We start from the raw sequence: 72089 nt of genomic DNA, 5'->3' as shown, positions 1-72089 counted from the left end.
AGAAAGAACATCTTTCTGCTGACTATAGGTGAATCTGGAAAGATTTGTCAGGTCAGTGCCTAGGAATAGGTGGCTCAACAAGCTCAGTGCATCTCATTATTTTTTTCTAGTTTGGCCATTAGCCAGCATGTAAGCCTCCAGGTCCGTACTGTCAATGTGTGGCAAAGCCAGTTAATTCCAAAAGAGTACCATAGTTAGGAATTATTTGAAAATTAATGTGAAGTTGTTTCCTTCCTTAGCATTCACTGTGTGCTTATGTAATTTTTTCCCTGGTATAAATGTGTTGACCATTTGTTACCACTTCTGTGGTTTCCTCAGAATACATTCTGCCTGGGTCAGTGGAGAGAGCAATAAGCAGTATTGAGCTCTCCCACAGTTTTCATGCGAAAGCACAGAGAAAGATTGATCAGAAGACAAGATACGCAGAAGGGAATAGAGAAGTGGACAAAATGTCCCAAATAACCTCATATGACAAGACAGGAGACCAGTGTTAGGTAACTGCTGACAGTGGGCAAAGTAGAGAAAAGCAAGCTCTGTAAGAGATGCTTGAAGTAATGTCAGAGAGAACTGACAAGAAAGGCAATTTTTAATATAAATTTAAAATATATGAGCCAGATGTTTTTCTGTAATCAGAATATCCTGCAACTTAGAAAAAGAAAGCTAAAATATATAGACAGACAGAGCTTTGGACTATACCAGTAGTCCAAAAATTTTAAAACTTAGGCACTTTGAGGAGCAGTAGATGTAAAGTGCAGATGGATCATAAGGATTGTAACCAAATGCTCGTCCATTTCAGAAATCCATGATCAAAATATTATGTTTATTAAAATAAATAAAACCTAAATGTTAGTGTTCAACTTTCAACTCAGATATAAGTTCAATTTCTTCTGGTTTCAGAAGTTATTTCATGTCAGCTAAGCTGATCTGGCTGTTGACATACATATGCTTAACTCTAAGGAGATGTGAACTTAACCTGACATTGAGTTTCATTTTCTGCAAGCTAGGAGTGAGCACATGGAGAATTACTCTGGTAACTTGGCTGTTCGACTAAACCTTCATTCTATTCCTAGTGGATAAGCATTCAACCATATGAAAAAAAATACAGCCATGTACCTTGCATGCTATTATTTCTTTTCTTTGGGGTAATAAGGATTGATATGTTTTATAATTCACTATAGAGCAGTGGGAATGATTCATGACCTAAATTATACTGAGCTGCAAAACCCAAGATTTTGAACCATGAAAACGAGTTCTGCAATTTAGCTTTAACAATACTTTCTTACACCTTTTTTTTGTAAATGAATAGTGTGGCACTTACTGGCATGTAGAAAAACAAATGGTTAATGGTGAGGATAGCAAAATAACCTTTGTAGAAACAGTGGCCACCAAATAAATGTTTAACTAAAATATATTTGCCCTAGATTTCTTTGGCAAAATAACCCGGACACTGAAAAGTACACAAAAGTTTTCTGAGCACTTTTCATTCCCTTTTCATGGAAAACAATGGTTTAAAATTAAAGACAAAGAGCTCCGTTCTCAAAATACTTTACTTTCTATTAGAATTTGTTAATGAGAAATTCTTCTTAAATCTGTGGAGGGTTTTCTAGGAAAAAGTTTTCTATCTTTAAAAGTCTTTTAAAAGCTCATAAAATATGTGATGAATCTCAGTCTAAAAGATCTGATTTCAGTGGTTTTCCCTTTTTTTTTTTCTTTTTTTTTTTTTTTTAATGATTCATCTTTATCTATAAATATTTGTGGCTTCCACATGGTGTTGGAAGGGAGCAGAAGTACAAACCCACCACTGGGAGGGTCCGTAGCAACATGGCACATGACTTGGTTTTAGCAAGAGGAATCTAGCAGAGCTGTGGACCCAATAGACCCTGACTGTAACTTTGGGCCAAAACCTTTGTATTTCAGTAGCCTTTGCCTGCTGTCACCTACTCTGTGAGAGATTTGAGAGTCTCAATCTGAGCATGTTCTGTGCCAGCCCATGTCCAAATCGGAGATCTATGAGTATGCTGATAGTATAAAGACAGAGCAACTGCGATTTTTTTAGCTTAATCCCTTCCCTTAGCAGATTTTTTTTAACTGATAAGTAATGAAGGATTACAGGACTGAAAAGTGTTAGAAGAGCCTGCCTAAGGCGAGCTGTATTCCTTTCTGTGAACAAAACTCAGAGGATGAAATCCTGGCTCTCTGTAGTTAATGGCAAAACTCCCATTGACTTCAATGGGGATAGGATTTCTTCCAAAGTGCACAGAATATTCCCAAGTCAAAATGTTAGCACACCGGCTTATTAATAGATGCACAATAACAAAGCAAGCCAAAGGCAGTATAAATACTTAGACAGAGTGTGATTCAGATTAAATGCCAATAGCAGACTTACTTTTGGAATCTCTGAAGGATCCAGATGCCACAGCTAAAATCTCTCACGTTCAGACATCTGGATTCACTAATTGCTATTCGAAAGGAAATAATTAATAAAGAAAAAGTGGCAGAGTGGTGCTATATATCTAATGGCACAGGACTTTATAGTGATTATGAGCTATTTTTTAATGTTTAAGTAAGTGAGAGCTGGATTCTTTTTGTACAGTCCTTACTCCACCTTTTTCCAAGAGAAAGTGAAAAGTAACAACTGGAGTTAACAGAGTGCATATGAAAGTGTCAGGAAATTTTGAAATTGTGATTTAAAAACATGAAAGAAGATGAAGATTGTAATTAATCTGCTTTCCATTTTATAGCTATCTGTACAAATTAGTTGGCGTTTGTGTATAAGTTTGAGTTAGAGATGAGATCTCGCTCTTGACTGCTTTCTACAAAAAAACAAGTAACACGTGTTTTGTAGATTTGATTTAGTATGGGGACATCTTTCCTGTATGCAGTGTAACTGTGGGTGAGTACAGTGGTGATTTCGTTTTCTCTGTGCTGCAAAGGAACACCTCTGATACTTAAATTGATGCAAATGAGAAAATTGTCTTCTATAGTAGTTGAATTTGCATGTCACTTTTCACTGTCTCTTATCAAAGAGGAATCGAAATCATTCTTCCTGTTTGTAAGGCCACAGAAAAGATGCCTCGTGCCTTAAGAGAGACAGGGAGGGAGAGGAGAGGGAGAGAGGTCTTTCATGTGAGTTGTTTTTTCTGGGTTTTTTTAATCCTATCTTTGGAGGACTGGTGACCCTAACCAGGGGTTGCAGCAACAACATTTTAACAGAGGTCTGATAAGTCTGTGAAGTAATCACTTTTTGTCTAATCATTTCCACTGCCATGTCTTATACTGAAAGTATTTGCAAGTCAGGGAGGGAGGTACTCAGTAAAAAAATTTTCATTGCACTCCTTACTACATGATTTTTAGTTTAAGAAAACTATTTTTCCCAGTTTGTATAATCGTAAGACATATCATATGTATGTGTGACTGCGACTTGCAATTCACACATCTGCTTGTGACACTGAGCTTGGAGCACTGCTCATTTCTCTACTGTAGGTATCAAACATGAGCAAATGCTGACATCCCTTATGCTACTTTCCCGAAGGAATGAGTAAAGGATCCTATTTCAGATTATAAAAGGCAATTTATATTTTATTCAGTCTCCCAAGTAGCAAATGTTTTGTTAGGGGTTTAATAAGAACTGGGAATGGTGACATAAACATAGAAAGCATATATGAAAACAACTTAGGTATCTGTGGAGCAGTAACTTAATCTCATGTTCCATAGCTTTTCTTATAAGAGGGAGGAGTAATAAAAGTTTAGACCATTTAGGAATACCCAAAGGGTGAAATTCAGCTCAATTTTATGTAACCGTAAACACACAATCATTAGGTGGTTATTGTAAGTGACTTCTCCAAGTCAGACTAGATAGATGCACAAAGTTAGATGAAAGAATTCCTAGGTAATTAAGTATTTATAATCTAATTTAATTTCAGCAAGATTTAAGACTCCTGAGAGATATATTGGAAAAATTCTAGACACCAAAATGAGAAAATAAGCACTTTCTTAGACTTTCTATCTCTTTATACTTTGGAATTTAGGAGAGTGCATCTTATAAATATTTAGTGTGTAGCATTAAAATCTGAAACAGCTGTCCAAGATAGCTTAATATTCAGTCAAAAGAAGTAGGCATGTTTAGCACAGGTCACCTGCTTTATTTTAGACTTAACTTTAGGAGGAGATGAGTTCTGCCTAGAGGTCCCTTCTTCTGCCATTAGGTATGAGAGGAACCTAAGTTCTACATGAAATACATGTATTTCTATTTGAAAAGTTTGGTCAGATTAATCTAGGTGGCCAATTTAAGATTATAGATACCCCAAATTAGGTGAAAATAATCCCACTTTAGTTCCGTACCTGTAGGTAGTTAAATGCCATTAAAATGTTGCCTGAGGATGTAAAGAGAAAACAAAACCAATAGCAAACTGGAGGTGTTTTAAAATAGAGAATCATGCTATAATGCGGAATTTTCTGGTGTAGGGTGTCCCTCTACAAGCCTAGGAAGTTTCAAGTAGTTGAAGGTAAAATACTCATGCTTCAGTAGGAATACCCTCCCAGGTTAAACAGGAATAGACTTCATAGACAAGGAGAAAATATACTATCTAGTGTACACCTAAATGTTTTTTGGAATGAGGTGAGTAAAGCAGTAATTTCCCACAGAATTTTTTCTATGCTTTACTTTGCTCCTTTTTCTACTCATAACCCTGTGATTAGAGCATCCACTTGGTTTGTTGGAAACAAATGTTCAGATCCCTTTTCTGTATATAAAAGGATTAAAAAATCATACTAGTACTTGTCAGAGGAACCAACAGTTTCATACAGCACATCTGTTTTAATCCTTTCATTTGCACCTGTTCCATTTTGTGTGCTCATCATGAGGAAGAGAGTCATTTAAAAATGGGAATCTTCATTTTGTTCCTTCTGTATGAAGGTCTGATGATTCAGCATTTTCTCTGACCATGAGGTGTGTGATGGGACTGGTCTGCCAGTAACTGGTTATCTGTGGATGAACTCTGGCTGTATTTGGAACCCTGGGGGAGATCTATTTTTACACTAACTAGAAGACCTCAAGGATTCATGGCACTGAGGAAACCAAGGAAATATATAATTTAAAAATGAGGAAAGAATAAAAAAGAAAGCAAAAAGAATGAAACTTTGTCATAACATGGCTTGCAAACCTTATCCTGATGGTACGGAAATCTTGCATAGGTTTTACTGAATTGAGAAGTTAAGAATACTTTAGCTCCATGTCAGGTTATTTCACTACGGGCCCAGTGCAGCCCCCCTACTCACACAGACTTCTAAAAACAAGGCTATAATCTTCTGTGAATTTTGTGTGCCTCTCCTCATTTTTCAGGATGCTGAACATCATTTCCTCAAATGGCTATTTGCTTACTCCTCAGCTCTGGAAATGTCATCTGCTGTTTTTAGCTGGACTACCAAACAAAGAATCAGCACGGAAGCAGTGGTGACGTTTGTCGGCTTTGATTTGACTATGTCCTCAGGTTATGTGTTCGTCAAATGACAACCCTGTAGATCAGAAAGCAAACTATTTCCAGAGACTTCAGTAATGCTTGCAGCTCATTTGACAAAAGTTAGTATAGGAAGAACCATAATAAGGCATTTTTTTTTAGGACAGAAAACATCCTTGTCGACTTCCATGGAACATATTGGTGGTGCCATATAAGGGTGGTGAGACCAAGTCAGCTGTAATGGAGCCTGCCCTGATATCCTTTAAAGCTCTTTCCATTAGGTCTGGCTCTTTTTTATCTAGCAAAATAGATTCTGTCAATCAACCATATAGTGGCAAACTCCCTCATATCAAAATATTATTTATTTAGTTTATTCTCTTTTAATGCGTTCATTATCTGTTAGGTTAACAAGTTTATGCTGAGTTTCTTTACTTTGATCTTTTTATCCCATGCACTTTGCTCCTTGACCTCTTCCTCAGTTAGGCTGGGCTCGGCTTGGCATGTATCTGTGTAGAAAGACTACAGTGCATGGAGATGATCTTGAACTTGGTAACAAGGGTTCTGCTCTCAAGCAGAGACAGAGCAGGGCAGAGCTCAGTGCAACTTCGCTGCCCAATCATTCACCAGGCTTCTAAGGCAGGTTTTGCTGCTTTCCCTCAGCTTTGTTATCATGACTGATAACAATCTAAAATTGCCCTTCCCTCTATTTTTCTATTAAAAACCAAAATTCACACTTGGATTGTAGCAAGACACTACAAAATCGTTATCTTAACAGCTTTACTGATGCAGAAAAAATTGATGCTCTGCATTTTTGTAGTATCTATAATTGCAGAAATATATTGTAATAAAATGAATGCAAATTCAAAGACAGAGTATTTTTGATGGCACTACTTACTATCATGGAGATATTCCATGGAAGCAGCTACTGCTCTATCCAACAAACAATTGTCCTGAGCCTGTGCCTCTCTCCAGGGTTTCACATGAATTCCCAGTCAACACAGGGCATACATTTCACATGCAGTGAAATGGTATGTCAAGAATTATCACCTTTAAGCAACTTCAGATACTTGAAATTTGACTGTTGAGCCGTGAACTCTGAGAACCAATTTATGCCATAATCTTCCAAATACATCTGTGAACACAAAGCACCTCACTTGAGCCTTTAAAAATAGACCACAAAAAAGCATGAAAGGTACTACTGAGTGGTAACAAGTTATAGGTCTAACAAGGCCAAATGTTTTTAAAAAGTTAGGCTCCCAAGTCTGTATTTAGTATAGGAAACCATTAGCCTGATTTTCATTGAAAATAACTTCTTAATCAACTGTTTAAAATTTAATGGAGGCTACTAGATTCTGAAAAAATCTCTGTGGTGTTTATTTTAATTTGTTAAATGTGCATTCATATTTAGGATAGTTAGCAGACTCATTTTAATTATTACCATTTTTCAAAATTTTGGCTCAGATCTTTTCCGATTTTTATATTTATATATAACTTTAATAATTCTATCTCAAACACCAATATGTAAGTTAAGAATGTCTCTCTTTTAACTATGTTTATGGCATCATGAGTTTTTCACTGCTGAATTTATGCCTGTGCTAGTGGAACACAATGTACATGTTGTCCCCCCAGATCACTTGGAAATCATTGCTTGGCTGACATAAGTAGCTGACTAAGCTAATGGAAAGGAATCTTTAAAATATTCATAAGAGTTATCATAGCTAATGACAGCATAATAGATTATTAGACTCTTAATAATTGTTACTGTCTACCAGTAAAGTGTCAACATTCATTTACAACATTAAGTGCTTTATGAAGCTCTTTCCATGGCCATCACATTGCCTGAATTATAACAGAAAGATAAATTAAAGTTCAAAGAGAGTTTCATGAGTTCTGCTGTCAATCAGCAGTTCATTGAAATGCCTCCTAATCCTTGTAATTCTGTTCTTGTCACAGAATGGTACAAATGAGCAAGCATATTCTAATAAACAGTGATCTAAAAGGTTGCTTTTCTTAATAAAAAGCCCCACTGCAGGAAAAATTTTTTTACAAGAGTTTTGGGAGAAAAGCCAGTGAAAGGCAAAATGGGACCTGGCAAGGTGTGACTGTCAATAGAGGTGGCCAACCCTCCTCCTGAAGAAAGTTGGGATAATCCATGGGTGGCTTCTTAGAATGTTCAAATCTACATCCGTGGGAATGACTTTCCTTAAATCCCATCCACTACTTACTCCAAACTTTATTACATAGTTTAGAGGAAACTATTTTAAATGCCATTCCTCTGCACTAATTAATTTTATGGAGTGTTTAATAAAAACAGTGTTTTATATAGACAGAATTCTTGTGAGCAGGCTGAACTTGGGTTTATCAGATAGTTTGGAAGAATAACACTGCCACACTAAACTAGACATCTCCTTGAAAACTGATGTTTTCTACCAGTTCCGGTCACTGTAGAAAAACAGGTATGTTTTAGTATTCTTTTGCATTATAAAAGCATGGATTTTTCTCTGAGGTACAGTGAGGCCAGTTTATTCAGTTAAGGCAGAATTTGAATAAAGATTTTAAGGGAAAGAATCTCAGAAAAAGAACATGTCCAGTTGTAGTGCGGTAGCTCTGGCAAAACTCCCAGATTTACTACTATGATTGCATGCATTTTTGCATATACTGGTAGCCCTGTGTACATCATTAATTGCAGAGATTACGGAATCTATATGTAAAGGGGTAATACCCCTTAAGCACCTAATTTCCATTTATAAACTGTTCTTGTTGCCTTTGAAAATCTTGCTTTTTGTCTTCTCTGTTTATGCGTTCCCTGACATAATCATGCATCTAATAAGAAAACAAAAAGTGCAATACTGGGCCTGAGTATTTCAGTGTCATAACAGTTTAATAATCTGTGTTTTTCTGCATAGTTGTCAGCCATTGACACTAGACACAGTTCTTATTTTAGAAACAAAATCCTGAAATCTTTGGTGTAGATTTTTTAGGATTTTTGGTCTTTTAAAAACCCATTAGTGTTTGAGGAAAAATACCTTCTGATGTTGCAATGAGGGGCTTCACCTTTCAGGGTAATATTTAACCTTAGGTGTAAATGTATGCAAACAGAAATTTTTGTCTGTAAGAACTCTGTAGATTTAGTCTCCTGATCTTCTTAAAGAAGTAACCACTGTGTATTTTCCTTGTTCTCTTAATTAATTTCTGCTTAGCAAAGTTCTACAGCATTCCTGAAGCATAAAACTGGAAAGAACTATTTGAAATCCTTAGGACCAAGTCCTGCCTGCTATCATCACAAGCAACTGTGTTTTCTTGTGCTAGTCATAAATGTATTAAACTAGGCTCTAAAAATGTTTGGCTTTGGCCCCTTAGACACCACCATTCCTCTGCAAAGGCTCCTAGACTGATGCATAATTTCCAGTCTTCAGCCTTGATGTACTTTTGAGTGCTTTATTTTGGGCCTTTAACAACTTCATCCTTAAGCTTGTATAGCTCTTGTCTCTTCCTGTGGATTTACAGGGATCAGTCATAGCCCTCAGACTTTTCTAGGACAGAAGTGTCATGCTGCTTTGTCCCCTCTTGAAAAAACACTTTTTGTTTCCATATTGATTCAAATAGTCCTTCCATCCCCGTTTGTTTGAATTCATGTTTGCTGAATATGAGCAACAAGAACTCCCAGCAGTACCAGGGAAAATAATCTGTAATTACCGTTATATTTTAGTAAGTGATAGGTAATACCTTCCTATCACTAGTACAAATACTTTTACTCATAGAGCCTAAGATGGCAGCTGCTCTCCATTTATATCACAGCTGACTATTCACAGTTATCCTGGCCATACCTGTATATATAAATCCTTCCCTTCATGTCTTTTTTTCGCCAATGTACAAGATGCTAGCTTAAAGTTGAAGTTCCTCCTAACTGTTCTTAAATGAATGACTTTTCCCTTTGTACTGCTGAAATTCATGGTACTCCTAATATTCTGGTTCTTAACATCATGTAGTTCCTTCCTGGGCGACCTTCTAATCTCTTCTGTGTTGACTATAGACTAGATCCACAGAAAGATATGGTAGGATTCAGTCAAAGTTTTAGGTTTGCTGGTTTTGCTGAGTAGCTTGCTATCTGTGATGGCATTGTCATTGCTAAGTACCTCTCTGTATAGCTAGAAAGTACAATAGTAATTCTGTTCCTGCATGTGCCTCAAGCCCCAGTTTTCAGACCAAGCTTAACAGTATCTTTCTGTCAAGTCCTTTCTTCCTATCCTTCTCTTGCTTTTTTTTTTTTTTTTTCAGCACTCATACTTTCCCTCTGGAGTTTTTGCAGTTCTCCCTCAACCCTTCCAAAGTCTAACTTTTTTGCTGATCTCCTTTTTCTTTTTCATTGGTAATGCTCTGCTTATTTTAGTAGTGTTTTCTGATGTAGTTGTTTATTCAGTTAGGCTTGGAATTCTTCCTTTCATTTTTTTTTCCTCTTGTTTAATATGGAAATTTCAAAGTGGTATTGAAGTAAAGAATTTACATTCTTCTTCCACATACTTAAGATCATGCACTTCATTTGAATTTTTTCCCTGAGAACAGTTCTCTTTTCATAAACTCTTGTCGGTGGCTGAACATTTCTATTTCAATTAGTAATCTACCTATTTTCCTTCCCTTGTCAAATCTTTGTCCTCCTCCTTTGGAAGAAAAAACCTCTGAAATTCCGCTAGAAGAATCGCTGGAAGTAACATCACTTTCTCAAATGTTTTCCCTAAACTGACATAATCTAGTCCTGTTCCAGTATGAAACCAGCAAAATCATTGCTTTCCAGCATACCTAATAACAAATAGTTTTTCAGGCTTCCTCAGATTCATATCTCATATGCTTACTTTTGGCAAACATTGCGTACTTCTGTTCACTGGATACACTTTGGTGACATAATATAATGGCTTTGATGGCTTATTAAATATTTCTTGGTAAGATGCTTCCCAGGTTTTTAGACCTGACCTCTCCTGGAATTGAGAGGAATCCCAGCGTTTCTCCTTCCTGCTTTGCTTTGGTCCTCAGGTTATGGCATTCCATTTAATCTCACTGTTCTTTGTATATTATCTCCAGTCTCCTTGGACTCTAGTCTCCCAGGGTACGCCTACGCTGGTAAACTAAACAGAACTATGGCAATTGGGCCTTATTTTTCCTCACAGCTAAATAGCACAGTCAACACAACAGCACGTTTTTAGCCCAGCCCAATAAGCACTTTCCCAAATAATGCCCAGGCACTGCTCCAGACTTGTCTCAAGCCAGGAACCGTTCCAAATAGACATATTACATGTAAGCACCTTGTTTGGTGACGTGAGAAAATTTAACTTTATGGACATGGACTGTACCACAATCCTTAGCCTCAGAGCCAGAAAGTGATCGTTGGCCCATTTGATTTTTTAGTACAAACCTGATTTCCTTGTCACCCTCTTCCTCTGCAAATAGTTTCATTTCTGTTCTGCTTTACCAGACATTTTCTGTTTGTTTCTCTTTCTTATTCTCCACTACAGCAAATCTGTTTGTCGAATCAGTCTTTCAGTAGTAAGGGGTGTGTTAATTTCTCATCATGAGAGTTACTATCTGCATTTCTGGGCATCTTTAGGTATGTGAGTATTTGAGTGGCCCATTCTCTCTCCTAACTTCGCTGTTCCATCCCTATTTGAACACCACTTTTCCACTCCTCAGACTTTTTTCCCCCCTGTAGTCTGTATGTTAAAATACATGGCTTCATTCAGGTTGCCATCCAAAGATAACATACGTTCTAGCTTTCTGGACCTACTCTCTCCTAACCATCATAGTCTTCTTTCTCTGGACCCTAACTTTAAAGAAATAGGGAAAAAATTGCATCCAAAGTAGCCTGTTTGTGGTCTATTTGACTGCTGACCATTTGGTGTTTCAATCTAATCCTACTTCTGTGCTGTGGCTGAGTTAGTTGTCCATCAGCAGTGATTAAAGACAGAAAGCTTCCAGCACAGACTCAGCTAAGAGCTGACATGGAAATGTTCATTTCGGAATATTTTTTTTACCAAAGTGTAAAGTAATGGGGAAATTTCAAACACTTTCCAAACATAAATCTCAGATAACTGAAAATCAGCATTAAATTTGGTATTAATCCCATGAAACTGAATAATAGAAATGCTAACATCTGATTTCTGAGCACAGCTGCCATTTCAAAGAATTGGAGAAGTTTTACATTCTCAGCTTTACCCATTGCAGATTCTACTATCTGTCACCAAGAAACGTGATTCTAAACTTTACATTGTTCCTTAATCTACATTCTACACTCTTATTTGGGTTCATCAGGAATTATTTCACTTAAGATACAGGAAAACAAATGTCTATCGATGTAAGTCTGTTGAGAGCAAATTTTATGTGAGAACATAATTGAATATTGGAAATTTATTTTCTCGCTCTACTAAGATCATGACTCATGAATTAGTACACAAACTAAAAGATGAATTTTTATAGAATATAAAGTAGACATACAGAAACAGCTACACTCTTTCTCCAGCAATGTCAGGTGACTCACAGAGAAATGCTAGAAGCTATAAGAAGGAGTTACAGAATTACCTTCCTCTGAAGGAAAATACTTCGCTCACATGCTTAAGAGTGAAAATTTGGGTAATTTTAAAACTGTGTTGTCTGTGATGTAGGTGTCCACAGGTAATCTAAATGTGTACGTTTCCATTACAGTCAGTGGAGATGTACATGTTTAATCAGTTGCCTAATCATGAGTGTCTGATGCTATTTGAGTTTCCTTATGTTACTGACGCAATGGCAGTTATGATACAGTATCTACAAGAGGTTCTTACCATTTCAAAGAGACAGCTGAAAACCAGGCAAGATACTCTAGTGCATTAAATTACTTAAGATGTCCAAGTTTTGGCAAATACACAAACTGCATCCTTTCTGTATTCTTCTATTATTGTATCTGCCTATTTCAGCCCCTTTTGTTTGTATTTAGATCACCAGCTCAGTGAAGAAAAGAAGTATTCTTTTTTGTCTTTGTAAAACACTGCTGGGATAAGGTCCCAGTCCAGCTAGAATAGGACATCCAGGAGATAAACTAAACCAAGAGGTACATGGGTTTGTACCTGCATGTACCTACCTGCACAAATGACTAGGCTTAAAATAGAAGTCTCCAAAGCTACCTGTGGATCACGTTTAATACTTATTTTCATTTAGTTCAGATTTTACATTCAGATTTATTGCCAATTTTCAAATTCACTGAAGGCAAGATTAAACAGACTTGGACATCTAGTATAGTTTTTTACTCAGTGGATTATCTTCTCTGACCTTCAGTTGCTAATCAAAAAGGATGCAAATCTCCTGTAAGAGCCATGTCTTATCTCCAACCACCATACAGATGTCCTTGATACCCAAAGAGCCGAAAATTAAATTGGATGGCTGTTTCAGGAACAGATTCCACACACAATAACTCCTCAAATATCTTCTAGTACTGCAAGAAAAGGAGGCATTCAGTGCTTTTCATCTTTCTCTATATTTGTAATTGGTTTGTGTGCCTTTATCTTATCTCTTCTTATCTCCTCTTCAAAGCAAACAATTACAGCCTCTTCAGTCTGTCTCAGACAGGAATATTTTCGATGGCTCTGACCTGCCTATCTCTGATCCTTCTCAGTTTCCATTATACGTTTTTTGAACTGGAACCACAGGAACTGAATAATACCTCTGTTTGCTTCTATTGTTACTATTGTTACTGTTGAGAACATACTATTGTTTGCATTACTATAGTACTGTTCTAATATTTTGACACTCTTCTCCATTCTCTTCCTTCATTTGCTTTTTTGCTCATCTCTACACATTGACCACGATTCTGAATTGCTCACAACTATGTGCACATTATCTGCTCACCAAATCCTTACCATTACAGTGGAATACATCTTCTATCTGAACTTAACATCTGAACATTGTAGGCATGAAGTCTACGCTGGACTAGGAAACAGTGCACAAGCATTGCATCATGATCTTAGGAAATGGGCAGAGGGTTATTTCAGGAAGCCACATGTAAAGCACTCTGACGTTATGAACGGTTTAATGCAACAGAAGTGGCTGTTTTAAAGAGCTGCAGTGGTGTATGATGAGAATCTGCTAAGTTGTTCTCGCAGAGGAATTCTAGATAGGATAGTGGATTACAAGGGCTTAGCGAACAGGAAGATGAAGAGAAGATTTCGGCAGTCTAGCACCGAAGCAAGGCTTAGCAAAATGCTAACTATGAGGACGAAAAAGTAAAGGTAACATTGGGGTAGTGTGGGGTAAAGGTGATGTGCTGAAACAAAGAAAATATGAAGAAGTGAAAGAATAACACTAGAATATAAAATTCTTGTAAGTGGAGTTGTGGCAATGAAAAATCAGAGATACCAGATACAAGGGGAAAGATGGTGAAAGGTCAAGGAATAGAAAGGCAAGAGGTGGAAGAGTCAGCAGAGAAGTAGCCACTGAGAGCATCAAATAAAAACAAAGAGGCAGCTTCAGAGTTAAGCCAAATCCTCGTATCAGATAGAGTAACGTAACTCTGTCATTGTCAACCAATTCATTCCTGCAGTGTTATATTTCTCTAAGAAATCTGTCCTTTTTCATTAAACTATGTCATAATTGGCATGTTGATATGTTGGAGTTTTATGCCAAAAAGTGTAATTCGGAAATCCTAATTCTTGCTGATGAATATTTAGATGTTTTATTTAACTCGATTAAGCATATTTTCAAAGAATTTAAAAAAATAACTTCTGGAAGTTTTCCTTGTTACTAAATAACATCTGAACAAATTAACATCTGAGCAACAGGATGTTCCCTTTTCTTTTTTGAGTGCCAGCTGCTATTGCTATGAACTTTAACCTATTTTTGCAGTTTATAACTTATCTTAGTGTTAAATCGGGTTTCGTTTCATTTGAGTGATCAGCATGATGAATCACTGCATTGCTGATAGCAGAGACAATTGGACAGTCATATGCAAACATAGAACAAAATGCTCCATCTTCATGGAACTCTTCATGTAAAGGAGTTTCAGCTTAAGTGGCAACCGTTTGCAACCCATTATTATCCAGAGAGACATATTTTTCAGACGTCGTGGACCGATTTTCAGACCCTCAGACCCCAACACAGAAGATATATACAGAAGGAATTCAGTGTCCCATGTAAGAATCTGACACTGTGATTTGATACTTAAAATTGGAATCGTTACGATGTCACTCTAGCTCCTGGAGCATCATCAAATGTGTAGGTAATGCCAATAAGGGGTAACATGCTTATTTCTAGCACCATTCTTTCTGACTGTATGGTGGAGTTAACAAAAATATCATTATTTTACTAATAAAAATGTACTATTATTGGAAATAAGTTTTAACCAAAACTTCAGGCTTGGAAGCTTGAATTAACCAACAGAAGGTTGAATTAACCAGGCAGAAGTCTGTGTTAAACAACGCATGGAAGAGTGTGTCTACAGACAAGTGAGGAAGTAACTATTCCACATGCAAAATGTTCACAACAGAACTCCTATTTACTATGTGAAATAATAGGGCTAAGTTAGTATTCTGAATAAACACATCTCTCTCACGATGATTTATATTCCATCAAAACAATTTCAGCTGCAAACATATAACTCTTACTAAAGTGGATTTTAGGAGACACGTTTCCTTCTTCAGCAATACAGTAACAAAAAAAAAAAAGGTCTCATCCTAGTTAAAAGACTGCTACTTTTCTAATCCAAGCTGCTAACTTCTGTATACGCACTGCATTGTTGAACTCATTCTGCTGAGAACAATGAATTAATTTTTGATTATGGCCACATGCAGGGGTGGATTTAGGTATACAGGCTTCACTGACCCACCACAGACCCACAACAGAAAGTATAGATGACAATAATAGCCTTCCACCTTTCCTCCCTTCCTCCCTTTTGCCTATTAATACTGTATTTTTACCATTATCTGTCAGTGGCTTATCAAGTACAGAGGTATCAGTTGCATTCTTAACTGAATAGAAGGAGTGAAAGAGGACTCAGAAAGAAATAAGAGCTCATATATAAGCTTGAACTGTGCTATCAGGTTATAGAGTCCTTAAAGAGACAATACAGAAGAACTGACAATAAGGTGACTTCAAACAGGGATTTCTGAATAAAAGCAATATATGAAGAGGATAATATTTGTGACTGCAATTTTGGTGAACAGAAAAGGACTAATAAATTAACAAAGAACAGGAAAGATGTTACTTACCAGTAAACTGGAAAATTCATAAAGTACAGAGAAATGCTTTACTTAAAAAAATGCATTGAAAATATTTAAGATTTAGCACATTTTAGATGAGTTTTACCTGCAAAGTGGAAGCATGTAGTATTTTCCTGCACCACAACATTGCCCCAGGTAAGTAAGGATATAAATATTTAATGTAATAATTAAAAATATCCTAAGTATCTGTCTTGAAAATATGAATTTGATTCCTGTCAGTTTATGTTACTCTAGGCTGCTATATTGAATTTAGGAATGAACCCAGACAGCGGGTAAAAAGAACGTTCTTCTCAGAGGACTTTTCTAAAAAACAAGAATTTTGGTTATCATCAGTAGAATTGTGCTGCCTAATCAGCAAAATACTCAGATGTATGGGTAAGCTGAAGATATTTCAATGATACAATGCAAAACCTCTTTAGGGTTAAAAGGCAGGTTTTTTTCTCAAATCTCTGTGACTCGTGGCCTGTCCTAGAATTTAAACCACAACCACTACAATAACATTTCTAATTTGGAAAACATTTTTACCTTTGGAAGGAAACTGAACCCTCTGCTCATTAAGGCTATATTTATGAAGGTGACCAGAAAGTGAAAAGCCTTTGATGTCAGGACCAATAAGATGAATGACATGTCCCCTTCCTTTCTAACTTTTCAGAACCTCAAGCCTAACAGGTGCAGTTCATCATCCAGTAATGAAATTTATAACCTGGTCCATCTACAGATTAAAGTTCAGTCCCCACCTGACAGCCATATCTCCTATCACTTTTGTGGCTTCATATGTTTCGTTATCATTTCTGGTAATGTCATGCAAAAAGTACTGACTAATTATTTTTTTTCTTCCTTGTATAGTACCAGCGCCTTAGTAAAATGGAAAAAAGGAAAAAAAAAAAAAAGATATCTCTTTCTCCTGCTCCGATGAGACATTGGGTTTACCTATTTCCTTAACTACCATATGAGAGCTTGATCCACAGAGCCTTCCTTGTGGTCTTCATGGAGCTAGTATGCCACAGGGTCCGTCTTCTGCAGTATTAATTATCTAACATTAGGAAAAAACTTGTAGTGAGGGCTTGCTATACTCTGTAAGGCAAGTTAGTCCATTTGTGGTTCTATTCCCTGTTGCTAATGTGAAGAGAGAATTTATTTTCCCTAAGGAGAACGGTGCCTTGAAAAACCTCAGGAATGATCTAGTAAAATTCCACGTAATATTGTGTAGGAAATTGTGTTGCACAATACCAATCAGTTAAAACCATCAAATTGATGGATCCGCTCAGACACTGAGTGAAGGCAACCTGTCACAGTCTTTGACATTGAGTGATTATCAAACAGCTCTCAAAAGCAGAAAGAAAAATTAACTGCTCATAGTGGTGGAAAAATGAGCTCCCAAAACAACTGGAGAAGATTTAAACATTACTTCTCAGTGTATTTGTGCACAGCAGAAGCCAGTAAAAAGACAAATAGCAAGGCAGTAGTTCTATAAATGATAATTCTTACATTCAAAGCGTCCATTTAATTGAAGTGCAGAAGACTACATATTTAACTCTAGTGTGCCTATTTGAGGAACATTGTATTCCATAGAAAATTAGTCTGTGACAGATTAACATTTGAAAAGAAAGAATAAAAAAAGGAAATAAACTGTATCTGTGTTGATGAACTCAACTTGTATGTCTGGAAAACAGATTGAGTGTCTGAGAAGTGGCCAGATGCAGACATGAGGAAAAGCATCATAGAAAGCACAGTGGTGTGAATTAATTTTAGGAAAGCAGTTGGAATTTTGCAGGCAGAGAGGGCATCCTGTGTACATGAAAGCCTGTGGAGACAGCATGAGCTCTGGCAGTATGAAGGTGATGGTTGCAACCATGGGAGAGATGAAGCAAAAAGGTGCACAGATTTTCAAGTTGAAGTTCTCGAAAACCATGGTTCACTGAACCACTTATGTCATGACACTCACTGGAATACAATATTTTGGCAGGGTTCACAATACTGGAACATTACAACCTGGACAAAAAGGACGAAAAAAAGCGCCACTGGTTCAATGGAAGTTGCTGGAAGAGCAGTGTGTAATTTTGCTGCAGGAAATCCCTGGATTGTCATTGTGGAAGTAAATGGGTTATTTCTTAGTCTTACCTTTTTCAGAGATGCACTGAACATCTGTACTATAAACAGTGTTATTAGTAGTGAAAGAGGCAGTAGAAGATCAGTCTTCCAGTGATAAGCTTAGAAGGGAACGTTTGAATGGAAAGTATGGATAACTAAGGAATTGGAAGAAATTAAAAAAAACATGGGAAAAATGCTGGTTTAGAAATACATTGAACACTTCACCATGTCACCTTGCTGGTGACAGAGAATAAAGTAGAGGTTTGCAACATCTTTGTAGGAATCTCTCGGCAGAATTAAAAACTGAATTTAGAGATCTCAACCTACCACAGTTCAAAAGTACATTTCTTTGCCTAGGGATGAAACAAAATGAAGGAACTGGAGAGGTTTAATACTTTGAAAGGAGAGTGTGATAAAAGGTTCAACAGAATCTGTACATTTTCTTGTTAGTGCAAAAAGAAGGCAGAACCTTTGCCCAGGAATATACTCAAAAGAACTAAATAAATATGTAAAAAGGAAACATTTTCCACTACCTACAAAGAGAGAAATTCTGGAGGAATTGGCTTATGCCAAATATTTTTCTACTCTTGATGCCTCAGCAGGCTTCTGGCAGTGGTTCTTAGACAAACAGAGTGTATGTTTATGCACCTCCAACACCTCCTTTGGGAGACACAGTTTCCTCCAATTGCTGTTGGGTTATAGTTAGCACCGCAGGTGTTTCGCCAGAAAATACAACCATTTTTCTCTGATGAGGGACATGCTAAGACCTAAACAGATGACACTGGATCTGGGAAACACAGTAGAAGACTAAGACCAATGTTTCCAAGAAGCTCCCAAAGAACCAGAAGTGCTGGGCCTTGATCTGAATAAGTAATAACAAAAAAAAAATGTGAACACCACGTAGAGGGTATATTTCTTAGAAAAGAAAAGAAAAAGGGGGGGAGAAAAAGGGGAGAAAGGAAGGTGGAAGGAAGGAAGAAAGGAAGGAAGGAAGGAAGACATAAAAAAAGAAGTGAGAAAGGGCTGGAAGGGAAGGTACACAAGAATTCTTTGGAATATAAGCAACTTGGTACCAAGCATAATTGCTCCATAAACTGTCTGTATTGTTGTCTTGCAAAAGTCTTTGAGTGAAAAAGAGATGCAAAACTGAATAATCTAAATGATTTCATTGTATAGGGCCTTATCCTAAGACAATGCAATGACAAGCACAAGACAAAATTTCTGGTGGATGTGTACAGTAAAGCTGTTACCATGTCCCTCTCTTGACAGTACTGTCAAAACATTTGACCAGAAAAAAGGAAATCTCAGTGCCATCGAGCAGAATAAAAGACCATGGTCTATAACATATAAGTTAATGTATATAATATAATATAATATAATATAATATAATATTAATTGTTTTTCTGTATTTTTGTTAGTATTAGCAAAACCATTGTTGGTATTGCCAAAACAGGCATGGCAAAACCAGTTCCTCACTGGAAAATACAAGTGGTGGAAGGAGGGAGTTCAGTTTCACATGAGTGATTTGATGCAGCTTCCTCTGAGCAGCTGTAGAACAAAGTGTAGTTAAGTGAAGTCAAAATTTGATAAAATAAATTGTTCTTTCTAGAATCAAATTTAGACAATGTCAGAACTCCTACAACAGACTTTACAAAAAAATGAAGTGTTAATGCACAGTATGGCTAAGAAACTAATTCGAAGCCCAAATCCTATCAGTTTAAGAGGCTCAGTTTGAACTTTAGATGGGTTTTCTGTTTAATGGTATTCATATGACAATCCCCAACTACAGCAGAAGAAATGTTACAAAGATGCACACATTTATACTGAAAAGAACGGTATCAGTGGATATACCTCTAGCGTACTGTGGAGGCCATCAAGATAGGCCATATGTACCATGAATACAGGACACCATAGCACGCATTATGGAATAGGAGCTATTAAAAACGCTTTCCCTTACTGACTCCCAGCTATATGCTGGCATTAATTTACTCTGCTCAGTTTCTTCAGCTTTTCTAGATTCTATGGGTTACTATGACCATCAAATCCATTTGCATTATTAGTGATATAGTCATGTGTATGATGCGCCACAGCTTAGAGTTTAAGCAGTTTGAAAATAAGCAATACCTCAGTCCTGAGCTCTGGTCCCTGCCACATGTATTATGTTTGCATTTAATTGACACGTCCAATACATACATAGCTGAAGCTAGGACTTTGTATGCCCAGATACATGTCTCAACATGAACAGGAGTTGTTTCCTTATTTACTTGTTCAATTTTCTGGCTCTACAAACTTAAAATCGTGGTTACATAGTAGTCCACGTTCATCAGAAAGGCTGTTCCCAACCTGAATTACATGTAGCCATCTACATAGGACACTTATACATAGGATCAAACCCTCTCTCATGATGGGAAAGCACGAACCTTGGTAATCTAGCTCTCAAGCAAGTGCTGTAGTTCCAAAGTGCAGCTGTTCATTTAGAGCACAGTAATGCACCCAAACACGTAACTTCCTCGTGTACATGTCAGGAGGCGGGAGCTAGATTGAAGTCCATGAAGGACAGAACATCAGATGATCATGCCTTCATCATTTAATTTGACTGTGGAGGGCCAGAGCATCCTGATCTAGTAAGATCTGTTTTGAGTGTGGGATTGGACTAGATGACTTTTAGAGGTCCCTTGTAAACCGAGGTTTATTCTACGATTGTATGATTGCTAAGGCTTCCACATCATGTCAGAGATTTTCCATATCCATAGTACCCATGCACAAATTATCTCCATACAAAATTAATTCAGCGTATCAGAAGTATTGTCATAGAATCATTTTGGTTGGAAAAGATCTTTAAGATCATCAAATCCAACCATTATCCTAAAACTACCAAGCTCACCACTACACCATGTCCCTAAGCACCACATCTATATGTCTTTTGAACACCTCCAGGGATGGTGACTCCACCACCTCCTGGGCAGCCTGTTCAAATGTCTAACCGCTCTTTCAGTAAATAATTTTTTTTCTAATATCCAATCTAAATCTCCCCTGGTGCAACTTGAGGCCATTTCCTCTTGTCTTGTCATTAGTTACTTGGGAGAAGAGACCAACACAGGCCTCACTACATCTTCCTTTTAGGTAGCTGTAAAGAGCAATAAGGTCTCTCAGCCTCCTCTTCTCCAGGCTAAACAAACCCAGTTCCCTCAGCCACTCCTCACAAGACTTGTTTTCCAGACCCTTCACCAGCTTCGTTGCCCTTCTCTGGACACGCTCCAGCACCTCAATGTCTTTCTTATACTGTGGCACCCAAAACTGCACACAGCATTTGAGGTGCAGCCTCACCAGTGCTGAGTACAGGGGCACGATCACCTCCCTACTCCTGCTGGCCACCCCATTGCTGATACAGGCCAGGATGCTGTTGGCCTTCTTGGCCACCTGGGCACACTGCTGGCTCATGTTCAGCCAGCTGTTGACCAGTACCCCCAGGTCCTTTTCTGCCAGGCACCTTTCCAGCCACTCATCCCCCAGCCTGTAGCGCTGCATGGGGTTGTTGTGACCCAAGTGCAGGACCCAGCACTCGGCCTTGTTGAACCTCGTATAATTGGCCTCAGCCCATCCATCCAGCCTGTCCAGGTCCCTCTGCAGAGCCTCTCTACCCTCCAGCAGATAGACACTCCCACTTAATTTCATGTCATCTGCAAACTTACTGAGGGTGCACTCAATCTCCTCATCCAGGTTGTTGATGAAGATTACATTTCATATACCATTGATTTATTCTGTACACAATATGTCTGACGAAGTAGTGGACTTTGTGAACACCCAGTCTGTGCATGTACATGTGACACCTTCAGTTTATCAGTCATTCTTTACAATATGAGCTGCACTTACTCTGTATTCTACATGGAACATCCTAAATCAATGGCAAGATTTTGGGGAAAAAAAGAAGACATAATTAGCAAAAATTAATGAAATGTATGACAGCTCCAGCTAGCTTATTTCATCAGTATTTTCCTCAATAAACCATGAAACTTCATTTCAGTATTGGTTAGTTAACAGATGCTGATGACATCTTTATGTCCTTTAGGGAATTTTCCCCTTACTAGGTTCTCCTAAGAAAAAAGATGGAAAATGTCCAGAAATAGTTCTTCTGTGAATATAAGTTCATAATTGTTTTTTAATAATTCATAATATTGGTATTTAAGTTTTTTGAAGGGAATTGCGAACAAACTTAATGGTCTCTGACAGTATGTAGTGCTTCAACAATGCTACCTCACTGTGGTGAGCACCAAGGCCAAAACTGTCCCTGTTTCTGAGTCATGTGGACTAATGGGGAAAAAAAAAAATCTTAAGGGAAAAGTAACATGGAACACAGCACTCACCTCAGATGGCTTGATCCAAAGACAGTTGGGGAACTTCCATTTAGGTGTTTGTTTTTTTGGTCAGGACCAAATCTGTGCAGATTAGAGATATACAGCATATACCAAAGATTGGAGCTCCTTCCAGTGTAGAATATCAGGGAGTAAAGTTTGATGTTTCTGTCATCCTTTCTCTTTTCAAATCTGCACCAATACCCTCTGCCCGTCTTTGTCATAGAGAGTGCAAAAGATGCAGAGATGTAAGACCTGCGATACAGTCACCAGGCTTCAGAATAGTTCCGTCGCCAAAGTCTTGGTTTCACTTCCAAGAGATGTGCTCAGATGAGAGAGGGACTTAGCCAAAAGTAATTGTGAAACACAAAGAATGAAATGAGATAATATAATTTGTCTGGAAGATAAAATGTGTTCTGAGGTCAAAGCCCACAAATTCTCAGAAATAGCTGAAATAAGAACTTTATGTTGTCTAACTCGATTTGAATATTGACTTCTTCCAATGAGCTGAAAGCATGAGGATTCCTTGATTGAATAGATAAAAGTAGTGTGTGGCATTTTGTGGTACCTGTTGTAAAAAAAATGCTGTCCGTCCACTAGGTGAAACAGCAACATAAACCTGTCATAGTAGAGTGGTGCACGCATGTTACCTGCATGCTTATGGGCTGAGTCATAACTTCTGCAATCTGTTTATGTCCGTGCAACGTCATATTGATATAATCAGTCAGCCTCAGGTTGAGCCCAGATAACCACCTGAAGGCAGTGAGGAGACACAGACAAAATAGGGAAATAGCTAACAAATCTTTTAATGCTGGGCACTCCAGAGCTCTGTTTATCTGCAGTACTGAAGTGAACAAATAAATAGATTTTAAGTAAGAGTCAAAAATTCTTGATGTTTGAACGCAGAAAGGGATCAAATGCTATGGGCAAGAATATATTTTTGTAAAGTCCCTTTGGTAGAATCATACTACAAAGTAAAATCATTGTTGCGTATCACAGCACATAATGAGGTAGCTATGGATGCAAAAGTAAACAAAAACCTATGTTGCTTTTTGGCAGTAAAAATAGTAATCTCCTATTGGTTGTTTTATTGTATATGTGATTCGTATAAGCCAAGGACAGAACCTGAAACAGAAAAATTTAAGAAATGCTTTCTTTGTGATGCCTCCAATACTGATGAATCCATGAAAGAAGTTTCTGCGAGAAATCTCTCTGAAATGTCATACTGTTGTTAATGTCATCAGACAAAATTCTAATTACCAGGAAGTTGTCTCCGTTATTGGAAGGTACGGTCCGTTGCATGTCAGTGCTTACCATTTGTTTGAACTATGTTAGGAGTTACATGATCCTAGTGCATCCTGGGAAATGCAACCCAACTATGAAGTCCAAGAGAGAACGGGTGTGAAGAAATAAGAGACTAAAGATAACTACCATGATGCACAGTAACGTGGTAACATTTCAGGGTAAAAGAAATTACTGCTTAACTAAGCCAAATGTCGATTTTTGATTCAACAAGCTAAGAGGAAATATTTTGATTTAGTAATGTCAAAACATTTCCATTTGATCAGATATATGAAAATTAAATTTACTGAACAAAATAGTCTTAACTATTTCCATAGTCAATTTTTTTGTTGCAGTTACCTTTGGTAGATATTAGTAGAGAAAGAATTCAAACTACTAGAATTTCTCATGACATAAACCCAGTCCTTTTTAACAATATACCTATTCATAAAAAGGGGGTTTGTTTCTTTGTATTTTAATCAGGTTTATCTTCTTCATTCGGATAAATTTTATCTTCTTATTTTCATATTTTTGATATTATTAGCAAACAAAAAAAAAATTAATCTAAAACTAAGGAAACAAAAGAATTGTACAGAGCTTACTTTCAACGTGAACATGATCTGATTTACCAGAATATTACAAGTAAATGTAAAATTATTTTTAGAAAAGTATATGACAAATTTTGGTACAAAAAGGGAATAAAAATCTTAAACTTTCATTCACCTGTCTGTAAATGGAAGATGTCTAAACTGCACAACACTCTCATTTTCTCAAGTTCTCATACCCTTAAGCCTCTCGGCATCTATACTGAAAGCATGCTGCAGTGATCATTTCTTCCAGCTATAATTTATGCATTTTAATCATTCCTATGTAGACATGGGAAATTTATTTGAATACATTGTTAGAGTCTGTAGCTGAAGGATTTTGCTTTTAAAACTCTGTTAAAGAAAAAGACCAATGAACTGGAAGAGTGACTTATCCCCAGTATACGCTCAGTCTTCTGCCTTCAGGGACTCCCAGCAACCAAAGCAGAGCATTGTCCGGAGCGCGGTGAGGATCTGAGACTCTCACCTTTGGACCTTTGGCAATTTGCTCTGAGCTTTCTAAACCATTTGCCTCAGCTGCTTGCTACAGACTATATAAATGGAGGTCCAAGTCAGAACGCTCATTCTCCCTCCGAGGCAGTAGGGAAGAGTTGAAGAGGGAAGGGAAGGAAAAACAGAAGGAAGAGCAGCAAGAGGGTGCGGGCCTCACCATGGGCCCTGTGCAGCTCTTGCTGCTCTTGCTGCTGCTCAGCAGTGGCGTTCTCACACGTAAGTACTGCCTTTTGTGTTAGCGCTTTTTGCTGATTTATTTATGAACCCGTTAAAACAGCAGTAATGCAAACATCAACAGGACAATGGCTTATAGGATTAGAAAGGATAAGTGTGGCAAAGATACAAATGTCACCCGGTGTCCTTTGATCAAATTTAACACATTTTGCAGCTTGTAAGGAATTCACATAATTTGTTTTGGACTAGTTCTTTTTTTCTGTAATGCTGTCCTTTTAAACCCCCATGGAGATACTGTAGCCTGGAGATACCATACGGACTTATCCCAGCTGCTAACCTGTTTTGTGGCAAATGTGAAGATGGAGAGGAATAAAGTCAAATGTATTTGGCAGGCGATACTGACATTTGAAATACAATTTTGTGTTAAAGGGATATAGTCATCAGTAATAGTTGGAAAAGAAGTAGGCCAGTAGAGGAATTTTTTTTCCCTAAGATCAGAAAAGACAGCCTAGATCGATATGGTGCTATGGATTGTGACCTATCCTTGCTTCCCAAGAAGTAGCTTTATAGAGTATGACATTGTAGTGTTACTTAAGACTTCAGGAACCTTAAGGAGGAAAGTGTGTCTGGGGCCAGTTATGTAGGAATGGTTTTTTATACAGATCAAATTCATCATGAATATACCTTTGTTGAACTAATACTCTGTTGTTGACTGATGTTATACAATTTTAAAGGATGTACTTGTTTCTAATAATTATTAATAATGTTATTACTGTTATTATTGCTGTTACTGTAACTGTTACACTCTATTTCTATAACCTCAGAATTCCCAGAATGAAAACTTGGAAAGTGCGTAGACAATATTGTGAAAAGTGCTGGCATTCATGTCTGATATCCCAAAGAATGACATAGCATCAAATGAATGCAGCAAATTTACTAGATTATTTTATATTTTATTTTATTTTAAATAGAGTCATATGGGACATAGCTAAGCCAGATTTTTTTTTTCTTAAATTGAATAGGCTTCCAATCAGTGTTCTTTTCCTCCAAAGAATGATCTCCTAATATTCAGAAAATATTTAATAGCAGAGAATTGTAGTAATAAGCATCAAATATGTCCTTTTTTACATGTACAAAAAGCAAGCTATAGTCTTCATCCATTATGCAGTATTTTTGTGTGCTCAAATATACTAAAATTTTCAAGTAAACCATGTTATATGGTACATTTAATCTGTCTACCTCTATATTTTGATCCCATCATTTATAAACTTTCTACTTCACATATCATAGGGCTTTTAAAAATACTTGTTGACCTAGAAGCTGATCCTTTTCAGTTTAAATCAAAATAATTTAATTCAGTGACTTAAAGATCCTATTCTAAGGCCACAATATCAAGACAACTACTGTAATTCCCTTTAGATTTTACTCTGTACTGTCAGTGTTAATAGTAGATTTGTTATTTACATCAGTGTGCTAAACTACGTCAAAAATTGGTATGAATTAAAAAGGTCTTATCGTGAAAATGTACTATTTCCATACCCTTGTTTTATAGCTATAAACTGCTTTTCCAGCTTTTAATTCTTGTTTTTGTTCTTTACAGAAGAAGAAACACCTGAAAGTGGAAATCCAGGATGTTCAAGTAACTGATTTCTTGCATCTGCTTTTGTTATCTTATGTCACTATATTCACTGAATAGATCTTTCAAAGCTTGAGTTTTCCTGTTCCATAAATCTCTTCCTCTGAAATAACTGAAACAAAAGTGATGGCAATATTCTGAAGTCTTTATTGCCATTTATTTTAAGTATTTAATTATCAATAAGGCTTAGCTCAAAGAACTTCAAAAGTTTCCTAAGATTGGAGGAGCTGAGATTGAGTTTCTGAACTTTTTTAAAGCTCCCATAGGAAAAAACTACTTCCCATTGTTTTGTTGAGTTCTTAATTGTCAGGTGCAAATTCCTTAATCTAGAAATCCCCGTTTATCAGATGTGAAGCTTTAGCAGGGAGGTTATCTACATTAGACTTTACCGTGGGCTGAATCTCACTTCTTATTTACCCTTCACAGTGGCTGCTAAACCCACAGAATTGCACTTTGATATCTAACTAAATACCTGTAGAATAAATCATCAACTCTGTCAGCAAGGGCAGCAATTTCTTTAAACAAGTCAAGACTCAGGAAATGCTGACTTTATGCCCTATCTTTATAATGAACTCTGACTGGCCCTGACTGCTTGGTTAGAGACATAATGTTCCACCATAGGGTCAAAGTACTGAATGAGTTTTGTTCTTTGTTTTCAGGGGGTTTTTCCCTTGTTGGATGCTTTAGCACCATCTCCAGGCAATTGGGTTTATTTCAGCTTCCTGAACCAACTCAGACTTCTGGGCTGCTTTTCCAATTTCTTGTGTATTTTTGATACAAATATTGTTTGCTATTTGCATTTCTAATCTTAACTTTTCCCTATTCGTTTTCCATTTATTTCTATTTAAAAGCAGGAAATGAATCAATAATTAGCCTTTTGGCATTAGAATAGTAGATGCTGGTGTTGCAAAAATTTCTGAAAATGTACAGTTGAGCAATGTTATAGTCCAGGATAGGAAAATGTGACAGGGATAGTGTTGAATTCTTTTATAGCAAGGTTTTTTTAAGGTTATTTAGTTAATTTAATTCAATTTTCAAATGTTTGTAAGATGCTGATTACTGTATGATAGCTAGTGTTAATTCTGTTTAGTAAGTACATGAAAGTAATCTCAGTTAGAACACTATTAAAGTATGTAAAGCTTAAAAAAGTGATAGTACAAGGAGGAAATAAAAGATTTATATTACTATTGTGTTCTCCTCTCAAAGTATGCCATTCTGTGACGTAAAGGGCAAGATAACATTGCCATTGGCCTCTGACATGAAAAATATTTTATAAAAGAGGAAGAGTAAGCTACATTCATGGCAGGTATAGGCAGGCAAAGTCATACATATTTGATGGTGAGTGTGTGGTTTTACACCAAGATGACTTTACTTTTTTTTTCTATAAATGTAGATCAGGATTCTAATAGGTTCATGCAGTCACAAATTACCACAGAGGAGCAATTTAGGAAATTGCTTTTCACTCAGCATCAAAACAGCAACACAATCCCAGTGAGCTGCTCACACTAAACAGGGGGAACAGTAACTTCTGGTTCCGATAGACCTAAACTGCTCTAACACAGTCACTTAAAAAGCATGATCATCATATGTTTAGTTTAAAATTATGCCTGCAGTTATATTGGGAGTGAATTGTAATTGAGGACATTGTTTGGCCTACATTTTGCATTCCAGACACCAAAAGAAGATCTTATATTCCCGTATTTGACACTGAAACAGTTTGTTGGGTTTTTTTTTAATTTGTGTCTCTATTACCATGTTCATTCCTGCTTGTAGGGTTTAAAATTACAGATGAATTGCCTCTGAAAGCAACAGGGACATATTAAACATAGGTGAAATTCATCTGTTTGAGGAAGCCTGTCAGGTTTTGGGGCTTCCTTTGATAAAAAGAGAAACACCTCTGTAAATACTACCTCCTTAATTAATTATTCATAATTTAATGCTTTTGCCTTGTTCTGGGTGCTTTTGCCTTGCTCTGAATGCTTGCCATATAACTAAAGTTTATCTCTGTTAAAAATAGTCTACTTTAGTACAATTTGCTGAACTAGTGAATTAGAGAAAATAGTGTTTCAGGAGAGTCTGGGGCAGAAAGAAACTCTGTAGATTCAGGTGAAATTGTATTGAGGAATGCTAGTTCTGTCTCTTTCTGTGTGTTTTGCTTTCAGTCTCAATCATGTGACTTAGATAAAGCAGCTCCCTGCTTTTGAATGATGATGGAAAAACCTGAGCTGAAATCAATCATTTTGTTACCAATTTTAAAACTACCATTTGATTGATTTAATTTAGAAGCAATAGTGTCATTTTTAAATCACTTCCACATCTTAAGCTTTCTTCCATTTTTGTCTTTAATGATTTGAAGGCTAGATGGGGTCATATAGTCAAATCTCATCAAACAGAGCAGTGGACCCCAAAACTTAGGCTTCCACCACAAGTTTTGTCTTATGCTTCAGAAAGTATCCAGCTGACATGAAGGCATTACTTCTTTGACTGAAAGTTATTATGTAAAAGGAAATAGTGGGAGGGTCCTCCTGCTTCCTGTATAGGTGGCATTCATTTTAGTTAGACAACACTGAATGTGTATTGAAAGGACCTACATATGCGCATCCTACCCAAGTCATAAAAGCACTCCTGTTTTCCCAATTGCAGAAGACGCAACCAGATTTAAGCACCTCAGAAAATATGTTTACTTATATGAAGCAGAAACATCAAGTGGGGTCACAGGAACAGCAGATTCTCGAAGCGGTTCAAAGATCACGTGCAAGGTAGGGAATGAGGAGTAAATACAACTGATTGGGACTGTATGCTGAATAACATGGGAGCTGGCAGCTGGGGAGCATCCTTCAATGTTTTTCCAAAGATCATTCTTTTGAAAAGCACATGTCGAGATTCCTGAAGACTAAGCCCTCCCTGTCCTAGACAGAAGACACTGAGGGTGGAAGAAGTCGTTCATACCACTGTGCCAGTGTATTTCAATCCCTATCTGGCTGTACTTTTACACGAGAGAGAGGGAAGAACTGGTAGTTCAGTTTTCCGTAGCTCCCAGGCTGGATCTACCAATGTCCATCAAACAATTCTAGAAGTTGAACTAAAACAGCTCATTGACGCCATGAACACCACTTGATAGCCTGTTGATGGTAATAGACAAGCCATGATCAGGGCTGTAGGAGTAAAATGTCCTGCAGGCAATTAAACTACCCAGTGTCCTTCCATCTTGCCCAAAACTTTCCCATTATGTTTGTTTGTTTGTTTTTCTGAAATGGAGTAACTGAGAAAAATATCTTTTATTTAGCACACACTGTTCTGACAGAGTCTAAGCATTGATCGGTGTAATGACTCACTTTCATACAGTTTTTTCTAGTATTATAAATTTTCAGAACCCAAGTTGCTCATTTACTATATATACAGTATACTCCATGCCATCAGCCAAGCAAATACATGCTTTCATATCTTCTCCCTCAAGTTATCTTAAGCTGCTTAGAGTACTTTGTCATCTTTCTCAACAGCTGCTAGCAGGGCGATTCTGATACTTTTTCAAAACCCAAGGAATACCGTATTTTCAAAACTGTAACTGAATGATCCTGGAAACATGATAATGAAAAAAGGATAAACACATCATATTTGTGTTTTCAGGTTGAACTGGAGGTACCACAGCTGTGCCACTTCATCCTGAGGACAATGCATTGCTCCCTGAGGGAGACATTTGGTGTTGACACTGAGGGAAAGGCCATGCTGAAAAAGTCAAAGAACTCTGAGGACTTTGCAAATGCCATGTCCAAGTAAGCAATATCAATTATCATCAATACTTCTAGCCTTAACATGGAGCAGGCTGCAATGTTACAGTCCACTCTGACTATGTTTTTCCAGGCATAGAACACATTTCATGATAACATGGTAGATATATAAGCTGGTCCCACAGCAAAACTTTTCATAATACAATTTAGGGCTAGTTTGGCACAGTTTTCAATTGCTAGTAGGGAAGGCGTTTTTTCCATCCAGAATTTTCACCTGGCATGTTTTTGTCATTTATATCATCTACATCAGGAAACTGTTGTGTGGTCCCCTAAAAGATTATTACAATTGGAATGTTCTTCCATGTAAGCAAATTCTCAAATGGCTGTGTGCAGCCATTTTAAGATAATTTTCCTTTGCTGACATCGTACAAACACTGTGCAATAAAAGGCATTTGACTGAAGTCCAGATTTCCTATCCCAGTCTTTAGTGACCTATGCAACTTATCTTTTCCTTGCTTATCTGCTTTCCTAACTTATTGCTACTACTCCCTCGACCCAACTAGTCTCTAGTGCTAGTCAGTGCATGTTTTGCTTATGCACCTTCATGCTTGTTTTAATGCCTTAGTATCCACTCTTAGCTTGTTTCACAAGCCATAGGTCTCAAAACAACTTGAGACAGTGTTAAAATATGTTTTTCAGAAAACAATCAAGGTTTCATTTAAAGATTTCGACTAGTAGAGAATGCTTCCCATCATTTTGTAGCTTATTGCAGTAGTTAATAATTACCTGATTCTAAAAATTTACTTATCTCCTTTCTGCATTTGTGCAATTCCAGCCTCCAGCCATTGCTCTTGATATTTGCTTGTCCTTAGATGACGTAGTCTGATGATATCAGCATGTCCTTGGTTAGAATTTTGCTGGTTTAATAGTAATACTCTTTAATAGTAACAGCAGTGAATAGTAAATAATGATAACCAAGATAAAAAATATGATTTAACTGTAGCCCAGCAGCTTATTGGTAACATGTTCTTCACTTGGTGGCTTTAACATGATTTCATACTAATGTTTGGGTATTTTTCGGCAGGCATGAGCTAAAATTCAGCATTCAGGATGGAACAAAAGTCAAGCTGTATCCAGAGAAGGATGAACCTCTGAATGTACTGAATCTCAAGAGAGGGATCATTTCAGCTCTGCTTGTGCCAACAGAAACAGTTGAAAATGTAAAAACAATTTCGATGGTATGTGTTTTGAAAGCATTCACTTTATTTCCTTGACAAATGGAAGAAACCTCACCTAGAGTTACTCATTTTCAAAAGACCTGGAAATCCAGATGAGAAAGGGTGCCTTTCAGCTAGATCAGAAAATGTCAGACAGCATGAACAAAGACACTGATTTCTTTCTTCTTTCCAGGATACTGTATATGGAAAGTGTGACAGTGAAGTTGAATTCAAATCTAGAAAAGGGATTGTTGCAGAAGATATTTCAATTAACAGAGACCTGAAAGCCTGTGACAACTTCAGTCCCATCAGAGATTATGTCAGCCCTATTGCCATTGTAAAGGGACTAGTAAGTATACCATCAGAAATTGTATAACATTCTTCACTATATCCCTTAAAATGATGAACAACTACTACAACTAAATTTTATATTTATCTTCTAAAAGCTTAAATAGGTTTTCTGCACCCTTACATTATATCAGACTGTGGTTTTGTTGGCAGTCAATAGGAAAAAACAGATGCAGAGAAAGAGTGTAATTTTCTTCTTTCATGTTCTTTTCATTATTTTTTAAAGGAGAGTTTTTCGTAGGTGGGATTAGTACTATTGGTTTAGTTTTGTGGGTCAAAATTTTCAACATTCCAATTTCGTGTAAAACATGTAGTCCACCAAAACCCTGATGTGTATACGATGTGCAGGAGGAGAGGACTCTAAACGCCTCAAAGTAAATTGTTTGACATGGTGTTCAGGCTACTTGTTAATCTACAATGATCAAATGCAGTTGCTGTCATGAATACTGGCAGATTTCTTCCTGATATCATGGCATTTGTGCACTTGAGTGTTTTCCCTCAAAAAAAAAGTAAATTAGGATTTCATAGCATGCTAAGAACACAATTTATATTTTCTGCCACTTCTACAAACTTGTAGAAATCTTTAAAATTTGTATAGTAAGAATGAAATTAAAAAGAGCATCAGCTGTTACAAGGGGCCTGAACTAATCTAAAAATTACAAACTGGTTTCTCTGAAGGAGTCCTTTGTTGTAGGCAGCAGGGAATCAGTCATGAAGTAACTACTAAGCCAAACACCTCAGTAAGGCCTGAGGGAATATTTCAGTGGTATTTTTGCCTGTGGAAAGACTTAAGACTAAAGATTGATACTGGCATCATTTTGTCTTTGCGTGAGAATGATTCCAGTTATGCACCTTTGTTTCAATATGCTGTGACTGTTAATATTACAGTAAAGCTTTGTCAGCGTTTAAAACTGTATGTTTCCTACACTATTCAGTAAAATGACTGCCAAACAATTTATTTTACAGAACATCCCATTATCTACCCTTCTAAGGAGCACTCAATTCTGTCATTACAATATTGATGGAAAGAAAAGGCATATAAGAGATGCTGTCTGCAGTGAAAAACACCTCTTTCTGCCTTCCTCATACAAGTAGGTTGCTCACTATTTATCATTACCCTTTATATATAAATATTCATTTTAAATGGTGGTGTGTCACATTCTGCCCTGACTTCACCACCAAATAAGCATTTTATTCTCAGGAAGGCAGGAGGCATGGCAAGACCTCTCAAAGGTACTTAGACTCAACTAAATCTCTGAATTTGTCTGTCTTTGCTAGAAATCGCTATGGTGTGATGACAGAGGTCAACCAGACACTAAAGCTTGAAGATACCCCAAAGATCAATAACAGAAATTTTGATGCAGGTATAGTTGCAATTCTCAATAATGCAAATACAGGGACAAAAAATAAATACAGGTTGAATACAGGGACTATATTTTTTTAAATAGGAGCTAATTAAAGATGCAGTTGAGGAGACCAAAACAATTCATAATTTTTAATGAAACTTGATCGATTTAGTCAGGAAAGAGGTTGGGGTATAAAATGGGAAAAACTTGAAATGTTTAAAACCTCTGTAATTTTAAATAATCTTTGTATTTTCATTTTAATGTTGGAATTATTCTTTATAATTAAAAAATTGTAATTTGCTTGGAAAGTCATTTTAATCTTATTGGAAATTAGTTTAATGAACCCTTTTTAGCTAACCATAATTTCTTATGCAACTTTTAGCTTCAGCTTCCAAAACTACACTGTCCATGATTACTATATATTTGGTTCTGAAACACAGTTTTTTGACATGCAGTTGTTATTCCTAGTCATAACATATTTCTCCTAAGATATATTCATTAAAAGTTGAAAAAGCAAACTATGCTAATATAAAAGGTGTTAAGGGATCATCTTCACAGAAATTTAAAAGAATTTAGGCAAATAGGTATTATTTTGGGGAGAATTACATTTAAATTCCACTCCATTAGTTTTAGAAACTGTTCAACAGTTAATCTTCAACTGTTATCACATAAAATAATCTGCAGAGTTTATATTTATACTGAATGTATGACAGAAGATACATATGAATATAGGTCCTTGATAAAGACATGAAGAATGCAAATTTTTTTTTAATTGCTAGATGAATTGGAAGAGAAGGGACTTGCACTGGAAAGTACAGATGCTAAATTTCCCAGGCAGGGGGATGCTGTTCTGAAAATCCTTCAGGAACTGCAGAAACTTACAGCCTCCCAGCAGAACCAGCAGAGAGCACGACTCTTTTACGGATTTGTTTCTGGACTTAGAACTTTACATAACACCACTCTTGGCTCTCTTGTACCAAAGTTGATGGAAACTTCAAGGTATGTTACAACAATTCATTGTGCAAGTATACCACATATCAATGCCATAGGAAATCCATTCTGAAGTTGATGATTTCCTTCAAGTGGTTTTAAATTAGCGGTTAAGTAGATGTGACGAATGTCTTTCAGAAAGATAAATTTCATCAGAATTATCTAGAGAGAGAAACAAGCAAGAGGTAGTAAAACTTGTGGATTTCACATTTTTCCATCAGAAATGCTCAGTTGTTAATTGGAACTTGGACATTAGATACGTAAGAATGGTATAAGAATTCAAATAGATCTGAAAGTTCTAGCTTTCTGTGAAGAACAAATATCGCTCTGAGCATTCCCCCATCAGATCTTCCAGACTTACTGGAGAAGCTGCAGTATAGAGTATAACAGAGCCCAGTACAAGCTTTTTCTCCCCACCACCATCCCAAATGTGTACACCAGATGCAATCCTGTGGATAAGTTATTATAGCCCAGTATCTTTCACGCAGTTTTGCTCAAGGACAATGACTGTAATTCCAAACTCCTGCATCTAAATTATAGCGAAGAACAGTTTTGAAAGTGAGAGTTCTGGAGACATGGAAGGGCACAATTCTTTGGTCTGACCCTGCCCTCCACTCCCCCTCCTTGCTCTTCTGTCCTAGCTGGACTTGAGTCAATTTACACATACTTTATGTCTTCAGTCTAGGGCGGGACTAGAGCCTCAGTCTGGTTCAATATATTATAATATTTAAAGTTGTAGGAAAGTCTATTGTGGAGAAAAAATAAGATATGTAATTATAGTATTGTTAATACTTTCTTGTTCATCGCTAATCATGTTATTAGTATAACTTGTAAAAGTAAGGAGCTTCTTTTTGATAAGCAATTGTGTGATTTGCTTCCAGTCATGCATAAGCATATGTCATTTATATTAAAACACCTTAATAAACCTGTCAAATGTTTATTTCAAACATGTACCATGCAGCAATAACTGCGAACAGGGAATTAACTAAGTCAAGTCATCTCTTTTCCTTTCAGTTCTATCACAGTTCAGGCCCTGACTCAGTGCGGGACCCCAGAGTGCTATGGTGCAGTCCTTCAAATACTGAGAACTGGAAAAGTGAATCCACTTGTGGTTGACCTGGTCACATATACCCTGGGACTATTGCCTTCGCCAACTCCGAAAAGAATACAGGAAATTCTTAACATGGCCCAGTATCAGCCAAGTAGAGCTTCTTTTTATAGCTTGAGTCATTCTGTTACTAAGTAAGTAATGAAAGCATGTAATTGTACAGAACAGCCTCCAGAAAACATTACAATGCTTAGAGTAAATCCTAAAAGTAGTCACTTTTTGAGGATTTTTTGTTATTTTCATGAATTTGCTTTTTGGAGATACAAAATAAATAGACATTTCCCATTTTCTCCTTTTATTTCTACGTGTTCCTCTGTTTCTTTAGGTTCTACAATGAGAAGTTGATTGTGACAGAGGAAATAACGCATGTGGCAGACTTCATGGTTTCACTGCTTGGCACTGATTGTTCTGGAGAAGATGAACTCACATACCTCACACTTCGGGTATTTTTATTTCGTTCTTTCCTTATGCAGGCTATTATTTTAAATTCTAGTGCATGTATTACTTCTCTTGGTGGAGAAAAAATGTTTATTGCCTTTCTGTGTTTTCATCACTGACAGGCTATTGGAAACATGGGTGCGGTAATGGAGAAAGCTAAACCCAACCTAAAATCTTTTCTGAAGACATGTATCAGAAATGAAGCTGCATCACTTTCAGTTCAGAAGGCAGCCATCCAGGCATTCAGGAAAATGACCGTTACAGAAGAGGTAAATTGGGTCACAAGAACCAACATAATCTGTCTTCAGTTCACCTTGACTGTTCACAGAAGTTACTCAATAGGCAAAAACTTTCCAATTATTTCATAGTTTAGCTCACTTTTAGCTGTCTCAAGCTTTTTTAGAACTCCTTTAGTTAGTTTAGTCTCCATACACATACCTGAGGAGTCCTGTAGACTTCTGACTAGTTGGTGTTGCTCCTTTGAGATGCAGTTGCTCTGTATAGATAGTCTCAGTTTAAATGGGAAGTTTGGATCTGTTCCTGTTAGAATGTCTTAAATGGAATCCTACTTGTTTAAAGGATGTTTTAACTGATCAATTACTCCGGATTTAAAGGGATTTAACTAAGAAAAAATCAGGTCCCTTTTTTATACTGGCATTTTGTTGCCATTGTTATTAATAGTACTGGTTAGCTTTATATTTACGTTACAGAAACATTAAAGTACCTCCTACAAAATGTATGTCATTATACAGAGCACTTCAGCTTAGTATAGTGAAATAGTTTCAATATCCACAAAGTTCTCTCTAAGAGACATGCTCGTGTTTCCAGACAAGGCTTAACAAGTCTGGGAGCCTGGAAACACCTGGAGCTCATGTCCTCAGCTTCAGTTTAATTTAAAGCATTTAATTTGTTTTATTATTATTTATTTTCAAACTATGTCTTTAGTTTTTCTGTAGCAGAAGATTTTGATCACCTTCTTTTCCTAAATTGTCTGATCTTTTTTTCCAAAATTTGAGAATTTGTCTGCAGACCAGAACATTTCTGATTCCCAACAATCAAAACTCAGTATTCTAAACAAAAAGGTAACCTGCCAGACATAGGATAAGAAAATAAACTTTAATAAAATCATGATTTCTATGACATTTTCTATCAAAAGAAACTTTATCAAAATAACTTCAATGAAATATTTTTCATCTGTTACAGAAATAAGGTATAGAAATAGTTACAAGGTCCTGAAAAAATTACATCTTGGAAATTATTTCACCCTATATATTCCCAAAAGAGTTTAGCAATATCATCTACTAGCCAGCTCATCTGTGCAAACCTTTCCCTATTTATATAGGACCGTTCAGTGCTTCTGAAAGCATTCCAGGAAGGGGATGCACCTACGGACAAACGTCTAGCAGCCTACCTCATACTGATGAAAAATCCTTCCCCAAGTGATCTTGCAAAGATTTTGAGAGTCCTTACAAAGGAGAAGAACGAGCAAGTGAAAAGCTTTATTGCCTCACACATTGCCAACATCCTAGACTCTGAAGAAGTAGGCATAGAAGAGTAAGTAAAATTTAGTTATATGCTGGTCTCCTAGGAAGAGCAAAGTTCTGATCATAATTGCAGTGGTAGTTATTTAACAGTGCATTTTTTTCTTGTTTTTTTGTTTGCTTGTTTTCTTTTCTTTGAACAATCACATCAGCTGAGTAAATCTATGACTTTGTCAGAGCAGTGCCAGTTTACAGTCTTTCCTTTAAATCTTATTTTTACTGTTAACTTATGCAGAGAGCTAGCCATTTACCATCACTGCAGTTGAATAAATGTCTGCAAGTGACACAAGAAATTCCTCAACTAAGACTAAGCGAGTTTTTGGAATTTACACTAAACATATTTGCATTGTTGTCCTCTTTCCTAGTCTAAAAAGCCGAGTTGAAGAAGCTCTGAAAGGAAACCAGGTTCCAACAGCCAAAGATTTCAGAAAATTCTCACGAAATTATCAGATTTCCAAAAGAGTTTCTGTACCTGGAGTTGATCCCATCTCTGCCAAAGTAGAGGGAAATGTGGTATTTGATCCAAACAGCTATGTTCCTAAAGAGACTATGCTAAAAACCACCCTGAATGTGTATGGATTTGGCCCAAGTGATATCTTTGAGGTACAACAATTATCAGAAACTTGTTCTAGTATTCAGCTGTTTTCTTTCTCATTTCTGTTTTCTTATAACAACTTTCTCTGAATAATGTATTGTTTTTACAAGCTTTGGGAGAAATCTTAAGATCACTGTTCTTACAAGGGGACTTTGATTTGATCTCAATGGGCTTTAGAACAAGCCATCCGTTATGTGATGTCACTTGCCAGTGACTGGATGGACAACCCTGCTGGAGTTATTAAAGGCCTCAGCTAGGGTAAAATGAATCCATCTGTGACAAATTGACTCCATACTAATGAATCATTACTGGCACACTGAAGTACTCATAGTAGATTTTAAGTGAGGTACAGGCTATGTGTAGGTTTTTTGTTGGACGTCACCACAGAAATAAAATTAATTGTAAGACCTAGTATTCTGTATCTTCACTTAACAATCATAGACTTACAAGATACATTCTAAATGCATTGTTTGTTCCCCAGAAAATCTGTTGTAAACCTCCAAAGAAGTGGGGAAGCTGTCTCAGTTATTGCATTGTCCTGTTCATTTCAGCTTGGCTTGGATGGAAAGGGGTTTGAACCAACACTGGAAGCTCTTTTTGGAGAGAAGGGATTTTTCCCAGATGCTGCAAGCAAGGCCTTGTACTGGGTTGAAGGCAGAGTGCCAGAGCAGGTTTCCAAGGCACTTTTTGACTATTTTGGTTACTCCCAGGATGGCAAGCCAGATCAGGTACAGTTTGAAAACATTCTCTGCACAGCACGGCATTCCTGTCTTTACATAGTAATTACAGCACTTCCCTCTTTATTGTATATGAGCCTTCTCCTCTTCTGGTAAGCTGAAATAGAAATCCCTAATGCTATTTATCAGTGTCTTTTTTCCTAATTGTATGTGGGAGTGGCCTTTCTCTGGAGACAAATTGATAAGAAAATCATGTGCAGATTAGCTGACATTCACTAAGTAACAGTTTGAGATATGTGATCTCACAAATTTCTCATAAATCTGTTTTATTACTTTCTGATTGGATTTTCAGGATATCATGAAAGGAATAATGCTTAACCTTGAAAAATTGATAAAAGAATTGGGCAACAAGGAAGCTCCTGAAGGAAGAGCATATCTGAGAATCCTGGGAGAAGAACTTGGGTACATGAAACTCAATGATTTCAAATTGCTGGGAAGCATGATTTTAAAGAGTATTAAAACTCTTCAGACTATTCCTGAGATGGTATGTTTCTGGTGCACCAATGTGTATTATTAATCCTTTTTTCTACAAGATTTTTTTAAGATTTATGTAGTGTTTATCTGTTATGTAAAGAATGGATATTTGATACCATCATGAAAATAAAATAATTTAAAATAAAATGCCCAGGTTTAGTCTGAAGGCCTTTGAGAAACCTATGAAGATTCCTCAATAACCAAGTGGAGTCCTGCTGGAAGATGGCTGAGAGGAAGGAAAAAGGGAGGGTTCAGATCTTAGTGTATGATTGAGATATCTACTGGAACAATGCCCAAAATCTTAGTGTTGGCCATTATGTTATACTACTAAATTTCTAATTATGAAAATATATATTAATACTAAGCAATCATTTTTCATGGTAAAAAGAAAAGAAGGCGTAGCACAGTTTTGGAATATTTGGTAAAGCCTTTCTTTCATTTTTTTGCCATTGACTTTGGGGTAGCCAAAACGTTACATGTTATCTAAACCAATTCGCCTTTGTATGCGTATGTCAAGGTACATGATCTGTGTGTATCAAGGCAGATGATAAAATCTAGCATTTGTTTAAAGCTGAGATTTTTATAAACAGTCATTAGTACACTTTTTGAAGCAAGGAATCCGTAGAAATTAGGTTCTGTAGTCTATATGAAATTTTTGGGTTATACAGTTACAGTCATTCCATGCTCAATTTTTAAAGTATGAAATGTACATATTCCAAAGTGTAGATTTGTCAGTGTTCATCTCCTTGTTTGATTCACAGATTGCACAAGCCATCTCAAAAGGTGCTGACAGGGATTTATTTGTCCACTACATGTTCATGGACAATGAGTTTGAGCTCCCAACTGGAGCAGGTTTGCAACTGAAGTTTGCCTTGTCTGGAATAGCGACACCTGGAGCCAAATTAGCTGTGAAGCTTCATCAAAAAAGCGTAAGTTTCAAGAGCTCTCTGTAATTTCTCTCCTCCTGATACTCTACAATCTCATTTAGGGTTAAAACTATAACACCAGAAGAGTTTTAAAGACTGCTCTTGAAATGAAAAAAGCAACTTACTTATTAGAGGTCTCCAGTTAATTTGTGGATGACATTTACATTAAAGTAAGAAGCAAATATTATGTATGAGATGTAATAAAATATATGAATTAAAAGTATTTTAATCACCCTTTCAAAAATAATCCTTTTAATCTCTGTTTATTTCTCTCTCCCTGCTCTCAAATGAGCACAGGACAAAACCTACAGCATGTGAATTTGCTGTTCAAACCAAACAGTTAATAAAAAATTTTTATGTGGACAGTTCAAAGTGAAAATCTTTATTTTCAGTTAAAAGAAATACTGAAAATTGAGTTAAATTAAATATTTTCTGATCTGAAAGGAAACATAAAAAAAAAAAAAAAAGTCCTCAAATTTAGTACTGTTTGCCTTTTAGTTTCCTTTGGAATCTCTTCTAGAATTTTGCATCCTGTCCCTTCTTTCTGTAATGGCCAAACCAAAAACTTCAAAATCAGCTGTTTTCTGTTTAGAGAAATGCAGATCTTGGATCCATTTCTTTTTTGACAAATAGTTTGCTCATTGTTTTTGAAAACTGCTTGGGGTTTTTTTGGGGTTTTTTGTTTGGTTTTTTTTTTTACAATGGAAAACTGGCTCTTGTTTTCAGATTTAAAAATACATGCAAGTCGCTCCATGTACAAAATCTTTCTGAAGCATGATTATTTTTATATTAATGTAGGTAAGGTTCCTTGGTGTTGTCATCTTGCTGTATTTGTTATATTACAGTTGCCACTTAAGTGGTCCCTCTGCTTATGTGACTTGGGAATCAAATTTTTTTAATAGCAAAATCAATGATATAAAACCTACCTCTAGATTATCAAGAATATTACATTTGTTTTATAAAACCAGTAAGAAGTGTATGGGCAAATAAATGCATCATTTTGTTTTTATTAAAAAGATGCAAGCAGAACTCATTGCTAAACCTTCAGTAGCAATTGAGTTTGTAACACACCTGGGAATAAACATGCCTGAATTTGCTAGAAGTGGCGTGGAGATGAATTCTAATATATTCCATGAGTCTGGAATAGAAGCACATGTTACTATGAAAGCTGGACAGCTGAAATTCAGCATTCCTGCTCCAAAGACTCCAACAAAGCTCCTCAGTGTCAGGTAAGGAGAATTGAATGAGAACTTTCAAGGCTTCCCTTCTCTTGATTTTTATTGTGATGGAATTGAGAGGCTAGGGCAGGCATAGAGAAATTTTCAGTTTAGACGTTGTAAAGCTGGGATAACTTCTTTTCTAAGATAAGCAAACAGCCCAGATAAATGGCGACTGGGAGTCATGGCTTAAAGATTCTTTAATTTGTCACTATTTTCTGAAATTTTAAACAAGACTCTAACCATTTCTATTATTTTGTTTTCTTTCACATAAAATTATTATAATAGCAATGCCTGTTTTTAGATTGAACTTAAATTAACTACTTGCATTCATTTTAGAGAGGGTAAATGGCTCAGTGCATGAAATTATAATTATCAATAACAATACTTATAATAATAAACCACTTCATCATTTAACCACCAAGTGTTATTTCAATAAGTCCCTACCTTACTAAGTGATTTTTATTCAGAAAATAACCTTGTTAATAGGACAGTGTTTGAACACCTGTCCTGGGAATAAATGGTTCACTTTTCTGTTCCAGCAACACGCTACATCTAGTGTCTCCAGCCAAAACTGAAGAGATTCCACCTCTGATCGAGAACCGAGAAACATGGACTTCTTGCAAGCCTTTCATTGCTGGTCTAAATTTCTGCACCAAATTATTGTACTCTAATGCCAGTGACACAGAGGCAGCTCCATATTTTCCCTTGACTGGAGAATCCAAGTAAGTCATATCAGCTTTAACTATGTTTCTGTTGTGTTAACTAACTTCTCTCTCAGGGCTTAGTATCTACGGTACCCTCTCACGTAAAGCTTACCTTTAAAAATTTTTAAAACTAGACTAGCAAGAGCAGCTCAGGCAGAGAGCTATTGAGAACTGTATGATTTCTCCTGTTTGTGGTCAAAATAGTTGTTTACAAGACATTTGTTTATTCCTTCTTTAGATTTGAAGTTGAAATAGTGTCCACAGGTGAAGTGGAGGAATACTCTGCAAGTGCAAACTATGACCTGAAAAGAGAGGGAAATGACTTGATAGACACCTTAAAATTTGCTGTTGAGGCAGAAGGTAAGAGTCTGAAAAAACAACATGCTTTACCTCAGTTTTGAACTGTGTCATTTTATGGGAAAAAGATTTGTACGAATACATCATAATAGATATCTTTACAATATAAAATAGAATATCATTTTCACACCCAAAGAGGCCAACACTTTAACTCCATTTCATGTATGCAATCCCAGTGCAAGATTTTCATGATCAGAGGCTGATTTTGTATCCTAAAAATGCTTCCCCAAGATTTAAATAAAAGCGTGATGTTGGCGAATGGAAGCAAGGAAGAGGAAAACTTAATGGGTTCTGTATAAGCAAGAGAAAAATATCATTTCTGATGAAATATGAGAGTAAAACAGAAATTGAGAAGAACTGCATAAACAGCAAATTTTTCAAAGGGAGAATCTGTGGGATGGCAAGTTTACGTAACAAAAGTAGTGATGGAGTTAGTGCCTCAGCCCATGGTGTGTGTAGAAGATGAGGAGAAAAAAGATGACCTAGTTTCTGATTCAGACTCATCAAAGATTGTGTTAGATCTTCAAGGTGATATAATTTCCAGTTGATCCTTTTTTATTCTCCTTTTAAGAAAAGTCCGAACAGATTCTACCATTGCAAATAAACAAAGCACATTATATTTTCCAGGTGTAAAGCAGCATGAGGCCACATTGACCTTCAGGTACAACAGAGACAGAAAGATTTTGACCAGTGATGTCCACATTCCAGATATTGATGTTGACTTTGGTACAAACTTCAGAATTATTGATGAATCCGTTCCTTGGAAGAAAGCATATACCTTTGTCTTAGACTTTAACAACAAGAAGATTACTGAAGTTACTCTTACTGGCCAGATAAGGTAACTCAGAAAACCACTTAGGCTTTTACAGATACCTTTGAATAAGACAGCTGAAGGTTTTATTGAAAGTAGGACATTTTGGGAAATTTTATCCCATTTGGGGGAAATTGCTTATATATAGACACATATAAACATGTCATTCAAACCCTCTTTAAGAACTCTTGAAGTATTTATTTGTAATCCATCATGTATACATCAAATAGATACATCTAATACTCCAACTGATCCTTCCTACTATATGCGTATATATAATTTGTATTACAAGTTCCTTGAGCTAGTTCTTCCATGTTTGCGCACACATGACTACAAGAATGACATTGTACTAGTGTTATTGCAGGTGTGATAATCCAAGGATATAAACAAAGCAAGGTTTGTTCAGTGAGGTATTATCTTTTACTGGATATGTTCAGCTCTAAAAAAAGTTATTACATCTCCCCATGAAGAAATCTAATGGCTCTCAATAAGCAACAAAACCAAAAATAACTGAGAGCTTCCTGTAAAAATTCCCACGCTTCATGATGAGAATATTTCCGGGAACATCTACAGGGGAGCTAACTAAAATGTTCAGCCTGCCAGGGTTTCTAAAATTGTCTGCCTCACAAGCCCATAGTGAAATGAGCTGATCACATTCTTTAATAAACCTCAATCTTCCATGGAATTCTGTGATCTTGATGGTGCCCTGGGGAGTCTTTGTCTTTGCTGTTCATGCAGAATTGCCTCTGATATCAGTGGGAGCTTTGGACAGATGTCAGGGACCTCAATTCCCTTTCATTTGCACTAACATAATATTAGAAGTTTGCTCAAGTCAACAAAGTTACAGAGATATAAAATAAATGTGAATAAAGGAAAATGAAGCCCAGTGGCATAATATATTTTGTCAAGTGTTTTTTTTCTACGTGATTCGTAGCCACAGTCTGTATCCTTAGGAGAGAATTCAGCTTAAATAAGGAGTTCAGAGTTTAGTTCAGGTACAACTTTACCAAGACAGGTACATATTTTTATCCATTTCAGTATTACGAAATTAATATGGAGTTATCATTGTGGTACCTGCACAGCAGCATTATAATAATTTACCATAGATTCCCAAAGTAACTAGCGTAAGCTGAAAACGTTCATTGAATTGGAACAGAGTTTACAAGTTTGATTCAATCTATTTATGTATAAAACATATTATTCCTTTACTGTAGATTTAAATGCTAAAATTGCTCCTGAAACATAATCAAAGTAGTGAACTGTTTTATATTCGCATTTACCTTTTGCTTTTACAGATATGCTGGAATCGAAGAGGCAATGTTAAGAGGCACCATTTCTATTCCTCGCCTGCAAACCGAACTTAGAACTGAAGCAGTGGTTAATTATTCACCAACCAAAGGGTATCTTCAGATGAGCTCAGCTGCAACAGCTCATGGAAACTCGATCTCAGAAAGCGTTCTTCTCAGATATGGTAGGGGCAAAAACATGATCCACATGTACAACTTATAAATTTAAATATCTTGTTACATTAGTTTATAGAATATCCCTACACAGAGTAAGAATATTACTAACTTTACACCTTTCTTTTAATTCATGATTTTCAGATTCTGAGAAAGTTGAGCTAGAATGGAATTCAGGTGCCAGTGCTGCTGTGAAAAAAATGTCTTCTGGCTTCCCGGTTGACTTTTCAGAATACCCAAAAACTTTAAAGAAGCATGCCAATGAACTGCTGGATCGGAAAGTGGCTCATACAGATATGACACTGCGACATATTGTGTCACAATTTATTGTGGTATGTTTCAACCTACAGTAGATAATACAGCTTGACCACATAGCCCTGGTGAACTCTTGCCTTCCCCATGGAGGCCAAAATGGGAGCTACTTATAAAAGTACTCATCAGACTGAATAAGATGTGTATTTCCAACTTTGGCAAAACAGTCATTTTATCAGATGCCTAGGGCTCAGTATATGGATAGTCAAAAAGGCTTTCAGATAACTTACTGGGAAATCCTAAAACTTGCTATTTATTTTGAAAAACTTGTCTCCTCATTGCAGGCAACCAACACCTGGCTGCAAAAGGCATCAAAAGATGTCCCCTATGCCCAGACTCTGCAAGACAAACTAAATGGACTACAGGAACTGAACATTCAGAAAATTAACTTGCCTGTTATCACGATTCCTGAAGAACTTTTCCTGAAAAGGTAGGGAGAGAAATTAGGATAGTCACACAGGAAACTGAAAATAGATATTTGTTCGTATTTTTGTGTTATTTTATTTTACTTTGTTGTATAACACAGCGTGGAATTCGTGTAAACATTGGCATAAATTTGGAATCATAACAAAGAATTTTAAGACCAGAGAGATTAAATTATATGGAGGAAATGATGCATGTCTTTAATAGAGATTTGACTTTACAGCAGTCACTCCTGCAGTATATGAATATATCCTGAAGTATTATGCTATATAGCAATGAGAACGAACAAAAATAGAGCATTCAACAATCTTTACTCTAAGTCACAGAACTAACGAAGCCAGGTTTCTCATGGATTTGTGTCCTGCATCCCTACAGACTCTTTGTCTTTGGCCGTAACCATAATACCTCTACTTTTTCCCGTGCAGTCCTATTGGACAGTTCTTCCCATTTCCCTACACATAGTGGTTGACCTCCACCAACATAGTACCCTGACCTCTTCCCATGTCTGACTCCATCTGCCACTTGCTCAGAAGCAACACATGCCACAGTTGTACACATACGGACTGGATGCTTGCACTACCTTGGGTCCACCTCCTCCACCTAATAGAGAGTTTCACAGCACTTGCAGGAATGTAATTACCCTTGAGGCTTTTACCCTTCTGTCAAATTTGATAGAAATCATCCTATATGTTAAAAAATTCTGAAATGTAGGGTTTGACAAACAAAAAGAAGGAAGATAAATAGTATATTTCTTCTGTTTCTAGGAAATTAGACTGTAAGTCAGCCAGAGCGGATATAGACTTTAAAATGCTCATGCACCTGCCAGGATTTGTTCTCATTACAGCTCCTAGTACATACTGTTCTTGCCATTTACTGTTCATATCACATTGCTGCTCTGCGTATGTATAAGAATTCAAGGAACAGTGTTGCTTGGCCGTATCTTCAGAATACACCCTCAGCTACCGCTGTGATAAATAGAAACACGTCTGTGTAGTTTTCCCACGAGCTAGGGAAATATTGATGGCTGAAATGGACGTAAAGGACAACAGAAGCTAGTGTAAGGTTGGATTACAAAAACAGATGGAGAACAGTCTTGCATTTTGTCTTAGTGCTGGTTTTGCATGTACTGTCTTTGACTGTGGTAATATGAAACTGTATATTAATGATACAGATCTCTATTGCTTCCATTGTGTTCCTAAGCTAAGCATAAGCAACGAAAAAACTGTTCTTTCTCCTATGTTCTTGTCAGCAGTGCACATTATTATAATAATATGGATTTCTACTACTCTGTGATGTTGCTTTTTTAACTATTTGATGTAAAGGAACAAATTTAAAAAAAAATGTTTCCTTAATTTTCATCTTATGATGTAGCTCTAAGTGTGAAAAAGATGATTTTGTAATATAAGAGACAAGTTAGGCAAACAAGAAAATCATCTTTGCCAGCCTATTGTTCATGCACAAATTGAGGCCGAATTTCATCCTGTTTTGCCTTTTCATAATTACACTTTTTCCCCACAAACTTTTCAGCTAACGATCCATTTTTTCCAGTCCTAGCTCCTGGTCAAATGGTTAGATTTTTATTTATTTTTATTCAGAATAAAATAAATGCTGAATATTTGGGTGAAACTTTTGAAATGCTTATCATCAGGAAGATGAAATCTTTATAATTTAGGTTCTTACAACTTCTAATGCTAATAAGACTTTTTATGTGTTTCTGTAAGAATACATTATTTTTTAAAAAAAACAATATAATCATCTTTTTCTGGTACTCAACATGCCACATTGCACAAGTGCAGCAGTGGTTTTGGAGGACTATTTTTTCCCTGTATGTCAGCTATCTTCATTCAAATTCCTTCATTTTGGGGATCATTTTCATGTCAATACATCTTTTCATTTATGTTCATAAAACAGATTTGGACTCTAAGAGTAGAAAATCAAATGCAAGATTCATAACAGTTGTGTATTTAGCCCTTTGAGTGACACTCTAGAGCTTTGAACAAAGAATCAGGAACATTTGAATTCTAATGCGAGGTCTTACAGAAAGAGTGTGTTTCTGGACTACTTGACCTATGAGTCTCCCTGATTATGAAATAAGAGGGAAAGAAATTGACAGAATTCACTGATATCGAAAGTGCTTTCAGTAAATCCTGATAGATGAGTGCTTTAAAAATGCTGATAATAATAATAGATGATCATTACATTTCTCTCTAAACCTAAAGTCAGGACATGGATATAAGCATATAAGTAAGCTCAGTAGCATGGGGAAAGTAGGAATCATCGAAATTTCTGTATATGCTTCACAGACTTACAGTTTCTAATAGAATCACTTTTATTTTCTAGTGAAGGACGGATCAGATACAGCTTAAATAAAGATGGTTTTCTAATTAATATCCCATTGCCATTTGGTGGAAGATCATCGCATGACATGAGGATGCCACAGACTGTTAAAACACCTCCTCTGGTAATGGAATCAATGGGAATAAGTGTGCCATCTCAGGAATACAGAATCCCAACATTTACTGTTCCAGAATCCTATCCTCTTCGTGTGCCTTTACTTGGCACTTTAGAGGTCTCTGCTAATGTGTACAGCAACTATTACAACTGGACAGCAGCGTACACTTTGGCTAATAGCACCACAGAGAAAGCATCCGGCATAAGAACTACTTATACCACGAATGCTGATTCAGTTTTTGAGCTACTTTCCTACAGTGTGAAAGGTAATAATGTATGCTAATACTGTATGCTAATAGTCGGCAAAACTATTTTAATTACTCTTTTCCATGTATCAGGTACAGCACATTCATTTTCCTGTTGCTTATTTAAAGAAAGGTGTTGTATAATCTCAAATCACTTTTTCTTTGTTTTTAAAGATATTATGTGAGTCAGTTTATTCAGGCAGTAAAGGTGAAGTCAGTTTAATTCAATAAAGACTTTTAAGGTCCATATTTTCACTGAAGAAAAAGCCCTTCAAAACTGAAGGCATGATTCTACAAACACTTGTGTATCTGACAAGTTAAGTGTTTCCAAAATCAGGTGTGCAGGTTTATGTGTAGGTATGCCCACAGTTTAGTTCTAGCTCTATTTTTATATATATCATTTATATTTAACATTTATATATGTCCATATACTGCCATAACTACATAGCAGTTCTCCTGGACTCAGACTGGATAGATCTTAAGACTAATATTTTTAAGTTAGTTCCTCTAAAATTACCCTTTTGAGTTCTCAGTTTGCAAAACAACAAGCTAACTTCAGTGTTTTCTAAATTCACCACCATAAGCGAAGCATGATAAAGAAAACATTAAAAAACAGGAATAATAGATATGGGTTATTCTTGAGAGCCCATGTTCTTAAATTAAGTTTAAATAATGACATAACTTCGTGTTGTTTCACATAACTATATTTAGTAGAGTAGTGCGGAGGTTTAATTTATTCATTTAGCCTCAAATATCAAAATAATAACATTTTTAACAGAAATATTCAGAATTTATCAAAACATTTTGGCCTTTAAAGCAAAATGATATAATAACAGTAATTACAATTCAAACAGTAACATAAAAGCATAGTGGCATCAGACAAAGTCTTAAAGACAAAAAGGTATGAATTACACCATTATCTTTTCTCTCCTTTTTCCTATTTCAGGCTCTGGAGAAGCGTCATATAATAGAAATGGATTCACCTATGCATATGAAAATCACCTGAAGCACAGACTGTTAACATCAGTTTTTAAGTTGGCCAGGACAAAGAGTTATGAACCTAGTCCAGTTGCAAACTACACCATATCACTTACGGCATCCAGTACTCTGGGTCCTCAGCTTTCATTTTCCGGTGATATTGTTTCTGAAAAGACGAATAACGTGAATATCAATAATGTCAAGATGGAAGGGCAGCTGGAAGTGGCTTCTGTCTTTGCCAGAAGCATTTACACTCTGTCAAGCTCGTACAATGAAAAGAGAAGAGTTTTAGAAGGAAAATCAAATCTGAAGTTGGATTCTTCTTACCTTCAGGCTACCAACCAGATATCTGGCAGATACAGTGATGATTTGTTTTCTATTGCTTCAGTTTCTGATGTACAAAGTGGCCTGTTGAAGAACACAGCCTCACTGAAGTATGAAAACAGCCAGCTGAAAATGACATCTGAAACAAATGGGAGGTATCGACATATTGCAGGTGTCAATAAGCTTGAATTAATTTTGTCAAAGAAGATGGCAGCACTTCGATCTGAGTACCAAGCCACTTACAAGCAAAGCCAGTATTATGCCTTGTTTGCAGGTTCTCTCAATTCCCAGGATCTTGTTTTCAACACTGATATCTCTATGACTGATCAAAGGAATCGAGCTGCACATAAGTCATCACTCAATGTAAATCAGTACGGTCTGGCCAGCAGCGCAACCACAAATGTGCAGTTTAGTCCATTGACAATGCAGAGCGAAATGAATGCCAAACTTGATACTGCTGGAGGCTCCATGTCACTATCCTCTTCTGGGCGCTACGGTAAAAACAACGCCAAATTCAATCTAGGTGGAAGAGTGAGCCTGACAGAAGTGACGCTGGGAAGTGAGTATCAGAGTACAGTTCTGGGTATGGACAACAAACATGTTTTAAACTTCAGAGTTAACAGAGAAGGACTCAAGTTTTCCAATAATTTGCAAGGATCGTTCAAAGAGATTAAGTTGGAGTACACAAATGACTTGAATATTCCTGGTTTATCCTTAACATTTGCTTCGAAGTTAGACAACAGCTTCAGCTTCGACAAGTTCCACAAGCACGTTTTTGACCTACAACTGCAGCCTAGCTCACTTACAGCTAAACTGAGCAATAATATTAAATACACTAAAACAGAAGTTTCCAACAAAGCAGAACTGCTTCTCGAGCCTCTGAAGCTGAACTTGGGTGGCAACGTCAGAGGAGCCTATGGAGCAGATGAAATAAGGCATACCTACACCATTGCATATGCTGATCTAGCTGCAAACTTTAAAACAGATACAGTTGCAAATGTTCAAGGCACGGCATTGAGTCACAGAGTCAATCTGAACGTGGCAGGACTTGCTTCCTCAGTTACTATGAACACAAACTGTGATTCCAAATCTCTCCATTTCAGCAATGCTGTGCGTTCCACTATGGCTCCATTTGCTATCACTGCTGACATACATACCAATGGTAACGGAAAGCTGATTGCTATGGGTGAACACACAGGAGACCTTTACAGCAAATTCCTGTTTAAAGCAGAGCCTCTTGCTTTCACTTTGTCCCATGATTACAGAGGATCTACAAGTCATAGCCTGAAGTCTAGAAGAAGACACACTACTCTGCTTGATAACAAAGTTCATATGCTTTTTACTCCATCAGAGCAGTCAAGTGCTTGGAAATTGAAAAGTCAGCTGAACGATAACATATATTCACAAGATCTCAGCGCTTACAACGACGCAGAAAAGACTGGTGTGGAACTTAGTGGAAGAGCTTTAGCAGATCTCTCTGTAATAGATACATCAGTCACACTACCGTTCACATCTGAAGAAGTTAATTTAATTGATGTATTGGGCCTCAGGGGCAGTGTGTCAGAGCCTCAAGAATTCAGCATCTCTGGCTCTGTGAAGTATGACAAAAATAAAGATATGCATGTTATTAACCTACCATTCTTGGAACATTTGCCAGTTTACTTTGAACAGATCAGAGGCACCATTCTATCCACGCTGCAGGCCATACAAAGTTACCTGAAGAACATTAACATAGAACAACATATGAAAAAATACAAGGCAACTTTGGATAAACTCCCACAGCAGATTAATGATTACATGAACAAATTAGATATGAAAGGCAGAGTTAGCAGCATGAAAAATAATTTGGTTGCTTTCACAAAGGACTACAGAGTTACATCTGATGATCTCCAAATTATGCTGGAAAAAGCCATGGACAATCTTCAAGAAATACTATCTCAGCTGCAGGTCTATCTGACACAAATTGAGCAATACATCAAAGATCATTATGAGCAGTATGATATCAAAGTACTTATTGCACAGCTTCTTGACCAGATAATTGAAACAATGACAGCTCTAGATAACAAGTATAAGATAAGAATGACTGTAGTTGACACTATTCAGAAATTGCAATTTTTTTTTCAGCAGTATAAACCTAGTGAAATTGGAAGCAGCACTTTGGCTTGGATTAAAAATGTAGATGATGAGTACAGGATTACAGCTAGGATACATGAAAACCTAGAACAACTCAAGATTCAGATTCAGAATATTGATGTCCAACAGATAGCAGAAAATTTGAAACAGCAGATTAAAATGTTTGATGCTAAAGAAATTTTAGAAAAATTGAAGCTTTCATTACCAATTGAAAAAATTAATGAAGTTTTTGAACAAATCAAAGACTTTATTCTACTTTGGATGGAGGAGTATGAAGTGTCTGAGAAGATCAGTGCTTTCCGAGGTCATATGCACAAACTGATTGTAAAATATGAAATTGATAAACAGGTATATTTTTTAATGGATAGAATGATAGAACTGCTTAACCAGTACAGAATAAAAGAAACTGTCCAGAAACTGACCATCTACCTGAAAAATATTGATGTGAAGTCATGCTTTGATAAAGTTGTTGCCTTTATTGATGATGCTGTCAAGAAAGTGCAAACCTTTGATTATGAAGTGATGATAAAGGAAGTCAACAAGTTCCTTGATGTGGTTATTAAAAAGCTCAAGTCTTTTGACTATAACCAGTTTGTTGATGACACAAATAACAAAATCCGAGAAGTGACCCAGAAAATAAATGAGGAACTCAGAAATCTAGAACTTCCACAGAAAGCAGAAGCACTGAAACAGTATATGAGAGATTTCAGAGCTGTGATTTCAAAATACATGGAACAACTAAGGGACACTAAGCTTGCTGCAATAATTAACTGGTTCAAGGAGCTCATAAACTCAACAACATTTGCTAATCTGAAGGCCAAGGTAAATGAACATCTGGAAGACCTGCGAGAGAGGATTTCTGAAATGGATGTTTCCCAGGAATTCCAGTGGTATCTTCAGAGGATAAGCCAATTCTACAATTCTGTTGTCATATACATTTCTGACCAGTGGAACATAGCTTTTAAGAAAATTGTTGCTCTGGCTGAAGAGTATGATCTAAAAAAGTGGGCTGAAAATTTAAACCAGTTTGTTGAAACAGGATTTCAAGTCCCCGAAATCAGAATTGTAATCGTCACTATACCTGCCTTTGAGGTCAGTCTCCGAAGTCTCCGGGAAGCAACATTTCGAACACCAGACTTCATTGTTCCACTGACTGATTTGCATGTCCCCTCCTATGAGATAAATATTAAGAGACTAAAGGACATGAAAATCCCAATGAAATTTTCTACCCCAGAATTTACAGTTCTAAATACCTTTAAAGTTCCTTCCTATACAATTGACTTGAATGAGATTAAACTTCAGATTGTGAGAACAATAGACAAACTCAAGTCTGGTGAATTTCAATTGCCAGCATTTGATTTGTATTTTAAAGATCTGAAGATGAGAGATATGCCTTTTTCTGACATTTCTTTCCCAGAAATACAAATGCCTCAATTTCAAATACCAGAATTATTGGTTCCAAAGCTAAATCTAAATGAGCTCCAGATTCCTGACATGAAGATACCAGAGTTCCAGCTTCCACGTATCCCGCATACTGTGACTGTCCCTACATTTGGCAAATTGTCTGGAGCTTTCAGAGTCACCTCTCCATTCTTTACACTGTCTACACAAGCTGAGGTTCATAATACTACAACATCTGCAAACAGTCCGGAATTTGTGACCTCCCTTTCAGCTCAAACAACTTCCAAATTAGACTTCCTAGTTTTTAGTGTTATTGCAGATTCACGTCTCTTGGCCCCTGAGATGAAGCAGCTGAACCTTAAAAATTCCATGAAGGTCAACCACAGGTTCCTTAAAGTTGATCACACCAATGAAGTCATATTTTTAGGGACTTCAATAGAAGGTGAAGCTGAAACTAGAGCAAACTTCTATACAACAAAAAATTCAATAGAACTACAGAATAATTTAATGGTCAAGCTGCAAAGAAAGATTTGGATGCGGAGTGGAACAGTATATTCCCACAAACTGAATATTCCACAAGCTGATTTCTCCAGCCAGGCTAATGTGGTCAATAATATGACAACAGAGGTAGAAGCAGGACACATATCATTTACCTCCACTGGTAAAGGGAACTGGAAATGGGCTACTCCTAATCTCTCCGATGAAGGCACTCATGATTCACATGTCACTTTCCGGGTTGAGGGCCCCATTATTACATTTTCTGCCAACAACAGAATAAATGATAAGTACCTGAAAGTCAACCAAGCTATGAGATATGAATGTGGTTTCCTAAATTATGTGACACTTCAGATTCAGTCTGAAATTGAGTCACAGCGTGTGGGACGTAGTGTTCTGAATGTAAAAGGCACAGGACAGCTTGGAGGAATGAAAGTAGAATTAACAGGCTCTCACAATGCTCGGCTCAACGGACGGATTACTGGAACTGTAAATAATGAGGTTTCCTTCTTGGCACAGCCTTTTGAAATTCGTCTGTTAACAAACAATGATGGAAATGTGAAAATCAGCTTCCCAATGAAACTGACTGGCAAAATTGACTTCCTGAATAACTATGGTTTTGCACTCAGTTCCTCTGTTCAGCAGGTCAGCTGGCAAGCTACTGGCAGGTTCAATCAGTACAGATATTCCCATAATATGTCTGCTGGAAACAATGATGACAGAATCGAGGCTCATGTTGAAATGAATGGAGATGCCAACCTGGACTTCCTAAATATTCCTCTAACCATTCCTCAGCTTCAGGTTCCCTACACTGGAATCAAAACTCCTCAGCTGAAAGATTATTCATTGTGGGAACAGGTAGGCCTGAAGGATTTATTGAAGACAACAAGACAATCCTTTGATTTAAATTTGAATGCTCAGTATGAGAAAAACAAAGACATGCATGTAATCCCACTTCCTTTAGCAACAGTGCATGAAGCACTTAATAAATACATCATTTCTTTCAACAAACATTTTGAGAAAGGAAGAAACGCCGCTTTAGATTTTCTCACCAAGTCATATAATGAAGCCAAAACAAAATTTGACAAATACAAAATACAGACATCACTGAACAAACTACCAAGGACATTCAGGATTCCAGGATACACCATTCCAATTGTGAACATTGAGGTTTCTCCTTTTACTGCTGAGATGCCAGCCTTTGGTTACATGCTCCCAAAAGAAGTAAGCACAACAGGATTCACCGTGCCATTTATTGGCTTTTCAGTACCATCTTACACACTAGTCTTGCCTTCTCTAGAGCTTCCGGTCCTTCATGTCCCACAGGATCTACGCACTCTAAAGCTTCCTAGATTCAGAATCAACAGCCCATCTAACCACATCTTAATTCCTGCCATGGGGAACATTACTTATGACTTCTCATTTAAATCCAGTGTGATCACTTTAACTGCAAATGCTGGCCTGTTCAATCAGTCAGATATTGCTGGGCAACTCAGTGTCTCATCTTCTTCTGTCATTGATGCACTGCAATTTAAGCTGGACGGCTCAACAAGTTTGACGAGAAAAAGGGGGTTGAAGCTGGCCACAGCATTGTCCCTGAGTAATAACAAATTTCTAGGAGGAAATCATGACAGCACAATCAGCCTCACAAAGAGGAACATGGAAGCTTCAGTGGCAACAAATGTAGAAATTGACACACCAGTTTTAAAAATGAATTTCAGCCAAGAACTTTCTGGAAATACTAAGTCTAAACCCACTCTTTCCTCATTGCTACAATTAACATATGATTTTAATACTCCTAAATATGGCACCAGTGCTAAGGGAGGAATTGCTCACAAACTTGCTTTAGAAAGCCTTACATCTTACATATCAGTAGAAACTTCTACAAATGGGGATATTGATGGAGTATTTTACACTGGAAATGCATTCTCTGGAAGTCTAGACCATGAGGCAAACACCTATCTGAATGCTAATGGAGCTCGGTCATCTCTCAAGCTTGAGGCCCACTCCAAAGCAGATGGACTCTGGAACAGTGAATTGAAAGAAATACTTGCAGTCGAAGCATCTACCCGTCGTGTTTATGCAGTCTGGGAGCACAATGGGAAAAACTATGCACGGTATACACCTCTTTTCACAACAACAGGGGCTCAGAGATGCAAAGCAACCTTGGAGCTGGCTCCTTGGGGTGTATCAGCAGATCTTCAGATTCAAGCCACTCAGCCAAATTCCCTCCTGGATACAGCCTCAGTTAATCAAGTTGTTGTAGTGAAGATCAGTACTGCAAACCAGAAAGTTGGCTGGAAGGGTGAAGGTCAAATTCAGTCATTATCTCTCAGTCATGATATGCAGTTGTCAAATGAAAAATCAAAGGCAAAGTTTGATATTTCTGGATCTCTGGAAGGATACATAGACTTCCTCAAAAACATAAAGTGTCCCATTTCTGAGAAGAGCTTATGGGATATCTTGAAGTTGGATGTCACTACCAGCGCTGACACAAAACAGTACTTAAATGGTTCAGCATCCTTTGTGTACACAAAGAGTGACGATGGTTACTTTTTCCCCATACCTGTAAATAAGCTGACTGATGGCTTCTCTTTCAGTATTCCTGAGTTACACCTAAAGGCTCCAAGCCCTGTTCTCAGCACTCCAGAGTTCAGAGTTCCTTTCACCACTCTCCAGGTTCCAGCATACACCATTGATTTGCGCAACATAAAAATTCCACAGACACTAAACACAATGCCATTTGATGTCAATTTACCCACACTGCCAAAACTAAGATTTCCCAAAGTGAATGTAGGAGCCAATTATATTACGTTAGAAGAATATAAAATACCGTATTTTGAGGTGACAATACCTGAATACCAAATAACTGTGTCTCAATTCACTCTTCCAAAGACTATTTCTCTTGGCACTTTCCATGTAGATTTGGATGAAGTAGCTAATAAGATTGCAGATTTTGATCTGCCTACAATTACAATTCCTGAACAGAAAATTGAGATCCCTCCTCTCAAAATGTCCTTGCCTGCTGGAATTTACATCCCATCATTTGGTGCCCTGACTGGATCTTTCAAAGTTGCTTCGCCTTTGTACAATGTCACCTGGAGAACAGACTTAACCAACAAAAAAGACTCTTTTGAACAGTCCATTGACTCTACCTGCAGCTCAACATTGCAATTCCTGGAATACGACTTGAATGGTAAGGCATTAAAATTCTATATGCCACAATTTTGAGGGAAATACTGTATACCATTTTTTTCAGGGTTTTTTTCCCCAGGGCTTTGCATATGAAGGTGTTGCTGTCTATTGAGCATTGACATTAGGTTGTAATTTTATCATCAGCAGCATTTTTTCATAAATTATTATCAGAGTCCCAGTCAGTCATCCTAAAGGCTAATGACTATATATTTATAATTAATGACATGCTGTGAAAAAAATGGAAAAAGAGCTCTTTTCTGTGTAGCAGTTTCTTACTTTAAATTGTGAACAACGTAACATTCCCCCGTTATTTACAGTAATACATGTAAGAAGAAGAAGACAGGCTACTTCTTTATCTGATTCAGTTCAGATAAAGAAATACCTATATTCTTCTTTACGAACTAAGCATATTTGATTTCAAAAATTATTTCAACTCAGAAAACTCTGGAGTACCATATAGCATTGAGTTCTAGACTGTATCATAATACTAAAAATATACATCAGGATAAAATGCTAATCTCTCAAGAAATTAGAATCTCCATTTATGATCTGCATTAATGCAAAAACTTATATCCATGTTGTTCTAAACCTACCAAAAAAAATTAATTTTAAAATACTCCAGTTGAACAAATATTTTCATATCCTTTTATTTGGGACATTATCATTTGCTGGTAGGTTCTGGAAATACATGCATTTGAAATCTTTTTCACAGTTGTTTCAAACTACAAATATGAAGAAGGCATGTTTGTTGTGAAGACAACCGGCAGCTTTTCACATCGTGACATGAGTGCAAACTACAAGGAAGATCTTACTTTTTCGGGAATTAGGTAAAGATTTGCTCTAAAAATATGATTTATAATAGACAGAATTGCCAATGATGTATTGCTGCTTTGACCTCTGGTGCCCCAGAGTGTCTTGCTGTAATTAGTAAGAACCTGTGTAGCTACCCTGTCATTGTCGGCTGTGCCTTTTTACCTCTCGAGACAGATGGAAAGTTGTTCCCTTTCAGCATTTCTAGAATAGCTTTTCTCAGCAGCCCCTTTTCAGAAAACTGCTGAGATAAAACACAGTAGTTGATAATCAAAGCACTTCTAGATCTGACCATCAACATAGGTTTGGGTTTTTTTTTCACTGGATCACTCTTTCACCACAAGCCATTAAAGAGTAAATTTTGTTCACAAGTACCGGTACTAGGGGTGACAGAGTTGGACTTCTAACTGCCTATTTTGATCTGAAAATGTGTTGATATATCCAATGGACAGAGTCTGTGAAGGCAAGTACAAATACAGACAGAAATACTGCCTCTAATTGTGTTGGTGGAAAAAAATGCAGTCAGCTTGTAGAGGTCTGTAGAAAGCTGACAGTGGTACAGGTTTTGTTTTGCTGCTCTGATTTAATGAAAATTCTCAACAGATCTCAATATAGCTTTATCTAAAAGAGGAAAATTGGAGTGTCGTGAACTTTTGAATGTGTTAACCTAAATCCTAAGAAATGTGGATAGTAAAACCCTGCATTTTCTTTTGATGACAAAGGCATTGTCTACATAATTACATGTATATATAAAATAATAGGTATTATTTGTATTTATAAATACAATTATAATTGTATTTAGACATACTGCATTGGGATTGTGCTTTGTGCGTTCCTTCATAGCTGTGTATTCACTGTTGTTATAGAGTCTTGGACAACACTGCATCACTAGACATCATCAGCCCAACTTTTACAGACATACATATGCGTTATCAAGAGACTGACAGAAGCATCTCCGGCTCAGTATCTTCACCGTCTGCTGGGACTTTGGGCTATGTCATTGAAATGGACTCTGACATTCTGATGGCGAAAGTTTACTACCGAATTCGGGTAAGTTTGATATTATCAATAAAAAGCAAAAAGGTTGGGTGTGGCCAGAGGAAAAGTTGCCTTTTAAAGTTCGTATATGTTTATGTTAAGCATAAATTAACCACCCTTTGTCCAAAGACAAAGTATGTTACGAGTAATTAAAGTTTGTGTTTCCTACACTGGCCTTTCCAATACTAAAAGTAGCACCTGTATGAAGAGGCTGTTTCAGCTCCTCCACATAGTTAATTTTGCCCTCTCCTATGATTAAGAAAAAGTGAAAGTGAAGTGAGTACAAAGGCAGTTTTAGATAAGCCCATCAAGTTTAATGTATACCCATCAGGCAACATATAATTACTACAAAAGTAGCCATTATAGGAATCAGGACACTGGAAGAGGTCAGACCATCTGTAAGGTGTCTTTTTTAATCCATTAATATATCACAATATATTATGAGAATTAAAAACCTTACTAGATTTGCTTACAAAGCATGATATTATTGTTGGCATACTACAATTTCAAACTGAAAATCTTACCTTCCAAAATTATATACTAATTTAGGAATCACAAGCAACTCATCGTTCGCTACTTATTACTGAAAACTGGAAAATTTGTTTGTGTAAATAGATTCTCATTCAAGGATCTTTAATTACTCTGATTAACTCTCTAAATTGTCTCGTTGATTTAAATTATTACAAAATTAAATCCTCTAATATTTTCACATGAATAAAATGCTTTTTGAATTAACTTTAAAGAATGAGCAGAAGGCTGATTTTCCTAAGTAATTCACATACCTTATGAGACACAACATACGTTTAACACAAAGGAAGGAAAAATCTTATTTGCAGTCTATTTTTTTGAAAGATCAGATCCAGTTATGTTCTGATCCTGCTGTTTGAAGAAGCACAAAGTAGCTCAATATGATATAATTTTTTTCCAAAACAACCTTTCAAGATGAGAGCAAACACACAATACTCAAAAACTTGTAGTATATTTGTCCTAATATACAGTAAAATTAAACATGCAAAATGAAAATGTTGAAATATGCTCATAAATAATATTGCATTTGTTTTATATACAAGTTACATTCTTTTTATCCTGTTCTATATTTTCAGTCTGCTCCTCAGAAGGACATTGACATATTAAAAAGTGAGATATCCCTTAAGAAACCTGACCTGATTCAAATGAAATTCAGCTGGAAAGAGGATGCTGCCAAAGACTTGCTGTTGGGTCTAAAAGAAAAAGTACCTAAAATGACAAATGCAGTCTATAGGTATGTTAATCGGTATCATAAGGAGCATATGGGACTGGAAATTAGTGCTGCCACCTTAAAGATGAAGAATATCATGCAGAATAATGCTGACAAAGCATACACATTTGCTGTAAAACAAATAGATCAAATAGATGCTCGGCTTCGCACAGCTGCCAATGAGGCCTCTGGCAAATATCAGGAGATGAAGGTCAAAGGTAAACAGCTATATCAAAAAGCAGCAGATCAAGCTGAACAGTTTGATTATCAAAGAATAAAAGCAAAGCTTTTGGATGCTACAGTTGACATTATAGAGGAGTATCACAAGAGAATAAAACACCTGATTGACTCAGCCATTGAATTCCTGAAGACCACAAAATTCCAGGTCCCTGGGCTGTCTGAAAAGTACACTGGTGAAGAAATATACCTTATGACTACAGAGGAGGTAGCTAAAAATGCTGATTTATGCCTTTCAAAACTTCAGGAGTACTTTGATGCCTTGATTGCAGCTATCAATGAGCTGGAAGTCAGAGTTCCTGCTTCTGAAACAATTCTTAGAGGTCGTAACGTACTTGATCAAATTAAAGAAATGCTGAAACATTTGCAGAAAAAAATCAGGCAGACATTTGCTACTCTCCAGGAAGCTGACTTTGCAGGAAGACTTAAGCAACTGAAACAAGTAGTGCAACAAGTTTTTCAGAAGGTAGAAGAAAAGGTTAGAAGCTTGCAATCCAAAAATTTTGAAGACATCAAAGTCCAAACACAACAGCTGTACAAAGATGCAATGGCTTCAGATTATGCACAGAAGCTGAGATCCTTGGCAGAAGATGTTAAAAAATACATTTCTCAGTTTAAAGATTTTAGCCAAAAGACATTCCAGGATCTTTCAGAAAAGCTGCGCCAGCTGCTCCTCTATGTAAAGGCATTGCGGGAGGAATATTTTGATCCAACTACACTTGGATGGTCAGTGAAATACTATGAGGTGGAAGACAAGGTACTAGGATGGCTGAAGAATCTAGTAGATACACTAGTGGATTGGCACAACAAGTACGTTGGAGATCTTGCTGACTCGGTTACACGCCTGACAGACCAAGTAAGAGAATTGGTGGAAAACTACAGCCAGGAATATTATGACCTTATAACTGATGTTGAAGAAAAAGGAAAACAGAAGGTCATAGAGCTCTCATCTGCTGCTCAGGAAAAAATTCGATATTGGTCTGCAGCTGCTAAGAGGAAAATCGATGAACATAACAAGCAAGTCAAAGAAAAACTCCAGGAGATCTATGGGCAGCTTAGTCATTCCCAAGAAAAACTGATCAGTGAGGCCAAAAGGTTAATTGATCTAACTATAGAAAATTACTCTGCATTCCTGCAATATATCTCAGAGCTTCTTCGTTGGTTTGAGCAAGTAACAGCTGAGAGCATAAAGCCATATATAGCTGTTCGTCAAGGAGAGCTTAGAATAGATGTGCCCAAGCCATTTGACTGGCAGTCCATTTACCAAATGCCACAAAAAAGCAGAGAGGCACTCAGAAAAAAAGTGGAACTAACACGCGCACTGATTCAGCAAGGCATTGAGCAAGGCTCCAGGAAATGGGAAGAAATGCAAAGATTCATTGACGAACAACTTGCCACTGAGCAACTGAGTCTTCAGCAGATTATGGAAAATATACAGCAGCGCATGAAGACCTGAATGGACATGCAGAGGAGGAGAAGTAGTAAGTTTGTTACGACAATGTATTTAAAAATAACAGCAATCAGCATACTGGAGCTTCAGGTAGATACTGTTGAATCTGAATTTGTAAATGAAAACTGAGTAATCTACACTAGGTTATTTTAATAAGCTTAATAAGCCAATAAATGAGTTCTTTATTACACTTTTGTGTCATTCATTACAGCTACTTTTACTTGGACCATAGGGCTTAATCCAACAATTGTCAAGGTCAATGGGAAGTCTTTGCTTTGATTTCACTGTACGTTGGATCAAGCCAATAATGTGCAATACATATTGTAAATAGTCACAAAAGCTACGGAATACATAGAATAAACAGGTTTTAACATAAAGGTCATATTCATAAGCCAGTGGAAGAACAACTTGGAAACACATCTATTTCCCAGCATAGAAATATCTTCATAGATAAGTTTGGGAGTTAAAAAAAAAAAAAAAAAAAAAAAAAAAAGGAGGAAAAGAGCATGTACAAAAATACGAAGAAAAAAAATCATGAATTGTGGAAATAACATCCAAAAAGTGAAAAATAAGATAGAAATATAAACATATAAACATATATAGAAATCTGACTGCTGGAAAACTGCAGATAATAATACCAATGTTCTGTCAACAAAAATAAGTTTATGCATGTTTCAGAAAACTACGCCAAGAATTTTAGATGGGTTTTCTTTCTACTGGCTAATTTATGATTCAGAAATACAGGGTTTTCTTACCTGTTTCCCCATGATATTTCTGGTTTCACATTAAATTGTCTAACTTTTATCACAAGTTTAGTTAACTGTCAAAGTTTCACTGAGGTCACTGTATATGATGGGAGTCAAAAAGTTTTCCCCTCAGTCTCCTAGGCTGAAGCCTAGACCTCGTTTAAATGAATTCTCGATTTAAAGATGAATTTAAACAATGTTGAAGAATTCACTCAGAAAATACGGCTACTTTTGAGTGGAAAATATGTGGTCCTGTCATGGTTTATTTTCAGCTGTTGGAATACTATATATAGTAGTCCTTGAGAAAGACATGCTCAGGCTGAAATAATGTTGCCTCTTTGAGAATAAACTCTTTAACAAACAACACTAGAAATTTTGTGTACATGTCTGTTTTGATACAATCAGTTCACTCTGTAATATGGTTGATTATTAATGGGAAAACAGAGAGTCTGGTTTCGTCCCATGGTATGACCGGTTACATACATGAAGCAGTGGAGGAGCAGTTTACAAATACCCAGATAAGTTTTATGTCAGCAGATGCATATTTACAGCACAGAGCAGCACCACGCAAAGATGCTAGCTCAGGTCCTGGAAACAGGAGAGTTTATGCAGCAATAACGCTCCCATCTCCACAGCTGGTCCACACCAATCCAGCCAGAGCTCAGAGCAAGTTGAGCTAGAAGACTTCAATATCCCTATTGCCAGATAATATTATTACCAGAGGAAGTCTGCCAGTAATGATTTTTATCACATGAGCTACATATTAACCCCAAAATCAGAATCCTACAAGCCTAGTAGCATACACGCACCTATCTAGCTGTCAGCAGAGTGGGCCTCTCTTAGAAAGGTAAATCCGTTTTCTCTTCAGAGCTTTCAGCCATCAAAAATACAGCAGTAATTCTCAGATAAAGAGATGCAATAGTCCCCTGTGAACTGTAAAATAAGGAGTTTTCATTCTGAACAGAACTAATCTGCATATTTCACCCTGCCCAGGAGATCCAGAGGTATAAAAGTCCCTGTCTACATGTCCTGCTGAGTATCCCAGTAAGTAAAGATGTCGGCTGCAGAACCCTTTCACCTTCATTCACAAGGGAACTGAAACCTATGGGTCATCTGATCTTTATTCGATGTCAGATTGCACAACTCGTTTCCCTGAATTTCACAAATGTTTAAGCACAACCAGATTTCTCAGACACTGTCGGATTCTTGCTTCCCTTCATCATGACAAATAGCCTTATGAAACAAAGGACAATAGAAGAAATTCTAACAGTTATGGGACAATAGAGATTTAAAGTTTATTTTCTTTTGTTTTCCCCCTCATGGCTATTTATTTCTGTCTATCACCCATAGATCTTGGGAGGATTATAAATTCTAAAAAAGGAATTACTTACAAGGAATGGGTTAACTGAATAATAAATATGCCAAATAGCATAAATACTGGCTCTCTTTGGCAAGAGTGAAGCTTCCCAAGAGCAAACACAATAGTTTGCACGCTAAACTGTGGTTAGAGGTTAAAGGAGATTTCCAAGTCTCATAGCAGCGTTGCCGCCAATTGGGTTAAAGCTCTCAATCCTGTAATTGACATGACAGCCATCTTGCAGTCATCGCACAGTTGGTTTTGGGAGGGCCTGGAAGCAGAATATTGCTCTCAAAAATTAAATCTTGCTGAAACTTAGCAGTTGTTAAATCCCCACACCAGAGAGGTCATCTCAAGCACCTCTTTGAAACTCTGACCACATTTTGACACAGGAAGTGGTTGTGTATGTTTGGATGTGTGCGTAGGCATGTCCCACACGCACATACAACCAGGTGTAACTTTAATTTCCATGACTTGTCCTGTTGTTTGTTTGTTGGAGTTTTTTTCTTTCAGGGTCTAGCAAATTTTAGCCTTATTGTCCATTTAATATGTTACAGAAATGCAGACAAAATCACAATTATTAGAATTATGCTGCAATCCACTCCACTTACAAAACATTTTCAATATAATAATTTGAAATATTATTAGTTCTATTTTGGTCTCTTTTTCAGTCTAGTTTATATAATAAGAAATACTATATTTTATTAAATTGAATTGTGTGGGAGATAACAGGGAATCCACAACTATCTGGGGCTCAGTGACACTGTCACTTTTTTTTTTCCTATAGTCTTCATTATCTGAATTCTCATAAATGCCAGAGGGGCTTTTCTTTATAATTTACAGCAAGTATCAGACATAGAGCAGAACTGGTTGTAAAAGTTTAATTAAGTGAAACATTTTAACAAGAAAGTCAGAGAACAATATGCTCTGCTCTAACTAAGTGATTGTGGAAATAACATTGACAAGAAACGTGTGTGTTCCTAAATGAAAAACTTTTGCAGACGTAGGACAGCAAAAATGTTCCAGCCTTTTAGATTATGCAACTAACTAGAGCTGATCTTTTATTAAGTGATTTAAAAATACATATATAATTTGCTGAATATACAGAGATTCTGCACATGCATCCACATGCACACACAACAGTGCATCATCCACTGCTGGTTCTAAATTATGCTATTGATACTTTTAGAGCAACTGTCATTATGGCCTACTGATTCCTTACAAAGTTTATATTGAAACATTTAGTTGTTCAGTAAGTGACACCAAATTTTGTACTACTCTTCTGCTGGCGGATTTATTGCTGGAGTGGGAAACCAGAATTTATTAAAGGCCATACGGACATACAGAACTGCTTGTATTCCATTTCTACACAGCCAAATCCTGGCCCAAATGAAACCAATGGCAAAATGTCTGTTGGCCTCAGCAGGAGTAGGCTTTGGCCAGTTAGGTGTATAACTGGAGAAGCATTTTGGGATCCTGTAAGACAAAGGCTATATTGTTACCTATAAACATCTACGCAAAAATATCTCTGAAAAACGATGCAGACAGGAAAATGAATCACCAACAAATTCAAGGCAGGCCAGAACAAAGGTTGCCCATGCAATACTAACCAGAGCCTCTTTATGTATTTTTACCCAGTTTTGTCTAGTATCACAGAGAAAGTCTGCCAGGGACAAGAATCCTGTGTTCTGGTCCCATGTCTTAAACCTGGAAATACCCATAATACCTCTCATCACCCTTTCCTTCATTTCATTATCCATTATCCAAGGGAAACTGTGATCTTGTAGAACAAAAGCATTTGTTGAGCAAACCACTCTGGGTTGAAGGTTGTCCCTGCTTTGAGCAGGAGGTTGCACTAGAGACCTCCCAAGGTCCCTTCCAACCTGAGCTGCTCTCTGATTCTCTGTGACTAAACTTATACGGGTTTAGATTACCGTACTTCCATACTTAATACCTTATCCTTTGGCAAATGGTTTATGAACAACTGGCTTCATCAGCATTCTAATATATCATTATACAAAGACAGAGAAGTTTTATGATATCCCTGCATATAAATGCATTATCGTTCTGATGAGGCGTAGGCCCCAACACCAAACTCAGATGCAACCACTGATCTGAATACTTGCTGTCACCAGCCTACCACTGTTCTGGCAGTATCGAACACCTCACATGCACATGACAGCATATTTCTGGTAAAACCTTTATAGACACCACTCAACAGTCCAGTTAGAGGACTGCCAGAAGTTTTGAATGCTATTGAACTGGTATGAGGAAGGCACATTTCAGCAGCAGGAAATTGAGATAGTTTGGTCAGGCAAACTAGATCACATCCATCCATCTTTTACCTGCTGTTCAAGCAACCTGATAACCAGTCATGACTGAACTAAGGGAAAGTAGGTATCAGGGCAAATTTGCCAGGAGGTTTGAACTTCCATCTTTAGATTAACAGTAAGATATTACAACAGCTCTTCCACCATGTTTCTGTTTGAGCTGTCTTCTCTCCAGGATGTAGCTTCATCCTTAACCATACATAGAACACACAAAACCCCCAGCAAACTGCACAGTTCCCAGGGTATTACCTGCCAGCTGTCTGTTATTATTCTTTGGCATAATTCATACTTTCCTTTGACCCTCAATGCCCGTGATACTCACTTGTATCAACCTGGACCATCTTCAGCAGAAATCTTCCTTAATTTCTCTTTAATATTTCTTGGTTTGAGGCCAGGAGATTTCAAACCTGCTTTAACCCATAGTGTTGGTATCCTTTTCTTTCACATAGCCTTACTTGCATACACTGTTTCTCTTACTGGTGAGAATGTCTCTGCAGTGGGAATGGGCCAAGGCCTCAACTTGCTTTTACCTTCTTTAAAGTACCTTTTGTCTGTGAGCTTGCCATGTATTTGAATATGTAATTATGTAACCAGCCAGTCAATCCTCTAATACTGGGTATGTACCTACGTGAGTATAAGTTTGCAAAATCAAGTGAGTAATTTGAGTAACAACACAGGACAAATTCTTCATGGTTAATGTTATCATTCCCCACAACCGTATCCTGTACTCTAGCCATTCCAGACTCACTTTGCAAGCATCCTAAATTCCCCTGAAGTATTCCAGCAATTGAAATCTTCTCAGACAATTCTGCATCTTTCCTCTTTTCTATTATTCATGTCAATTTAGACAGAAGTACCCCTCTGCCTTGCCGAACCATGGACACTTTTCCAGCATGCAGGAACTGACCACAAAAGCATGCTATGCTTCTTACCATTTGTATTCTGACGGTGTGATTTTGGTGACTGTTAGAAGAATAAACAGCAGCATCAGATCTTCTCAGAATGGCTGGAGAAGTGTCACCTGCTAGTCTGGGCATTGGCAGAGAGAGAGAGGATCAAGCACACTGAGCAGCAGTACCACCACCAACTTATGGAAGTAACAAAGAGCTTTCATGCGATAAGCTTACTCCACGCATCTGTTGTGAAGAATTTGCCAAGTGTTTGCTCTAAGCAGAGACCCACCACAAGTTATAACCTCCTTTTGATTTCCCAGCAAATGATTTCAAGAGGACATGCTAGAAACAATCTTGAATTTATGGATAAATCTTTACTACCTTTGGGACTCAAGGAGCAAGTTCTGGTCTCTGAACAAGTGATATGAACTAGCTCAAATGTTATATAGGCTGTAGGCAACAGGACTTGGAACAACTCTCTATTCAGTGTCCAAGTTTCCTTAAAGAGGGAGCCAAAAGCCATATGCAGTAGAGATGTCTGGGGGACCTGAGACTTATCCTAAAGCAAGGAGTGAACCAAATGGACAGCAGAGAGAGCATACAGAATGAAAATGCTCTCTATATCTACCCTACAAATGGGATGGTTAGATACTTAGAGGAAGCCACTGGGGAGAGTAAAGATGGTCTTAATCAAGGAGATGCATGGGGAAAAGTAACAGACCTGCAACTCTTTGAGTGCTGCCTGCCACTTCTATAATTACTCTGTGAAGTTATACTACAAGAGTCGGGGGACTCCTGGGTTTCTGGGCAACCTGTTTACTCTTAGGTGATACTCTGCTCTGGTTTGTCTACAGCTTCGGCTAGGGATGGAAAGCACATAGTTACCCTCCATAACATACTTTTCTTTCCCCACACATTTACCCTGCTAGCACAGCTTCTGCCACAGTTAAGATGTATTCCAATATTGTTGCCAAGTAGAGGAAAAAAGTGAATGCGCACCTACTCATTATTTTGCAGTAGTACCTTTTCTGGTGTTTACTATGGTTACAGGACTTTGTTTCTAAGAAGCTTGATAGTGTTTTTATTCAGAACTGTTTCTGTAGAAAGTATTTTATGGATTCCTTGTTTTCAACTCTACCATTGCTCTGAAAGCACTGGTAATTATAGCTCTATTGGTAGGTTTCATGTATGAAAAGTTTTTGTGCTGGAACCCCCAGAAATCACTCTATCTACTAGTATGCTGTTTTGTCACCAGACTCTGAAATGCCATTTGTTTCTTTTCCTTCTAAAGCTTTTAATATCCTTAAGTTTTAACTCAGTGCCTAGCCTGAGAGGCAGTTAAGATCGAAAGACAGTAACAAGATGCTATTAGACCCCTATGCTAAGGCAATCAAATCAAGCTTCTGCATTTAGCTAGAAAATCACCATTTCCAAGGTTCATGTTCACTCACTCACACTTCACATTCCCATTGAGTCTGCACCACATTATGCTGCAAAAAATGAAGAAAAGTGGAGTGGCGGTATCACTGTCTCTGAAGTTCAGCATAGGTGTTAATTTATTTCAAGACAGCCACCTTTGAATGTTCTCAAAGACACATTAATAAAAATAAAGGTCTCACAAACACCTACTACTTTTGTGTTGTGCAACACTTCAGACAGACATTTCACATTGTTAGCAGGCTGTTTGTCTCTCCATAATGCTCTTTCTTGGTTGTTATATTTGTTTCTTTAATAAGCCTTTGTTTTTCTCTATAGTAATGACCGGCTTACAACTACTTACAAACAATACAGAAAGTTACGCAAAAGCACTTCATTTTAAAGTTGGAGAACAAAAAAACAGCCAAATTTGAAAGAACACATATCCCTCACACATAGCCCATACACGCAAAGCTGTGAAGTCAAATGCGTTACGGCAGTACAAACCCCACCTCGTCTCTCTCTCAGACACATCTGTCTATATGTGCACACAGCCATGCAAACACACACACACGTACAATGTACATTACTGTCAAGTTAAAAGCCTAAAGCTAATCCTTAATCCTTAGGTCATCCCCTTCATTTCAGCACATCGAGCCAGCCAAGTCTCCCCAACATGCCTGTCAGCAGTTAGCTGACGTAAGTCTTCCCACTCAGGTCCCATTAATTCAGCAGCTTCACCAATAGTGTTCCACCAAGTTCATCATCTAAAGCTTCAATTTTTGTTTAAACACAAAATCAGAAAGTTATATTTTTAAAATGTTGCAGTGAGGCAGTTTGACTTAATTTTATTCTCCTTTTAGCTGAAATGTGCTGATGAATTTCATGTACAATTTTGTGAAGTGCTACGATTGATCTTATTCAACATTGGCCAGGTCCTTCTCCAAAAGATTTGAACTGAATTTTTCCAGTCCTTTTAGAAACATACTTTTGTTTTTAAAAAGTTTGTTGTGTTTTGCTAGCCCAGTAACAACCTGGTGACTTCTTTGTGACCATGGGTATGTGTGTGTCATCTGGACTCCTATGTCTTCCCTCTTAAGGTTTCCCCTGAATATCACTATCTTTCTGCTTTGTAATACAAATCTTCTTAATATATATGCCATGTCCGATTACCCTTAAAACATATTACCCATTACAGAGACAGGCTTTAGCTTTAATAGCTCATATTCTGGATTGGGGTTCAGTTCCTAGACCAGTTTTGGATCCATTGCATGTTTTGGTCACCTCATTTTCTCATATATTAGTTTCCCAGCAATAAAATGGGAATTATACTTCTCTACGTTTCAGTGGAGACATCAGAATAAAACCAATTCATGATCTGGAGATAATCTAATAACTCTAATGGTGCTGAAGACCATGAAGTAGATAGACACACTGTAATGGCAACAAGAAACCAAGATACAATCAAGACGTATTGACTGCTCTCTCCCATCATCATGTTTATTGTTTTAGAAACTTGGAGTTGATTTCATGTGCTAAATCACTCAGAAACACTCTAGTCCACCCCAAAACCATCATACATACCAGGCATCAAACATATAACACTCTCATACAGATAAATGATCCGAGGAATGGACTCAACGGCTGCTAGCAGTTAATTTATATCGTGGTTTCACCATAAACTTTTAACTTTGGAAATAATCTGCCACCCGTTTCAATTTTTGGCTGCCACATAATGCACCTTTGTGAAGTCACTTTTCTGTCTAATAGAGGTGTTTCTTTTTATGGGTGAACATTTGTTTAAAAATAACAAATAGTTATCTCATTTACCGTTCACAAAAAGCATGCCACTTAACCATATGTAACCAAGCCCCATTTCATCTGGTTTAATGTTTAGCAAGGCATGCAAACTAGTCGATATTACAGGGAGCAGATGATTTATTTAATAAAATTACATTACTTTTTTTCCATTAAAAAACCAAATAATTGCAAAAAAAAAAAAAAGTGTTTAAAGTAGAAAAGCATATCCTGCAAAGACTGATACCGAAAAGTCAGCACATACTGGAAAGTCTGATGCTAAGCTCAGCTGCCTCTTCACCCCGTCTCCACTTCTGTTCTGTATCTGGTGTGCAGCCAGTCTCTGTTTCTGAAGTCGAGTACTCCCATAGTGATTACTGATATCCACCATAATGTAGTTAGCAGATAGCCCATTTGTTCCGCTGTGGATAAGGCTGCAGCAGAACTTTTTTAAGCACAGGTTTTTTTCCATTGGGGAGGATAAAGTTTAGGATATATGTGGATATAATATGCAACATGCAATGTATAATGTATACATTTACATGTTATATCTACCTACCTGTATTCCCCTTGTGGAAAAGAAGTTGAACAGGAGTCAGCAGTATGGTCTTTTGCCCAAGGAGGCTAACTGCGTACTGGGCAGTTGTAGCTAGCAGGTCAGGGCAGAGATCCTTCTCCTCTGACATTTGTGAGACCACATGCAGATTACTGTGTCTGGTTTGGGGAAGAGAGCCGTGGACATACTAGAGTGAGTTCAGCAGTGGCCAGCAACCTAGTCAGGGGGCTGAAGCACACAGTGTGTGAACAAGAGAGAGATAGATGGGTTTGTTGAGTCTCCAGAGGAAAAGGCTAAGGGGAGGCATTATTGCTGTCTTCCATGAACTGTTGCATGGTTATAGAGAAGACAGAGCTAAGCTCTTCTCAGAGCAAAAACACAAAAAGCAATAGATAAGTCATATGAAAGAAAAAAAAAAGTCACCCTGTGAGTGATCAAACACCACCACAGATCCCAGAGAACCTGTGGAATGTCCTTCTTTGGAGATGTTCAGAACTCAGACGGGCACAGTCCCACACAACCACATCTGACTTCAAAGTTCAATATAACTTCGAAGTTAGCCCTACTTTGTGTAGGGTGTTGAATAAGAAGATCTCCAGAGGTACCTTCCACCCTGAGTTATTCAATTTTGTGGAAAGACCTAAACCCTGTAAACACCCCAAAAAAGTGAAAGTCTGTGAGCTCAGACCTGCTTAACGGCAGAGATTCCTCAAAGAAAAGCTTAGTTATGAATGCCACAGCCACAGGAAAATCTTCCAGTGGAAGTCACAATCAACCATGCAACACAAATGTGTATTAAATCTGTCTTCAGCACTTCTTGTTCTCCGAGGACTATTTAGTGTAATTTAAGTGGAGGAAGGTTACGTTTCCCACTCACATTGGAAGTGACAGAAAATTGCCCTAGATGACATTTTATGGTCATAGACTCCCTGCTTCGCTGCTGTTGTTTTGCTTCAACACATGTAGAAACTGTTTTTGGGAAAAGATAAACCAATAATGTGATCTTTTGTTTTGACGTAATGCATTCCTCTTACTCATTAGATGCCTTTTTGAGATTAATCTAAGAATGTTGCTCTTGCAGTCAACTAGATAAGGCTTCTTTTTTCTTTTGGGGAAGGGAGGGTTGGGATGTCTACAATTTTTTTGGCTAGACCAACACTGATACTTTATGCCATTAGGCCTTCTTAAAATAAACACATAAACTTGGCTTAAAATAAGAAGTTGTAGAATTTGTTTGTTATTACAATGCACTTGTGATTAGCAGAACCATTAACCAGCAGCTGTCCTTTTGCACTGTGTGAGATGACCACACTTTCCCCGCATATTTTGGAGGACAAGAATGGTATGTGCTATGATGCTAAGGATGTCAGAAATGTTGAGGATGCCTTTTAAATTACATTTACTGCTCCGTCTTTCTCCAACCAAAGAGGCACTGTAAGAAAGCAAGGAAACTCTGAGCAAGACAAGCAGCCTACGCCAAACTAGTTTTATCTCTGAGCTTGTCTTTTAACTCCAGGTTGTGAAACATAGTTTTTTTGGGTAGCACCCTCTGGGAAAAATGCACATCTTTCTAGGACCGTCTGTAGCACTGCAGTATGTACAGCAACTGCAATATGCACATCAGAGTCTGGAAACCTTTTTCAGAGGGCTGTAATTGCTTCAATCCCTTGATTCAAAGTTGTTTATGTCCTTTTCATGTCACTTCAGATACTGCTCTAGAAATGCCTGGTAGAAAGCTATGGGGGATTTCTCCGTATTCTACTCTTTGTTTAAGCCACTGATCTAGCTGTCAAAAGGCACAATGAGTGACTGTCAGACCGTGCCCCTGTTTGTTAAACACTTTCACAGAATCGGAATCACAGAATGGTTGAAGTTGGAAGGGACGTCTGGAGATGGTTTTGTCCAACCCTCCTGCTCTTGCAGGGCAACCGAGAGCCATTTGC

The 72089-nt window shown here is 37.1% G+C and overlaps 1 protein-coding gene across 1 annotated transcript; it reads left to right on the top strand.

Moving 5' to 3' along the window:
• Positions 1–24670: 24670 nt before the first annotated feature.
• APOB (apolipoprotein B) lies at positions 24671–61057 on the top strand. Its single transcript, XM_009957543.2, has 29 exons — positions 24671–24728; positions 26287–26325; positions 28966–29081; positions 29950–30095; positions 31135–31288; positions 31461–31616; positions 32582–32706; positions 32894–32979; positions 33741–33960; positions 34966–35193; positions 35385–35502; positions 35620–35766; positions 36840–37051; positions 37404–37641; positions 38185–38361; positions 38663–38854; positions 39606–39773; positions 40788–40999; positions 41530–41712; positions 41933–42054; positions 42679–42889; positions 44158–44333; positions 44467–44654; positions 44919–45064; positions 47398–47774; positions 48700–56280; positions 56992–57106; positions 57956–58139; positions 59231–61057. The coding sequence occupies exons 1-29, from the start codon at positions 24671–24673 to the stop codon at positions 61055–61057; spliced, it is 13902 nt and encodes a 4633-aa protein (XP_009955845.2).
• The last annotated feature ends 11032 nt before the right edge of the window (positions 61058–72089 follow it).

The sequence above is a fragment of the Leptosomus discolor genome, chromosome 2 (genome assembly GCF_034619465.1).
Source record: "Leptosomus discolor isolate bLepDis1 chromosome 2, bLepDis1.hap2, whole genome shotgun sequence".
In the NCBI taxonomy this organism is placed as follows: Eukaryota; Metazoa; Chordata; class Aves; order Leptosomiformes; family Leptosomidae; genus Leptosomus; species Leptosomus discolor.
Note: the sequence above shows the minus strand (reverse complement) of the source record. Positions and strands in the feature narration are given on the sequence as shown.

Coding starts and splice junctions, on each gene's coding strand:
- APOB (XM_009957543.2), top strand. CDS start 24,671: ATGGGCCCTGTGCAGCTCTTGCTGCTCTTGCTGCTGCTCAGCAGTGGC. Junction 33,961..34,965: donor AAGTTGATGGAAACTTCAAG/GTATGTTACAAC, acceptor TTTTCCTTTCAG/TTCTATCACAGTTCAGGCCC. Junction 37,642..38,184: donor GCCCAAGTGATATCTTTGAG/GTACAACAATTA, acceptor TGTTCATTTCAG/CTTGGCTTGGATGGAAAGGG.